Here is a 72089-nt window from a genome sequence, read left to right as displayed (position 1 = left end):
AAGACTAAACATTTATCTGCAGATCCCTATAAAGTATATTCATTACTCGTTATTCTCTACTAATAGTTAATTAAGGACTGTATATAATGGCTATTTTGCATACCCCTTTCAAGATTTCAAGATTTTCTAAGGTTCATTGACATATCATATACACAACTAATTCAATAACGTGCTTTAACCACTAGGCGGTGCACACAAGGTACACACACAGCCATAATAACTTTGTATTATTAGTGTAGGACACTTGTGTATGTATAACATCTGAAGATGTGTAGTTTTATTCATGTTTTCACATAATTGTACAGGATATTGCTATATTATTTCACATGTTTTACTTCTAATATCTGATTTGTAAAACATCACAGACAGAAAGGTATATCAGTCATTTAACAGTAAGCTATTGAAATTCTGAATCCATATATGTGTCTCCCATCACCCAAATCCCCTGACTATTCTCTCAACTCAGTATTTACATTCTTATATTCAAAGAAAATCAGTAATATCTTTAAAAACGACAAGTCCTTTTATATCAGCTGTGCACCGTTATGGTGTAAATATAACCTATCTACCAATTGGATCAAATATAAAAGTCAGCCGAATTAGTATTGATACTGCAAGGAGACGTATTGTGTGAAAAGAAATGTAAGATGTTGTTTAATTGCTGATATATTTATGATCCATGTCACGTTTTCAGTTTTGGCGGCAGTGCTTCTCATCAGGGCTCTATAAATACAGAACTACGGCATATATGTCATATTTAATGCAGCCGAACAGTGTATTATAATGCCATAACATCGATTTAATACATTAATGTAGCCTTTGTTTCTGCTAAAAGAGGTGTCGACCAGCTAGGGCAACAAGAAAATCGGCAAAATCGAGTGTGACGATTAAAAAATAAATTAAAAACATCTAATTTTGACAATAAAAACCGACCAATAGGCGCGGTAGACCATTTGCTAGGCACTTCCGGGTATTTCTCCACTGGTTGGGCCATGTTAACAATACCGTGTAACTGTCACGTTTGAAGGGACGAAACCGTGACATATTCACGTCTCCCAGCATGGTAGATCGTCACATGTTCACGTCTTGCCGTGATACCGGGTTGTCCTGGTAGCTCTTACCCCCTCACCTTCTGTTCCCAGTGTCCCCATCAGGCTCCACTCCCTTCCTGCCTCTATGAGCTGTATCTCAGTTTTTCCCTCTCTGTTTTGTACATGTTGCAGTGTAATATGATGTGTTCCACATTTTCTTTCACTCCACACCACCTGCATTCTTCAACTTCGCTTTTTACCATTATACACATTGTGCCGTTTAATCCTGTATGATCCAGTCTGAGTCTAGTGATGGTGATCTCCTCCCGTCTGTTCCTTTCTGTATAGATCTTTGTTATGACTGATTTCTGTAACTTGTGGTATCTCCTCCCTTTCTGATCTTCCTCCCACCTTTTCTGTCATATTTCCATACCCTTCTTCTTAATTATTGCTTTTCCTTCTCCTTTTCCAAGTGAAACTGGTATTGCTATTTCCTTCTGTAACGCATCTTTTGCTAACTTATCAGCATGCTCATTCCCTTGAACCCCCTCATGTGCAGGCACCCAGCATAACTGCACATCTATTCCCCTCCTCTGAAGTCTCAGTAAGCAATGGTTAAGTTCAATAATTAAATCTTCTCTAACAGTTATTGTCGACTGTATGTGTTACGAACTCAGACACTTAGGATGTAGGACCCAATTGCACGACCCGGGAGACAGAGGTAAAGTATTAGTAAGATACTTTATTTTCCAAAATACAGCAATGAACAACAAAAAAGGTAACTATCAAATCTCTAACCGAGATGACAAAAATAGAGGAACAAAATGAAAGCGCTCACGTAGTGAGGAATCAAACTTTACAAGAGTACAAAGAGCATAGACCTGACCATAGCAAGAGACAATACGAACTGACAAAGAACACTTGGGAGACAGGGGAATATAAGCACAGGGTAACTAGACACAGGTGGGACCAATCAGGGGCGGGGCTGACATTGATGAGCACAGGAGACACAGGTGAAAATAATCAGGAAGCCTGGAATGAGAGAAAGCAAACGTAAATAACATGCATCTCTCTAGCATTTCTGTCGGTGCACAACAGTACCCCCCCCCTCTAGGGCCAACTCCTGATGGCCCAGGCTGATTGTAAAAATCGTGGATAAGCGTCTTGTCTACGATAAATGACGCAGCTACCCAGCTTCTAGCCTCAGGACCGTAACCCTTCCAGTCTACCAGAAATTGCTTCCCCCTCCCCCTATTACGGACCTCCAGTAGCTTACGGACCTTGTAAACCTCACCCCCTTCAAAGAACTCGGGCGGTGGAGGGGGCTTGGAGGCGGGAACAAGTGTGCTCTCGTACACCGGCTTGATTTTACTGACGTGAAACGTCGGATGTACTCTCATAGTTCTGGGGAGTTGCAAGCGTACAGACACCGGGTTGATGACTCTGGACACCGGGAAAGGACCCACAAATCTCGGAGCCAGTTTCTTTGAGGCGACATGGAGTGGTAAGTCCTTAGTGGAAAGCCAAACATTTTGGCCTGGTCTGTAGGAGGGAGCGACCCTGCGATGGACGTCTGCAACAGCCTTCATCCGAGCTGAACTTCGGAGAAGAGCCTGGCGAGCACCAGCCCAAACTCGTCGACAACGTCTGATCATGGCATGAGCCGATGGAACCCTCACCTCTTCCTCGTTGTTAGGGAAAAATGGAGGCTGGAAACCATTGACACAATGGAATGGAGAGAGACCTGTGGCTGCCGTAGGAAGAGTATTGTGGGCAAACTCGACCCATGTGAGGTGGTCACTCCAGGTAGTCTGGTTCCGGGAGACGAGACAACGTAGCGTAGTCTCTAGTTCCTGGTTCAGACGCTCCGACTGTCCATTTGACTGAGGATGATATCCTGATGACAAGCTGACGGTGGCACCTATGAGTCGACAAAACTCCTTCCAGAAAACGGAAATGAATTGTGGACCCCTGTCGGAAACAATGTCATCAGGGAATCCATGGATCCTGAATATGTGATTCATCATGACCTCTGCGGTGACTTTGGCAGAGGGAAGCTTGGTCAATGGGATGAAGTGAGCCATCTTTGAAAATCGATCCACCACTGTTAGGACCGTAGTCTTGCCTCTGGATGAAGGAAATCCTGTCACAAAATCCATTGAAATGTGTGACCAAGGACGTTGGGGAATCGGCAGGGGCTGGAGCAAGCCCATCTTGACTTGTGATGAGGTCTTATTACACGCACACACCGGACAAGCCGCTACGTACTCTGCCACATCTTTCTTCATGGCTGGCCACCAGAAACGTTGTTGTATCCTGAACATTGTCCTTGTTACCCCCGGATGGCACGAAAGCACAGATGAGTGAGCCCAGTGGATGACCTTGGAGTGAAGAGCCTCAGGAACAAACAGCAGATTGTTGGGACACTCGCTAGGTGCTGGATTCTTGACATTCGCCTTTTTTACGTCCGACTCCACTTGCCAGGAAAAGGCTCCGATCACACGGTTAAGTGGAAGGATGGTCTTGGGCTCTACCGCAAGTGGTTCCGGATCATAAAGACGAGACAAAGCATCGGGTTTTTGATTCTGAGACCCGGGACGAAAAGAGAGGGTGAAATTGAACCTACTAAAGAATAGTGTCCACCTGGCCTGACGGGAGTTGAGACGCTTAGCCTTTCTTATATATTCCAGATTCTTGTGATCTGTCCAGACTAAAAACGGCTGCTCTGCACCCTCTAACCAGTGTCTCCATTCCTCGAGGGCAGCTTTTACAGCTAACAGTTCCTTGTTCCCCACGTCGTAATTCCGCTCTGCCGTTGTCAGTTTCCGCGACAGGTAAGCACATGGATGCATCTTGTTGTCTTCTGCAGAACGTTGAGACAGTACTCCTCCAATTCCCTCATTGGAAGCATCAACCTCGACCATAAACTGGCGCTGGGGATCTGGAATGGTGAGTATGGGGGCTGATGTGAATCTCTCTCTGAGACGTTGGAAAGCGAAGTCCGCCTGGGGAGTCCACTTGAAAGGAACCTTAGGAGAAGTCAGAACATGTAGAGGGGCAGCAACAGAACTGAAATTCCTAATAAACTTCCTATAGAAGTTAGCAAACCCTAGAAACTGTTGGACCTTCTTCCTGGAGTCTGGTGTAGGCCACTGGGATACTGCACTGATTTTAGCCGGATCCATTTGCATATGATTAGGTGAGATTATGTATCCTAAGAAGGATACCTCTTTTGTGTGGAACTCACACTTCTCTGCCTTGACATATAACTGATTCTCTAGCAGTTTCTGCAAAACCTGACGGACATGGTTAACATGAGACTTAATGTCTGGGGAGAAAATCAGAATATCATCCAGATACACAAACACTGAAATATTCAAAAATTCCCGTAAAACCTCATTCACAAGAGCTTGAAACACAGCCGGTGCATTGCATAGTCCAAAGGGCATTACTAGATACTCATAGTGACCACTCTGAGTGTTGAATCCTGTCTTCCACTCATCCCCTTTTCTTATTCTAACCAAGTGATATGCATTTCTTAAATCTAACTTGGTGAATATTTTGGCAGTTTGAAGTAGTTCAAAGGCAGATGTCATGAGTGGCAGAGGATAGCGGTTCTTCACCGTAATGTCATTTAGTGGACTGTAGTCTATGCAAGGTCTCAGAGACCCGTCTTTCTTTCCCACAAAGAAAAATCCCGCTCCGGCTGGAGAAGATGAAGGACGGATAATTCCTGATTTGAGTGAAGAGGAAATGTATTCGTCCATTGCTGCTCTCTCAGGTCTCGAAATCGAATAAAGTTTCCCCTTGGGAATGGGAGCTCCCGGTAAGAGATCAATGGGACAGTCAAAATCTCGGTGAGGAGGTAGCGACATGGCTTTGGATTTGTTAAAGGCTTCCTTTAAATCATGGTAACAGGAAGGTACCTTCTGTAGATCAGGATAGTCGGGGTGATCTATAATGATTTTACGAGAGTCTGTTGGTGCATTAACAGGTTGTGAAAGTTTACACCTGCCCATACAATCCTCTCCCCATTCCTTAATTTTCCCTGAACGCCAGTCAATGTGAGGATTGTGGATCTTTAGCCATGGAAACCCCAAAATAATCGGGTGCTGAGCCGACTCAAAAATATGGAATTGCATGCTCTCGGTATGGTCCTTATTCACAGTAATCTGAATGGGCTCAGTGCAATGGGTGACTGTGAACAACAAGCGGCCGTCTAAGGCACTGGCATTAATAGGATGAGATAGCGGAACAGTCTTTATTTCTAGCTGATTTACTACGCCCCAGTCCATAAGACTTTCGTCAGCCCCTGAGTCTATTAACACACCCTGGTCAATGGTTTGATTGTTAATACAAATGTTTACCTGCGTAACAGGTCGAGGAGGAAAGTCTGCGGGAAACTTGCTCACCAGCGCCCTCCTTTTGACTGGTGAGCACGATCTTTTCCCGGGCATGAAGCGAGTTGATGATCCGACTGGCCGCAGTAGAAACAACAACCCTCCCGTAGACGGCGCTGCCTCTCCTCCAGAGAAAGCCTGGTTCTTCCCAGCTGCATGGATTCCCCGGAGTCATTCGGAAGTGTAATCCTCTGACGGTTGTGGTAACATGGGCTGGACATCCTCGGCTGGCGGCGCGACCCACCAAGATGCATTCTGGGAGCTGGGAATAACGTCTCGGTTGCGTCGACGCTCCCTCTCTCTTTCCCGAAGACGGTTATCGATCCGGATGGCCACGGCGATGAGAGATTCCAGATCCCGGGGTGTCTCCAGTGGAGCCAGCTGGTCTTTTATCGGTTCCGAAAGTCCCGTCATGAAGGCGTCACGAAGAGCTGGAACATTCCATCCGCTGTCCGCTGTCCGCTGCTGCTGTGCGAAACTCGATGGCGTAATCAACCACCTGGCGGTTGAGCTGGCGTATATGAAAAAGTTTTCTGCTGGCCTCTGTAGCAGGCGATGAGTGGTCAAAAATACGACTCATAGTCTCTATGAAATCGGTCAATGAGTAACATAGTTCAGTTTCTCTTGACCATTCTGCAGTAGCCCAGGCTGCAGCTCTTCCCGTTAAATGAGACACAATAAACGCCACTTTACCATGGTCCGATGAAAAGGCTCCTGGGTTGTGTTGAAAATGCAGATCGCACTGTACCAAAAAGGCTCTGCAATTAGAAGAATCTCCGGAAAATCTCTCCGGAAGAGCCAGCCGTAAAGGGGAAGAAACAGCCTGACTTGGGAAATCAGCTGGAGCATTGACAGGCAACCTCTCAGTTGTGGATGACGTCACCGGAGGAGCAGTCTGTTGGCGAGTGAAAAAATGATTCATTTGGACAGCCAGTTGTTGCATCTGTGTGGATAATGCTTCCTGAATCCCGGCCTGGCGTCCTCTTAGTTCTTGCATTTCCTGGTTGACTAGGCCCAGCTGTTCCTCGTGATGAAAGATCTTCACGCCCTGTGCTGACAGCGCTGCGTGAAGCGTTCTTGGGTCGGCTGGGTCCATAATGGTCAGTTCGTTCTGTTACGAACTCAGACACTTAGGATGTAGGACCCAATTGCACGACCCGGGAGACAGAGGTAAAGTATTAGTAAGATACTTTATTTTCCAAAATACAGCAATGAACAACAAAAAAGGTAACTATCAAATCTCTAACCGAGATGACAAAAATAGAGGAACAAAATGAAAGCGCTCACGTAGTGAGGAATCAAACTTTACAAGAGTACAAAGAGCATAGACCTGACCATAGCAAGAGACAATACGAACTGACAAAGAACACTTGGGAGACAGGGGAATATAAGCACAGGGTAACTAGACACAGGTGGGACCAATCAGGGGCGGGGCTGACATTGATGAGCACAGGAGACACAGGTGAAAATAATCAGGAAGCCTGGAATGAGAGAAAGCAAACGTAAATAACATGCATCTCTCTAGCATTTCTGTCGGTGCACAACAGTATGCTTTTCAAAGCAGAGAGTGAGTCTGTGCATATCACCACCCTATCTGACTTCTTCAACCTATTGTAGCCCAATAATTGCTGCGAGTATTTCTGCTGTATAAACTGATAAGTTATGTGACACTCGTTTTGAGATTGATATTTTGAATTCTGGTATATACACGCCTATCCCTACGCATTCTTGCTTCTTAGATCCATCTGTATACATTTTGAGGTAATTGTAATACTTTTCGTTCAGGTACATACTCGTTTTAATTCCCACTTCATTTATTTGCCACCCTTTTTTCCTTTCTATGATACTCACATCTATGTTAGCTTCTGGGGAAAGCCATGGGGGAACACTGCTAAATGGGCTTGCTTTGGCAAACTTTATGGTCTCCCACTCCATATGTCCTCGTTCTCTCCTTACTTGTCCAGCCAAACCCACGCCCCTGGAACTTTGTATATTCCCAGCAATCCTGAAGTATTCTGATTGTGATATTGTCCTCTCCACTTCCTTGTAGCCTGACTTAGTAGGCCTATGACAGAGCAAGTTTCTCTCTTCTAAAGAATGCACAAATGTGTTAATCGTTAATGTCAGATATGTACTAAGTAAATACATTTGTTCCTGCTCAAGATTAGATTCAACTTTATTGTTATTGCACAGATTACAGGTACTGAGACAACGAAATGCAGTTTAGCTTCTAACCAGGAGTGCAAAAAGCAGTAAAGTGAAAAGTAATGTACACAATCTACAGAATAAAATATAGAATGAATTGAATGATGAATACACAGTGAGGGGTATGAATACACTAGATATACACAGTAGCCTATGAGCAGTATGAACAGTATTAACAGTGTGTATGAATGCTAAGATATATAAAGTATGAAAACGGTAAGCAGTGCAAATATAGTATAACATATATAGATATTAATTTCATGATGATAAACATTGTGGAACAATGATGAAAAATGTGAATGGAAGTGGTGACGTAAAACTGACACAAAACAACAACAAACTTTTGCCGAGCCAATGGAGAGTTTCATCACCAGCACGGGGTAAAAATCACCAATGAGTGCCTCGCTCTCAAGTCTGCGGGCGTCTTTGTCCCGCGAGATTTCAACGTCTCATGTAGGCAAGCCCATAGATATATATAAACACTAGATGGCTCATGGGAGATTTTCCAGCGTAGCTCACCGGCCGCCATCTTGCTACAGTCAACAGCTACTCTGGTACGCGCTATGGTCAACCCTGTCTCCTAGAAATTACGTTCCCACAAAACTAAACTGCATTCTCAAATACGTTTCGCAAGAAACGTATTTCCTTCCACGTTACGTTTGTTATGAACATATCTTAAATACGTTTATTTTCTACATATCTTCTAGAAACCTATTTTCTCTCACATGACGTTTGTTATGAACGTATCTTAAATACGTTTGCTTTCTACCTATATTTGACATTTCTTTTCTAGCTTATAATAATGATAATAGTCATTTATTAATATCATTTTAGAGCAAACTTATTTTCGCGCTGGCTGGCGGCTGACTTTTCAGTTGACCAAATCCGTTATTATGCTGGTTAATGGTTAATAATCACAATATTGTTTGTAGTCGTTTCATACAGCATTCTCAATTATGTTTAACAAGAAACGTCTTTTGTCCCACGTTACGTTTGTTCTGAACATATCTTAAATACGTTTATTTTCTACATATCTTCTATAAACCTATTTTCTCTCACATGACGTTTGTTATGAACGTATCTTAAATACGTTTGCTTTCTACCTATATTTGACATTTCTTTTCTAGCTTATAATAATGATAATAGTCATTTATAAATATCATTTTAGAGCACACATTTGAAATCGACGATCGGGCTTGATATCCTATGGTTAAATTCAAATCAGTAGGCGAGGCTGTAATTTCGCCAGCTGCGAGGCAGAAAATAATAGTTTTAACATGCCAAAAAGCTGCTGTGTCGTTTATTGCACCTCAAACATTAAAACAAATCCAGAGTTACGTGTTTCTGTACTTCCTCTAAGAAGAAAGGACAGTATACAACAGAAGAGCTCTGTGGCTTCAGGCTGATCGCCGTTCAAATGACAGCTGATTTCCCCAAAAGTGGGCAGTGGCTGTAAAGCGCATCATCTGATGCGCCGGTGAAGATGGCCGCATCGTCTTCGTGCTCCTCTCCAACTTTGCCCATTTTCGTATTTTGTACATATTTCTTTTACTTTTGCCGTTTTACTTTTAACATGGTTCGCAACATGCTAGCCGACCGCACCTACTCTGCCATACAATATAGCAGAGAGGAACTTTTCCAATTGCGAAACTTCGTGGACAATATTAACCCTCCGACAGACAATGGAGATTCACCATGGCTACCTGTTGCTGTTCTACCTGAGAGACGCAAGAAGAAGACAAAGCGGGGATGCCGGGCCGGGTTGCTGGTCAAACTGAGAAAACGTGAGAATCGGCCCCCTCTTCCGAGTATTCTTCTGGCTAATGTTCAATCCATTGAAAATAAGCTAGATGAACTCAGAAGCCGGATTGCTTTTCAACGGGACATTAAGAACTGTAACGTGTTAATTCTCACTGAGACTTGGCTCAACCCCGCTATCCCGGACTCCGCTATTGTCCCTGACGGATTCTCTATTTTTCGTCAGGACCGGACTGCAAACTCGGGGAAAAAGTAAGGGAGGCGGTGTGTGTGTAATGACTAACAACAACTGGTGCTCAGATGTGAAGATTATTTCATCGGACTGTTCCGCACAGCTAGAGCACCTCATGATCTCATGTCGGGCCTTCCATCTGCCGAGGGAATTCACATCTGTTGTGATAACAGCAGTGTATATCCCGCCGCAGCCACTCGCCGACAACAACACGGCACTCGATCAGCTGTTTGGGTTTATTGATAAAACCGAGACTTCACGGCCAGATGCGGCGTTCGTTGTGGCCGGCGATTTCAACACCGCCAACATGAAGAAGGTTTTGCCAAAATATTACCAACACATCAACTTCCCGACGCGCGGGGGAAACATACTGGACCATGTTTATTCCCCTTTCCGGAATGGATATAAGGCTCTCCCTCGCCCTCCCTTCGGCAAATCAGACCATATCTCACTACTGTTGTTGCCTGCTTACAAGCAGAAACTTAAAAGGGACAGACCGATAACAAGGACAGTACAACGATGGAGCGAGGAGTCAGATTCAGCACTGCAGGATTGCTTTGCATCCACGGATTGGAGTGTGTTTGAGGACAATAACATCAACACACACACGGACACTGTCATCTGCTACATTGGGAAATGCATCGATGACGTGGTACCGAAGGTTTCTGTACGGACATTCCCAAATCAAAAGCCCTGGGTAAACGGTGAGGTGCGCGGCAAACTGAAAGCGCGCACTCTCGCGCACACAGCGGGAGATTTGGAGGAGTACAGGAAGTCTAGGTATGATCTCCGGAGAGCAATAAAAAATGCAAAGAGACAGTACAAAGAGAAGGTGGAATCTGACTTCAAAGGCTGTAACACTAGGAATATGTGGGCGGGACTAAGGACAATGACTGACTACAAAGGAGCAGCGGGGGGTGCTGCGGGAGTGTCTGCGTGCGCATCTCTCCCAGATGAGCTAAACAGTTTTTTTTGCACGCTTTGAGAGCAGCCAGGCTGTGGAGGTACAGAGGGACCAGGAGCTACACTGCCCTTTTGTTTTAAATAGGGCAGATGTGTGTAAATCCTTTAAAAGGGTTAACCCACACAAGGCTCCTGGACCTGATGGCATCCCTGGCCGTGTTCTCAGGGTGTGTGCAGTTCAGCTGGCAGAGGTGTTCACAGACATCTTCAACAGGTCCCTGCTGCAGTCTGTAGTCCCCACATGTCTTAAACACTCCACCATCATTCCTGTCCCCAAAAAGACAATCATCACCTGCCCCCAACGACTACCGCCCAGTAGCACTCACCTCCATCATAATGAAGTGCTTTGAGCGGTTAGTCAAATTATTCATCACCTCCTCCCTCCCTGAATCTCTGGACCCCCTGCAGTTTGCCTACAGAGCAAACAGGTCCACAGACGACGCCATAGCCCTCACCCTCCACACTGCCCTCTCACACCTGGACCCGAAGAAGAGGAACACATATGTGAGAATGCTGTTCATTGACTACAGTTCAGCATTCAACACCATTGTGCCCTCCAAGCTGGCCATCAAGCTCAGAGACCTCGGACTCAACAGCGCCCTCTGCGACTGGATCCTGAACTTCCTGACGGGCAGACCCCAGGCAGTGCGGGTGGGAAATATCACATCCTCCACCCTGATTCTCAACACCGGTGCCCCTCAAGGCTGCGTGCTCAGCCCTCTCCTCTACTCCCTGTTCACCCACGACTGCGTGGCCACACACAGCTCCAACACCATCGTGAAGTTTGCTGATGACACGACCGTCATCGGCCAGATCACAGACGATGACGAGACGGCATACAGAGAGGAGGTCGAAAACCTGACATCTTGGTGCCAGGAGAACAACCTCCATCTCAACATCAGCAAAACAAAGGAGCTGATTGTGGACTACAGGAAGCAGCAGGGAGAGGGACACGCCCCCATCGCCATCAATGGGACTACGGTGGAGAGAGTCAAAAGCTTCAGGTTCCTTGGGGTCCACATCACTGAGGACCTGACATGGTCTCTTCACACCACCACCATCACTAAGAAAGCTCGACAGCGGCTCTTCTTCCTCCGCAGGTTGAGGAGGTTCAAAATGGATTCCAGGATACTCTGCAACTTCTACAGGTGCACGATAGAGAGTATCCTCACTGGCAGCATGATGGCCTGGTACGGCAGCTGCACCGACCTCGATCGTAAGGCTTTACAGAGGGTGGTGAAAACTGCACAGCACATCACCAGGACGGAGCTGCCATCCATGGAGGACCTTTACTCCCAGCGGCTCAGGAAGAAATCACTACGGATTATCAAAGACCCCCATCACCCCAGCCACAAACTGTTCTTTCTGTTGCCGTCTGGCAGACGTTACCGCAGCATCCTGGCAAGGACAAGAAGATTCGGAGACAGTTTCTTCCCGCGGGCAGTGAGACTGTTAAAAAATTGAACTGTTGAAACAACTTCAAACATTCAACTGCTACTCAGTAGTATGTATCTAATACCTAATATATATATATCATTCCAATAACTTGTATATAGACTCATACTGCACTATTCCACATCATAACTTTATTTCATTTTTATAACTATTATTATTTTTGTATTGCTCTTGCTCTTATTGTTATTATGTTATGTTATTATGTTGCATTGTTGGAGAAGCCTGTGACATAAGATTTTCAACTGCATAATTACTCTGTAGCTATGTCAGATTGACAATAAAGAACCTTGAACCTTGAACCTTGAAAGATCCTCAGCTCGCTGATTGGATGTTTTAGCCGCAATGCACGTCGGGATATGGTGTTAATGCGATATGAAATCCGAAAAAACAATCAGAGTTTAGGATGGCCGAAGACACTACACTACCCATAATCCCCAGCTATCGTTTGGGACTACAGTCCCGTTGACAAACCCCGTGATTAATCTTCAAGCTCTGGGATTGGATGTTGGAGTGGCAGTGCGCCAAGGTTACGCCGAGCGCCAAACAGCTCTTTGAAATGGAACGAAACCACGGCAGACTTTCCAAAACTGGACTCGAACGCCCCCCCAGAACTATACATGCTGGCTATTGTGTTTCGCAACATGTTCTATGGCACGTCTCTACTGGGAATTGTAGTTTTAAAAGACGTTTTCGTTTTTCCCAAAATTAGAAGTTGACAGTATTAAACTGTGTACAGCCCTGGAGGTTTAGGGGATAGGAAACAAATTGGTGTGTACAAATGTAAAACATGTAATTAATAAATGGGTGAAAATCGCTTGTGTCCATAATGGGAAGCATTAATATATACCCACATGCCAGCTCATTGTTACTTTGTAATTCTACTTCACTACAATTCAGAGGTTAACCTGGTATTTTTAATCCACTACATTTATTTTAGTTACTTTGCAGATTCTGATTAATGATGTGAAATATAAACAACCCTTAAAGCAGACTTTAGTTACACCTGAGTAAAATTCAGGGAAAGGTGATTGTCAAGTGCCAACAATCAGGAGAGATATTAGTTGGTGCTTGAGAAGACTAAACATTTATCTGCAGATCTCTATAAAGTATATTCATTACTAGTTATTCTCTACTAATAGTTAATTAAAGACTGTATATAATAGCTATTTTGCACATCCCTTTCAAGATTTTCTAAGGTTTATTGACATATCATATACACAACTATGTTGAAGTTATGCAATTAATGAAAAACTTGGGTCACAAGACATCTATCAATATGTGTGTATTCCTCCACCATTAAACTCAAATTCTGCACATGTCTTATACTATCTACATACATAAGAGTATAATTAATATATATATAATATCAGTTAAAATAAGTGCTTCAACACAGTTAACATTGCAGGAAAGCAATATATTAGACGTTAAGTACTTTGTCAGGCTTAATATTTATCTGTAGATAGATACCCCCAAAGCTTTTTTCTTATTTGAAAGAAAACCTAAAGTATTCTTTAATGTGTTAATAAAGGTTATTTAGTTTGTCTGTTTTGCACATCCTCATATTAATATCTTTGTACATCAGGCACTAAACTGTTTTATTGTAGAGATCACTTACAGTATCTTCTTGATTTTTTATATTCTATATTTCTATAATTGACCTTCTACTTTCCCCCTATGAAAGTATGTACTCTTAATATTTTATTCATCAAATAACATTATTCAACAAAAATAACATTATTCAACAAAAATAATTAAATAACGTGCTTTAACCACTAGGCGGTGCACACAAGGTACACACAGTATACTAATAATAACTTTGTATTATTAGTGTAGGACACTTATGTATGTATAACATCTGAAGATGTGTAGTTGTATTCATGTTTTTACATAATTGTACAGGATATTGCTATATTATTTCTCATGTTTACTTCTACACATTAATATCTGATTTGTAAAACATCAAAGACAGAAAGGTATATCCGTCATTTAATGGTAAGCCATTGAAATTGTGATTCCAGAGATGTGTCTCCCATCACCCAAATCCCCTGACTATTCTCTCAACTCAGTATTTACATTCTTATATTCAAAGAAAATCAGTAATATCTTTAAAAACTACAAGTCCTTTTCTATCAGCTGTGCACCGTTATGGTGTAAATATAACCTATCTACCAATTGGATCAAATATAAAAGTCAGCCGTATTAGTATTGATACTGCAAGGAGACGTATTTTGTGAAAAGAAATGTAAGATGTTGTTTAATTGTTGATATATTTATGATCCACGTCACGTATTCAGTTTTGGCGGCAGTTCTTCTTGTTTGTCCAGAAGTCTTCTCATCAGGGCTCTATAAATAAAGAACTATGGCAGATGTGTAATATTTAATGCAGCCGAACCGTGTATTACAATGCCGTTATGTGATGACTTTCAAAGAGAAAAGCAAGAACACTCGGAATAAAGTATTATTATTATTTTTTTTAATGTTTTCGGATTTCACATCGCATAAACACCATATCCCAACGTGCATTGCGGCTAAAACATCCAATCAGCGAGCTGAGGATCTTTCCTACGTCTGTTTCCGGTATTGTTCCTGTAATGAGAGTTCACATTTATGCTACATTGAAGGGTGGAATTAACTACACATCTTCAGAAACATAATTTGCTTCAGATATACTGTAACTCATAGCAATATTGTAACCATTAAGAAAAGCCAACTGCATTAAAAACCCAGTTAACAAACACAAGGTAAAGTATTTTTCCTTCAGTAATGAAGATGTAATTCCAATGTAGACACACCTGGGGTCGCTGTTCAGTCTGTTACGCTGAGCCATGCATTGTCTGGAACGTAAAAGGGACGAAGAAGACAAAGTGAAGTGACGTACTTCCGGTTCAATGTGAAAACATTCCCAGTTAAACCATAGATATATATAAAAACATATGTTTATATATATCTATGAGTTAAACAACATAAACAAATCGCTTAATAAAAAGATAAAACACTGGCATGTAATTTACGTTTGGATTAAATAGAATGGTTTTGAATAATAGATGAGAGTAAAATCTACGTCACAGCCCCACCCACTTTTGGGGAAACCAACGCTGTCATTTGAACGGCGATCAAGCCTGAAGCCACAGAGCTCTTCTGCTGTCCTTAGAGGAAGTTTGAGGTGTTTGAGGTGCAATAAACGACACAGCAGCTTTTTGGCATGTTAAAACTCTGCCTCGCAGCTGGCGAAATTACTGCCTCGCCTACTGATTTTAATTTAACCATAGGATATCAAGCCCGATCGTCGATTTCAAATGTGTGCTCTAAAATGATATTAATAAATGACTATTATCATTATTATAAGCTAGAAAAGAAATGTCAAAGATAGGTAGAAAGCAAACGTATTTAAGATATGTTCAGAACAAACGTAACGTGGGACAAAAGACGTTTCTTGTTAAACGTAATTGAGAATGCTGTATGAAATGACTACAAACAATATTGTGATTATTAACCATTAACCAGCATAATAACGGATTTGGTCAACTGAAAAGTCAGCCGCCAGCCAGCGCGAAAATAAGTTTGCTCTAAAATGATATTAATAAATGACTATTATCATTATTATAAGCTAGAAAAGAAATGTCAAATATAGGTAGAAAGCAAACGTATTTAAGATACGTTCATAACAAACGTCATGTGAGAGAAAATAGGTTTCTAGAAGATATGTAGAAAATAAACGTATTTAAGATATGTTCATAACAAACGTAACGTGGAAGGAAATACGTTTCTTGCGAAACGTATTTGAGAATGCAGTTTAGTTTTGTGGGAACGTAATTTCTAGGAGACAGGGTTGCTATGGTAGCTGTTGTAAGGTGAGTGATCTGCACACAAATACTCTTAACTCGCTGAAATCTTGACTGATTTACAAACGGTTTGGTTTATTATAAACATTATTAGCATGGCTATGATACAGGATGCTTGGACTTGCTTGAAATTGCAGCATTTCTTTATGTATGTGTGGTTGTATTTATTAGCTGGCTAATAACAAGAGGCTGTGAGTGAGACCTAGTATTACAAAGTTGACCCAGCAACTTTACACCAGTGGGAGAGGCAGAACTGCTCTTTCTTTTCAACATAACTTAAGTTACACATGATTTCTTCCAAGCGGTTTGGCTTGTTAAAAACATCTTACATTTAGATACATTATGATACAGGAAATTGCTGGCTTTGTGTTTACAGAAGTACCTGACTATGCCAGACTTTTGTGCAGCCTACGGATGCTCTAATCGCCACAGTCTGGAAACAAGAACCCGTGGAATTACCTTTCACGTGTAAGATATGACAATATTATGACTATAATTAGGATAATCGTTAATTACTTAGTGGATGTATGTACATTACAAGTTCTGCTACACAGGATCAGTGGGGCTATGTGAGATAATAGTATTGCAAGATTGTTGTTGACCCAGCCTCTTTAGAATATGTTGCTACCATTTCTTTACACAATTATTTAATGTTTCTTTTGGACACCTTTTTTATAACTCTTAGTGTGGTTGTCTTATTCTTAAAGTATACATACATTACATACATACATACAATTACCCCAAAAATATGATTATTTCGGTGTGTATTTTTGTCCTTACCCTTAATGGTAAAGGAAAGAAGGGAGGAAAATGTTGACAATAATTTATATTATTGGACGGTTTTGTTTCCTGTGGCAGGACACTGCTCTGCAGTGATCACTTCAGTTGTGAGGACTTTGACAGGACGGGGCAGACTGTCCGGCTTAAAGATGGTGTATTCAACTTCGCAGCTCATATTCAAAGGGTATGTGTATCATTGGCCAACAAGAATTCAAGGTGTATAAGATTGATATATAAATATGTGATTAAATGTCACACTTTAGTTTTTCTTTCTGCAAGTTTAGGAATAAATAATGTGTTGTGTATTACAGCACATTTTAAACACTCAAAATGTCTTTAATTATGTTTATTTTAGCCGGAAGCAACAAGAAGCACAACCACTTCAAGAAGAGCGGAAGATGAACCTCAGCCTAATGTTGTGAGTATTCTGAATGTGGCCAAGACCAGAGAGATGGTCATTGATTTCAGGAGGGTGAGGACGTCTCCTCTACCCCTGTGCATTCTGGGAGAGGATGTGGCTGTTGTGGAGGACTACAAATACCTGGGAGTGCACTTAGACAATGGGCTGAACTGGAGGATCAACACTGACGCTGTGCACAAGAAGGGGATGAGCCGACTCTATTTTCTGAGGAAGCTGAGATCCTTCCACGTGTGCAGCAAGATGCTGGAGATCTTCTACCGGTCTGTTGTGGCTAGTGCACTCTTCTTTGCTGCGGTCTGCTGGGGGGGCAGCATAAGAGCCGGTGACACCAGCAGGATCAATAAACTGATCAGGAAAGCTGGGTCTGTCCTCGGCATCAAGCTGGACCCCTTTGAAGCTGTGGTGGAGAGGAGGACACTGAACAGGCTGTTGTCCATCATGGATAACCCCACCCATCCTCTCCACCTGCAGCTGGACAGTCAACGGAGCTCCTTCTCCAACAGACTGCTGCAGCTCCACTGCCATAACTCTGTACAACAAATCACCTCTGGCTGGAAGATAACTCTCTGCTCCATAGTTTATCTTGAATATAACCACGTTGTACATTTTACACATATATCATCTGTTCAATATTTAATATTTAACATTAATATTCCATATGCCTTATATTTATGTATATGTATATTAGATATATATAATATCCTGCCAAACTCAACCTGTATATTTTCCTCTTTCTTTATTTCCTTTATTTTTCTTGCTTATTTCTAATTTATTGTAAAATGCCTTGTCCCTTATGCTGCTGTAACTAAAAATGTTTTCCCAAATTGGGATCAATAAAGTACCATCTTATCTTATCTTATCTTATCTTATTTGCATGTGGAATGTCACTAACAAATGAGAGCATCATATGGCTTGTCATATTAAATCCTTTATCTCGGTGGTACCCAGGAAGGTCTATGATGGTGTTACTAGGAGAGCCCAATATAATTTGAGGTGGTACTCTGTGTAAAAAGTTTGAGAACCACTGGCCATCTCACTTGCTCTATGTCACTCACACACTTGAATAAACATGTGCAAACATTTAAACTACACCCAGGGGTTGGCAACCTTTACAATCAAAATACATATTTCTGCCTTATAAGGGGACAAGCCTATTAAGATACATTTCTTAAAAGTACGCTGAGTTGTGTTTTCTGTTGGAGAACGTAAAACATTTTTAGGAGAATAGAAACCACACCAAGTTCTTCTTAATAATAATAATACATTTATTTTGGGGGGCCGCCTTTCATAACACCCAAGGACACTTTACAGGGCATAGGGGCAATATAGGGAACAATTAAAACTGGATTTAGTGAGATATCAGCCGGGGTAAGACAAGACAAACAACAGTAAATGGACTACAAAAGGACACAGGGTACAGTTTATATTATTCTTGGGCTTTTTTCGACTACAAGAACTCAGCGCACCGTGCTGTGAAGTGGTAACGTATTTCAAAGGTTCTGGATTTGTTTACAAATCTAGAAACTAAATACAAAACTAGGACGATATGAAGATCTCATGTCAAAAATAATTGTGATAAATGAGACAGAACTGGCCTGTCTGTAAGCTCATTTTATGTTGGTTTGGTTCTTCTGATAAAGGTGTGAATATCTAAATAATCATTAGTTGTGTCCCTGTTCTTCAAGCTAAGGCATTGCTAAATTAATTAACAACTCTTGGCTTACAGAGTGGTAACATGAGACCGATTTTTATATATAAAATATAAATATATTTTAATTTTATAATTTATTTGAAATATTAACAATATAATAAAATAAATGGAAATATGTACACCGGCAAATATTTAATATAAATACCTTGTGTGTGTGTGTATAGCTATTGCTTTATCTGCTTAATGTTATTTTCATATGAAAGTCCATGATTATAAGTATGCAGTATCATAACTACATCTTTGATGTTTATAAAAAAACAAACCCTTTGAAAATTGGTTGAAAATTGAGCAAGCTATGATTATTTAAATAGTAAACCATAATGTTATGAATGAGAGCACTGCCTGTAGCAAGATGGCGGCCATGTGGCAACGTCGGTCTCCATTGGCCAGCAGCGCGGGTGAGTCATCTAGTGTTTATATATATCTATGGGCGAGCCTCCAGAGCAAGTCGGATAAAATGACTAACCATCATGCAACGCACTAGCAAGATGTTGATCGCAATTGCGCAGGTCTGCGCAGGTCTCGCTTGTCTCAAACAAGCCTACTGGGTGTTTCTCAATCGCGAGTAAAGCTGCTTCAGAGCCACTATTTCAAGCATACTACGTCATCGTGGGCCGCCGAAGTACTGTTCCAATCTCCAGCATACTTGGAAATCTACCGAGCCCGGCGTACTCCGTTTGGAGAAATATCGAGGCTGCACATGAGTAGACTCCGCGGTCTTAAAATCCCCACAATGCTTTGCGCACGGACCAATTTCCCCAAATCTGTGGCGGAAGATGTAAGGCGGGGCCTCTCATATGACGCACACCTGCACACTTGCTAGCGTGTTCCACTCTTCGTTTTCCGAATGCTAGGAAGTATTCTTGACTCGCTTCTGAAGCAAGATGCTCGGCAGACATGTGCTACCAAGCAAGCGTACTCGCGATTGAGAAACACCCTGTCTGTGTGTCTGTCTTCCTGGCTGGGCGTGGCTGACCCACTTCTGTTTCCCGCCAACTCACCTCCTCAGCTGTTGCTCATCATCCGGATTACAACTACTCACCTTCACCTGCATATATACCCGGTTCCTCCATCCAGTTGTTGAAGTTTCCTGTCGGCTCCTAGACCGTGGTCGAGGAAACAGAGGGGATGACTCTCTGTCGTCTCCCAGGGCAGAAGCAACACGCTTCGGGTTCAATAACCCACTTTATCAAATCACTGGAGAGAGGCGAGCTGGTCTTGGGAGGTCGTTGTATTTATTTAGTTTTTCCGTTTCACAAGATACAACATCACATACCTATGCTTTTTCCCTGCTGCCTCGTTTCATTTCCAGAAAACATAACACCGCTCGCTCACTCTCGCTCTACCATACCCACCCACACATGCACGTGCCACACCCCTCTCTTAAAGGGGTAGCGATCTCACTCTGCATGACCCTAATGTCATAACACCCCACTCTGGATGGCAATTGCACACAATTCTAATCCAGCACAGTAAATTACATGGTACATTAAAGGGTACAACATTTCAGTGCAGATATATAGCAATCTTTGTGTGCACATATCACTGTGGAGCATAAGGAAACCCTGAAAAAGGCATTAATAGCTGAGCTCTAAAATAGCAGTCAGAAGACATTCAACACTTAAATTCTCCATTAAAATGACAACTTTAAATGGAAATCAAAGACGGAAATATAACTTTAGTCCCATATGGTTATCAACCTGCTCTCCTCAAGTCTTTTTTTCTTTTTATGTATGAACATATGAAACAATAACACTTAGCTTGGACATTAGTAAACAACATAACGGTGTCCATGAACAGTCCTTTAACTGTGGGGCTTATGTCCTCACCCACTCACCATACCAGACAGGTGGTCCTCTGTTGCGGCCCGTCCGTGGCCCTGGAACATGATGGCTCCGACGGTGCTGCTCTGCCACACTACCCCCACTAACCTGAATGTCCTCAGGGGCAGAAGAGTCCGGAGGAGTGGAGTGGACTGAAAGGGCAGCAGCGACAGTCTCCACCTCTGGATCTGATGGGGTGCAGCTGGAGCCTTCCTCAGCTGCGGCGTCAGTGTCGGTGAACAGTTGAGATAGACCCAGGGTAGGATCTGCAGGATCCATGTCCAAGGCAGGGGCCGACACCTCCGTAGGTGTCCATCTCCGGGCGTGCTCCACAGCCCAGGCGTTGTCCAGTGGATCACGGCAGCGGTAGGGTTTCAGCTGATCATGGTGAACCACTTTCACTTTAGTCTTCATGCCTTTCTGGATGCGATACACCAGATCATCCAAGTGTCCCAGAATGAAGTATGGTCCTTCGTACGACGGGAGAAACTTCCTGACTTTGTTTTGGACTCTCCGTGTTCCTTTAATCAGGTACCACACAGCATCACCAATATGGTACTGTGTGCAACAGCAGTTTTTGTCGTATTGTCTCTTAGTACGTTTTACAGACTCACCAAGGGCCTCTCTGGTGATTTGATGAGCCAGCTCCAGGCATTGTCGGGTCTGCTGGACATATTCAGGGGCTGAAGGGAGTGTGTCAGAGTCTGGGGGTAGACCAGCTACTAGGTCCACCGGCTCGCTCACTTCCCGGCCAAACATCATGAAGTTGGGGGTGAAACCAGTTGCACTGTGCTTGGTTGCTCTGTAAGCCATAACAGCATAGGGGATCATGAGGTCCCAGTCCCAGTGGCAGCGCTCAGCTGTTGTGGCCAGTATCTTTTGTAGTGTGGCATTAAATCTTTCGACTTGGCCATCAGATTGAGGTCTGAAAGGTGTTGTGCGTGTTTTCTCAATGCCAAACAGCTTACACATTTCCTGAAACACTTCGGATTCAAAGTTTCGGCCTTGATCACTGTGCAGCATCTGTGGTGCTCCATAACGACACACCCACTCTGAAGCCAGCACTTCAGCCACAGTTACAGCCTGCTGGTTGGGAAGGGGGTAAGCTTCCACCCACTTTGTAAAATAGTCCTGTATCACAAGCACATAACAGTTTTTGCGATCTGTCTTGTTCAGGGGCCCCATGATGTCCAAGGCGATGCGCTCCATGGGGGCTCCTACCCTGACAGTGCCCATTGGAGCTTGTGGTGTCTTACGGGGCCTGGCTTTGGATGCGCAGCTGGTACAGGTGCTACACCAGAGGGCAACGTCTTCTCTCATTATGTACCAGAAGTATCGGGTCTGCAACCGGGCCCTTGTGCGCATTACACCAAAATGTCCACCTATTTGGCCGTCATGCATTTGTTTTATGACATCAGGGTGGAAGACTCGAGGCAGCACCACTTGTGGATAAAACTGTGTGTCATCTAGGCAGTAGAACCGCCTAACCAGAATTCCGTCTTTGAAGTAGAGCCGCTTCCACTGGCTCCAATATGTTTTTGTAGCTGGGCTGCCCGGGGAGACTGTTACCCATTGTGGCCGTTCGTCGCTGGCCTCCATCCATGCTTTGATGGGGCCTATGTCTGGATCAGCCTCCTGAGCCTGCCGCAGCTCCTCTGGGCTCCAGCCGCAGAACAGCCCAGTAGTATTGTTGGTCGTTGTCCGGTAGATTATTCCAGAATTGACATTGTCAATCTCAGCAGGTGAAGCTTCTCCTACCCCCACTGGACTCACTGCTGTGGAAGCTGAGGGTCTCTGTACCCCCACTGGACTCACCATCGCCTGGTTGATGTCAGAGTCCAACTGGCACTGCACCGCCTGATCACTAAAGCACTTTGAATTGCCTTGTGTTGAAAGGTGCTATATAAATAAACTTGCCTTGCCTTGCCTAAAGCTCACCGGCTGAGGGGAGGGGCATGGCAGCTTACATGGACAAGACTCGCGGCAGGGTCTCCTTGAGAGGCTGTCTGCATTGCTGTGCAGCCGGCGAGGCCGATGAACAATCTCAAAGTTGTATTCACCCAGTCTCTCCAACCACCTGGCAAGCTGTCCCTCAGGCTCTTTCATCCGTGTTAGCCAGCGAAGGCTGCTGTGGTCAGTGCGCACTGTGAAGGGCCGGCCCAGGAGGTACTGCCTGAAGTGTGATGTAAACTCCACCACAGCCAGCAGTTCACGTCGTGTAGTGCAGTAATTCTGCTCAGTTTTGGATAGTTTGCGACTCCCATAGGCCAGCACGCGCTCTCTGCCCTGCTGAACCTGAGAGAGGACAGAGCCAATGCCCACATTGCTGGCATCTGTGTCCAGTATCATGGTGCTTTGGTCGAGTGGATAACCCAAAACTGGTGCTGTGGTTAGCAGACGCTTGAGCTCGTTGAATGATTCCTGGCATTCTTCACTCCAGTGAAAACGGGCATACTTCTTTGTCAGGGCGTGGAGAGGCTCAGCCACGGAGGCAAAGTCTTTAACGAACCGCCTGTAGTATGATGCAAGGCCGATGAACTGGCAGACTTCTTGGACTGATGTAGGTGCCGGCCACTCCTGCATCTTCTGAACTTTGCTGGGGTCAGTAGCCACACCATCCTCAGAGACAATGTGGCCCAGGTAGGCCACCTGGCGGCGAAAGAGACAGCATTTTGCAGGCTTGAGTTTCAGGTTAGCCTGTTGGAGGCGGTCGAAAACCTGGCTCAGTCGTTGCAGCATCTCTGGCATATCTCTGCCCAGCACGATGATGTCGTCCAGGTAGACGAGGCAGGTCTCCCACTGCATGCCGGTCAACATGCGGTCCATCAAGCGCTGAAAGGTCGCGGGGGCGTTGCACAATCCGAAGGGAATGACATTCCACTCAAACAGTCCATTTCTTGTGCAGAAGGCAGATGCTTTGCGTGCTCTAGGGGTCAGCTCGACCTGCCAATAGCTGGAGGCGAGGTCCAGCGTGCTGAACCATTTGGCATTGGAGAGGGTGTCTAGTGTGTCTAGGATGTGGGGCAGTGGATACGCATCTTTAATAGTGCTGTCATTTAGGGCTCTATAGTCTATGCAAAGGCGGTAGGTGCCGTCCTTTTTGCGCACCATAACTATAGGTGACGCCCAGCTGCTGTTACTGCGGCGGGCCAGTCCTACCTCCAGGTTCTGTTGTATCTGCTGATTGGCACTTTCTTGCTTCTCTGAGGCCATACGGCGTGGCGTTTGCTTGACTGGGGCACCTGGCCTGGTTAGGATGTCATGCTGCACCAGGCTAGTGCGGCCGAGGTCATCAGGGCCAGTACACACTGCCATATGTGTGCAGTAACTTTGTAAGCTGGGGCTGCTCTTCAGCTTTCAGCTCAGTAGAGCTCTGGGCGTAGAGCTTCAATGATTTATTGATAACATCTAGATACATTTGCTGTCTAAAAGAATGCCTCTAGAAAGTGTTAGAATAATGTATGACTCTGTGTTGCTACCTTTCTAGTACTGCAGTTATTTCAGCTTTATGTATTTCTTCCTTTTCCTTTCTTTTAGGGTTGGTGTGATTTCTCATATCCCTGCAGGCAGGTCTTTAAAAATGACTTTGACCAAACTTGTAGAGGGACGATACGTGACGGTGGTTGTACCTGGTTCAGGGAAATACGTTATACTCTGTGAGGTGGAAGTGTACGGGTACCGTGCTCCAACTGGTGAGAATTTAAAACAAAGCCACTTAATACTTTATTATCGGAGTGATAAATCCTCATCTATCCATCTATCTATCCTCATCTGTCTATACAGCTGCAATCACACCAGAGTTAAAACTCCATTAACTTGAATTAACAACAAAGGCTAAATGTAAAGCATCATGAAAACTAATTGTCAATGCTGATGTTTGCAAATGTGTTCTGTTTGCAGGAGAGAACCTGGCACTCCAAGGAAAAGCCTCACAGTGATCACAACATTCAACGGGCAGTGCTTATAATGCCATTGATGGAAATCGTGCCAGCGACTGGGCAAAGGGTTCTTGTGCACACACAGAAAAGGAATTGGACCCATGGTGGAGACTGGACCTGGGCAAAACCCATAAAATATTTTCTGTTAAGATAACCAACTACAAAAATGCTCCTTTGCATATGAATGGAGCAGAGATAAGAATTGGAGATTCTCTTGATAACAATGGCAACAACAATCCAAGGTACAGTCCATTAACTTTATTATTACTGTAGCTCTTGTTATAATGAATATCATTATATTTGTAACCACTGTGCAGGAACTTGAAATGATGTGTGTCTTTAGAGAATCCATGTATTTAAATTGTCATTAACTATTTTCTTCTTCTGCTAGGTGTGCTGTGATCTCAAGCATCCCTGGAGGTTTCACGGAGACCTTCCAGTGTAACGGGATGGACGGTCGCTACGTCACCATCGTTAATCCTGCAAAAACCGGGTACATTGCACTCTGTGAGGTGGAGGTGTACGGCTCCAGAATGGATTAGGTCTGAATAGGTTCAAAACGTGTATCAATGACCTTTGATACAGCTGATGCTCTTGTACAGACTTGTGTTGCAATGAAAGCTTAAGCTTCACTTGCTAGCTGCAGATGGATGGGAGTTCGAGCTTTGTATACCTGAGCCACTCCAACACAAAAAGTAATGTGACCTGCCAATCAACATGAACTATAACAGGATCAGGTTTTAACCATTCTGCTTTTTTATCGTGCATTTCAACTGTCTCATTCATCAATCAAGCAATCAAGTCACACCCTAAAGGGGACATTCAACACAATCATGTAACAATTCATTAAGATCATTCAGTTTCACTGAGTCATGTCAGTAATCAGTGTGAAAAATTAACAACTTTTTAAATGCTTTTATATTTGATTTGTATGTGTGTTTAATATGTATCTTGCTAAATATGAGGAACAATAAAGGGTTAATGTTTTTCACTCTACTTTTTAATGTGTATTTCAACTGTCTAATTTATACAACATGTGGCATTGCGTGGAAAATAAATCAAGGGACATTATAATCAACATTGCATTAAGGTCAATCGTTTCCAATTATTAATGGCCATCATTATCAGTGAACAGAAATCTAAATATTTCTTTATGCTCTTATATTTGTATTGTTCGTGTGTATAATGCGTAATGCGTTTTTCTTATTAGAATTAATGAACTATAACTACATTATGTTGGAAATGTTGTGTAACAGAATGAAAATAACTGATCATTGAATAACATTTGACTAAATTAGTAAAAAGCGTCAGTTATGTTAGCAAAATCTGGAGGGTGTGGCTCAGTGGAGTAGTGCATTGATCCTCGGATCAGGGGAGCACTGGTTCAATCCCACTGCAGCCAGCATGTCGTTGTGTCCCTAAGACGCTTCACCCCAAATTACTCCTGTGGGGACTGCCCATAGTACTGAATGCATGTAAGTCGCTTTGGATAAAACGTCTAACAAGTGACATGTAATGTAATCGGATAATTTGCACTTAAAATAAACTGTGTGCACACCCTGAAACACATATTTCTCCATGAATGTATACCAAAGCCAAGCTGTATCCTTCAAGTTGCAAAGTGCATCTTCAATGCAGTTTCAACTGTTTCATTTATAGAAAATGTGGCATTGCATGTAAGAGTGACCAAGTCAGTTAGTTGGCATAGATCTCATGTTAAATCAGCCAATACATTAAGGTCAATACGTTTTCTTATTATATTCATCCATGCCAATCAATGTGCACATAAGTCCATCACATTTTGATCGCTTCTCTAGTTGTTGTTTCTTACACCTTTTCAGCCGCAATATTATATTCCTGAGAATGCAAAGTACACACATCATCTAATCAAACCAGGAAGTTGTGACTTAAATGATCCACTTGGCAGTGTGTGGCATCTTTGTTTATCTGACCAGGAAGTACAACCAGTTTTATCTGGGAATTTACAGTAAACCGCGAGCTCACAACAAAAACAAGAGACATTATATGAGTCTGTTAAGCAATGTCTGGATTGAACTTTTGCACGGCTCTCTTGCTTTTGCTGATACTAGACTCTTCCTCCAGATGTTTCCCTGTCACCTGTCTGTTTAAGGCCAGCAGGTGGAGCTGTTTCACACAATATCCTCTTTTTTAAAGTGTACAGCACCATCTTCATCTTCAAACAAAGATCACTAGAGATTGTTTTTAGTGAGGCATGCAAAGAGGTGTAGGCTTATTGAGAAAGAGGATTATTCAGGTCTATAAACAGGTGATTGTATTCATGCTTACCTTTTGTATTCTGACACAATACTGCCTGGGCAGGGAGAAAAAGAAGCTGGACACAATAGTACACAAAGCATACAAAATTATTCATACTTAGCTCTCATTTCTCTCAGAAATGTTGGGCAGATAATTGTATTTAAGCATCAGGTTAATCACTTAAGGATTTAGCTCTATAGTTGACTTAGTACACTTTCTCAATTAGCTGCCATATTATATTATTTATGTTGATTATTTGACTAGTGTTGACCTGTGCCCTGTTTTATAACTGGATGCTTTTATATTTGAATGAGAAGTATATGTTGACTTAGCAATAAAGGATTTCATTTCTTAATCCAAATGAGCTTTATCTGCCCACAAGGACAAGATAATCTGTGGGTAAATCATCAATGAATAACAACATGTACCATGATATGATGTGCACATAAATATCACTGTGTGCTCCACATTAAATCATATCCATCGGCTCTGCCTCGTCTTCCTCAGAGTTTATTTTGCAAGTCAAGGTAAGTTGTTTTAGTTGAATAATGATGCTTTTAAAAATCGGGCGGTCAACTTTAACGCGTTTGCATTACTGAGTTTGAACACGTTTTTTAACTTGAATTACCTTGCATTGAAGAGGCAACAAAGCTGTCCAGTTTCCCTGCAGTTGCACAGGAGGAGGATATTGCTCGCAACATGATAGCAGCAGCAAGAATACGACCATACGAGCAAATGTGTAGCGCACATACAGAGGGCAATCCCAGCGGCTTTGTTTAGGCTTTAGCTATGTGTGGGAACATTTCCAGACATCATGACCTGAAAACACTGAAACGTTGACTTGAATTAAATGTATTGTGTCAACTAATTTCACATTGCTGTATTAGGTTAGTTGAAAGCAATAATATTAAGTTGAACCTGATGTTTTTTTATCTAAACTTGATATTATTGCTTTAACCCTAATACAGCTATGTGAGATCTGTTTACATAATACATTTAATTAAAGTCAACGTTTCAGTTTTATCAGTGTGCGAATAATTCAATAATCTTTCAAACTAAGCTAAAATGTTATAATAAAGTTAAAAAAACCTCTGATTTCTCTTACTCGTTTGTTATGCATTTCTTTACTACAACACCACCTGGCATTTTTCGCATATATGTATATTATCTCTCCCCAGAAGACAAGGAAATACTAGCATTTATTTAGTTGTGATTAATCAGATTAATCAGATTATTATTGTGATATTGTGAATTAATTGACAGCACTATTTTAGATATACAGTTCTGAGGGTTGTTTATATGCTACATATAATAATCCCATTCATCACCAGTTATTCCTATACTTATAGTTAACTTCTGGAACATGACTGTTGTAGGTCTGAGATGAATTGCATAAAGTAATAATGATGACAATGTTCATTTCTTCAGGAGTTGACTCTATCGTGTGTCTCATCAAGAGCAATGACGCACAGTTCAGTTCTGCCTCTGCTGCTCCTGCTGGGCACGTGTTCGGCTTACACCTACCGTAAGTAGCATCTGGCTTTATCTATGGTGTCTTTGTTATAAAACACTGAAGTGGTTAACATGTGTTTTGCAATTTGTGACACCACTTGGATGTTAAGGCAGAATGATGTGTGTGCAGAGTTTGACACTAGAAGGCTGTTTTTACAATCAGAAAAGAACCTCAGATTGTAAATCCTGCTAGTCTGAGATGATTTTGCGACATCACAACTACTTTGGAGACAAACATGGTGCAGTATGCCTACTAATGTGATAAGGAAACCTGAAGTCTCCAGAGGAAATATACAGCAGATAACTGACCCCTTTGTATATAAGGTCATTGTTTGAAAAAGAAAATGCAAGTTTGTAGATTACAGATTTTTCATGGAAGCTTAAAGAAATATTATTGTTGAAAAGCTCTATCAGACAACAATTGACCAATCAAAACGTGTGTGTGTTGTGGATTTTTTCACAACATAGTGTCAATAAAATATCCAGTGCTGTTGAATGGGATGCTATTTATGTGTAAATGAGTGACTGATTACAAACAACTTTACCCAATGAACTCAAAATGAGTTGATATGTCAATGTTGTGTTCACAATGTGTGTTGGCTGCCCTCAAGTGGCCAACATTTTTTTTTCAGGTTCATTGATAACATTTTTTTTTCCATCCATCAAATATTTATTTATTTCAAATGTCTCATTCCCAGAAAATGTGGCCTTGCGTGGAAAAGCTAGCCAGTCAGGGCGTTATCCAGACCATTATGGAGATGCAGACAAAGCTATTGATGGAAGCCGTGAATCTAACTATCTTGCTGGTTCATGCACCGGTTGGCAGACCAACCCCTGGTGGAGGGTGGACCTGCTGGAGTCCTACATCATCACCTCCATCATCATCACCAACAGAGGAGACTGCTGTGCTGAAAGGCTCAACGGGGCAGAGGTTCACATCGGCAACTCTTTGCAAGACAATGGTGCCGCAAACCCAGTGTGAGTGATCTTAAAGACTTCATAGCCTATATAGTAGAGGACTATATAATCACCAAAGATGTATAAATTAACATGTGACGTTTGATGTTTGAAATACTGCTTTCTTCTGGTAGGTTATGTGTAATTTATTCTTTTATACGTTTATACTTTTAAAGTACTGGAGTTTTAAAATAATGTTCTCCGATGATTCCTCTTTCTCTTCTTCAGGGCTGCTGTAATTCCTCACATCCCAGTTGGCAGGTCTTTAAAAGTCACTTTTACCGGACTTGTGGAGGGACATTTTGTGACTGTGGTTCTACTGGGTTTAAAAAGGATCCTTACACTCTGCGAAGTGGAAGTCTACGGGTTCCGTGCCCCAACTGGTGAGAGTTGAATATATTTGGATGAAGTCACACATGGTTTGATTTTCGAGTTGATGCCTCTGCCTCTTTTTATATAAAGCTCACCAGAGTTTGAACTGCTTTCATTTGAAAAACCTCAGGCACTTCCTGTCACTACAGTAATGAAGATAATCTCTCTTTTATTAGATTAGTTAATTGTGAGAAGAACAGTTCTCAACAGTCTCCTAGACTCTGGATAGTTGAAGAAAACAATTTATACATTTACACTAGTAGCTGATGGTGCATCCCTCCAGTTTTGCAATGCTGATCTAAATAAAAAACATGCATCCTCACAACTTTCACTGCAGTTAGGAGAATTAACAAATACTTGTGGAATCCACTTTCAAGACATAACATAACCAACTTCATAGATGTTAACTTACAAACATAACTCTTTCATTTTTTGTAAAGCACTTTGAATTGCCTTGTGTTGAAAGGTGCTATATAAATAAACTTGCCTTGCCTTGCCTTGCCTTACAACTTGTTGGAGCTGAGATTCGAATTGGAGATACTCTTGAGAACAATGGCAACAGCAATCCCAGGTACTTTAATGTCCATTAACTAAACATTTGTACAGTTATAGAGAATTATCATTGGGCATGTTTGAAACAACTAATTATGCGAAATACAAAATAATAATCAAAGAACATAGGTTAGGCATAACATAGCAGTATCTTACATTTCTCACAATAGAAATAAGAGATCTTTCTTAGAGTGTATTTATTTAACTGATTTTTGATGTGTTAAAGTATGTTCTTCTTCTCCAAGGTGTGCTGTGATCTCAAGAATTCCTCCAGGTTTCACTGAAAGCTTTCAGTGTAACGGGATGGACGGTCGCTACCTTAACATCGTCATTCCTAGAAAAACCGATTACCTGGCCCTGAGTGAAGTGGAGGTGTACGGCTCCAGGCTGGATTAGGTGAATACAGTTACATCTCAGTTTCAGCCAAACACTCAACATTATAACTTTGATGAAGGTAAGATTTACTGCAGGGCTGTTGTACTAGGCTGCATTTTGAATACAGTGTACCAAACAAAGTGTATCTGGCTCTTTGGAGGCACCAGACTTTGATGTTATGTAAGAAGGTACAAAATAATATCAGAATGATTCTAATAACAACATCCAATTACCAAAGATAAAACTATTTTTCTTGCCAATTACAGGGCTTACACCGACATTAGCTCAATCTGTAGGCACTTCCAGTTCAAGTCTGTCAAAGGACGAAGTACGGAGTGTTCTGGTTCTCAAACAGGCGGGCGGTGCCCATGAGAAAGCCATCGGACCCCCATGCTGATCCCCAATGCGCTATAAAGCTTCCCAATGCTTCTAGTACTGGTATGGGTAATATGCAAATGAATTATGTTGTGAATGTTTATGTATACACTTTATACTTTTGTATTTGTACTGATCATACTGTGTTTTGTAAAGCTATTGCTGAATTGTTTTTGAATAAGTTCAAGATCTATAAAACTGAGCTTTTGTACTGTCAATGCCTGCATGTTAATATTAAGAACAGTTCTCAACAGTCACCTGGACTCTGGATAGTTGAAGAAAATACAATTTACATATGTACAACTTGTATTATATGATGTCATTTTTGCTGAAATAAATTGAAAGGATAAAAAAAACGTTTTTCTTTAACCTGTTAAGCCCTGAGCCTGTTTTTCAGGTCTCAGGCTCGAAAATGACATTCAAGGTTCAAGGTTCTTTATTGTCAAACTGACATAGCTACAGAGTAATTATGTTGTTGAAAATCTTATGTCACAGGCTTCTCCAACAATGCAACATAATAACAATACAGATAGCAAGAGCAATACAAAAAGAAAAATAGTTATAAAATAAAGTGAGCATGTGGAATTGTGCAGTACGAGTCTATATACAAGTTATTGGAATGATATATATTAGATATTAGATACATATTACTGAGTAGCAGATGAATGTTTTGAAATTGTTTCAGCAGTTCAATTGTTTAACAGTCTCACTGCCCGCGGGAAGCAACTGTCTCCGAATCTTCTTGTCTTTGCCAGGATGCTGCGGTAACGTCTGCCAGACGGCAACAGAAAGAACAGTTTGTGGCTGGGGTGATGGGGGTCTTTGATAATCCGTAGTGATTTCTTCCTGAGCCGCTGGGAGTAAAGGTCCTCCATGGATGGCAGCTCCGTCCTGGTGATGTGCTGTGCAGTTTTCACCACCCTCTGTAAAGCCTTATGATTGAGGTCGGTGCAGCTGCCGTACCAGGCCGTGATTCCCAGAACAAATGACCATATCTTCCCTTCTAAAAGTGTTAAATTAATAATCTTTTTTCTCAAAGTAATGATAAACCTGTGAGTTGGATGTAGAAAAGTCAGAATCAATATAGATGTTTTTTATTTTAAAGAAAATTCAGATTGAACATAGTAAAAAACTGTAAATTATAGTGTCCGTCCAAAGATTCTTTTTTACTTATAGTGAAAACTACCCTTGGATGATGGTAAGGTAGACTAAAAGCTTTAGGAATCCAAAGTACAACATATAATAAGTACCCTGTATCAAGATTGATGCAAAACAAGTGACATTTGACATTTTTAGAGAGGTTTAGCCAAAACCACCCCACCTCTGAGGTGATTTGGGTGAAAATGTTTTTTTTTTCATATCTCTGGCCCCCCTTGCTCAATTTTCATGGTTGACACCTCTTTCTGACCGTTAGAGCCAATAGAATCGAAGGGGGAGGCTCCCACACACAGATGTTGTGAAGAGAAAAGGTGGGGGCTGTGCGCATGTAAATGTAGGGCAGAGTGGAGCTGCATTCTAGCTCTGGCATTTGGAAACAAAAAAGCAGTTTTATTGCTTATGGATTATCAGAAATAATTTCAAAGAGGGCACAGATACATTGGATGAACCTATGGATTAACTGCAGCATCGTTTTTTTATCGTTTTAATGCCATTGAAGACCAGTTTTGACCAAAGTAAGCCATGTTAGCGTTTCTAGCTACTTAGCTCCACATTTTATGATGTACGCTTTCGTTTATAGCGTCGCAAATGTTTATCACTGAGTGTTGAGGTTTTTTACACAGATTCAGTGTCTCCAGGACACCAAAAAGGAGTGGTTGGCTGTGCATCTAGGATAAGCAATAAGGGAGTTATTGTGAGTTTAAGTGCCGTTTTAGGTTAAATCTTTTCGCTCGTGGCTAATTCAGAGGCTGAGTGCTAGCATTGTGGTTTTTTTTTTAATTTCTTTTTTGAAAAAGATCAGTTAGCTGAGTTTCATCCCATTACATGGATATAAAACATTCATAGTTTTATTAAATATTAAGATTCCTTAGACGTTGTTTCCTGCAAATGACGCGTTTATCCGCCCGGTTCCGGGGGGGCCGTGCGTAACAGGTTAAATGTTAAGATGCCCTCAGACACTGTTTCCTGCAAGATGTTTTACGGGAGGGCCCCGGTACCGAGGTCTCTCGGGCTTAACATGTTAACCTGTATGCATTAATTTCTCATAGGACAGTTATATTAATGTGTTAAATGTTAACATTATTATCACCTGGTTTAAAGGTGCTTGAAACTCACACAGACGCATAGTCCAGTAAATGGAAAGTTTTATTCTTGCAACATGTAAGTAATCAAATCAAATCAAATCAGGTTTTATTTATATAACACATTTAAAAGCGATTTTTGGTCGAGCCAAAGTGCTGTACATGTAATAAAAACACATTACTACAATCACAATAAACGACAATAAATTACAACAGATATATATAAAAAACAAAATAAAAATAAAAACACAAGGAAAAGTCAGGAGTCGTGCTCCGCTCTAACTAGAAAGCCAGAGAGAAGAAGTGTGTTTTTAGTGTAGATTTAAAAACCCCTAGGGTCTGGGCCGACCTCACATGGAGGGGCAGAGTGTTCCAGAGCCTAGGGCCAGCTGCTGCGAAGGCTCGGTGCCCTCGGGTTTTAAGCCTGGTCTTGGGCACTACCAGCAGCAGCTGGTCAGCAGACCTTAAAGCTCTGGCTGGGGTGTAGCGCTGGAGGAGTTCAGCTATATAGGCCGGAGCCAGCCCATTTAGTGCTTTAAAAACAAATAAAAGGATTTTAAAATCAATTCTGAACCGAACTGGAAGCCAGTGTAGTGAGGCCAGAATAGGGGTGATGTGGTCACGCTTTTTGTGGCCAGTCAGCAAACGTGCAGCTGCGTTTTGGACTAGCTGCAGGCGTTTAATTGAGGCCTGGTCCATACCCACATACAAAGCGTTGCAATAGTCCAGTCTCGAGGTTACAAAGGCGTTAATAACCCTTTCTAAGTCATTAAAAGATAAATACGACTTGGTTTTGGCCAATAGTCTTATTTTAAAAAAGCAGGATTTGACTACGGTGCTGACCTGCTTGTCGAATTTAAAAGTGCTAGTGAAGGTCACTCCAAGGTTCATGACCGAGGGGAGGATGTTTTTTTTGAGAGAGCCCAGAATATCAACCGGAGAGGCTGGAGGTTGCGGTCCAAAAAAGATGACCTCAGTCTTGCTCTCGTTGAGGTTGAGAAAGTTTTTGCTCAGCCAGGATTTTATCTCTGTTAAGCAGTCCATCAACTGCTGTAGCGAGTGTTTGACATTTGCTTTGAGAGGCAGATAGATCTGTACATCGTCGGCGTAGCAGTGGAAGGGAATATTATGTTTTTTGAGAATTGAACCTAGGGGCAGTATGTACAGTAGAAAAAGGATGGGGCCCAGAATCGAGCCTTGGGGAACCCCACAGGTAAGAGGGGCTTTGGCAGAGGAGAAGGCACCTAGCTGTACCGAGAAGCTACGGTCTGTCAGGTAGGACCTGAACCATGCAAGGGCAGAGCCTGTGATGCCAGCGGACTGTTCAAGCCGTGACAGCAGGATGCTATGGTCCACAGTGTCAAAGGCAGCTGTCAGGTCTAACAGCACCAAGACAGCTGGGCTACCAGAGTCGGCGGCTAGGAGCAGATCATTAAAAACGCTTAAAAGGGCTGTTTCAGTGCTGTGCATGGGTTTAAAGCCAGACTGAAACTTTTCATGGATTCCATGGATGGTTAAAAAAGACTGCAGCTGGGCGTAGACTACTCGCTCCAGGGCTTTTGATAAAAAAGGTAGCTGGGAGATGGGCCTAAAATTTGCGAGAATGGAGGGGTCGAGATTTTTCTTTTTAAGTAGTGGCTTAACCACGGCATGTTTGAAGGCAGCTGGGACACATCCTGAGCTAAGAGAGATGTTTAAAAGTAATAAAATACTTGCTCCAACTGAATCAAAAACATCTCTGAGAAGGCAAGAGGGAATTCTGTCTGAGGTGCAGTTTGTCGGCCGCAGGTACTTGACTACATCCAAGAGAGAAGAGAGGGATACAGGCTCAAAGTGGTCGAGGACAGCAGGGCACAGAAAAGGAGCAGGATCTGGGGTGGCACTAGTGTGGGCTAGCCTAAGAGCAGATACTTTTTCAATCAAAAATGTAAGAAACTTATCACAGAGAGTAGTCGATGGGACAATAGAAGAAACATCACAGGGATTAATGATAGAGTTGAGGACCTTAAAAAGAACCTGAGGTTTATGGCTGTTTTTGGAGATTAACAGAGAAATGTGCTCTGTTTTGGCTGCTTTGACTGCCGTCTGGTAGTCAGAAAGGCAAGCACGAATGATTTCTAGGGAGACATGGAGTTTATCCTTTTTCCATTTTCTCTCTGCACGCCTGCAAGCGCGTCTGAGAGCACGATTACAGTCATTGAGCCACAGCTCTGATAGAACTTTGGTGCGTCTAAGCGTAAAAGGAGCAACAGAATCAAGTATTAGTGTGCATGTCGAGTCAAACATGGAGATAAGCTCATCAGCATTAAAAGCACAGTTCACATCTAATTTACAGATCGGAGAAGCATTAAAAACATCAGAGAACTGTGAGGCAGTCAAGGGGTTAATTGAACGCAGACGACGCGCCGGGGCACGTGATTCGACTCCTGCGGAAGGGATGGAGGTTGTAAACAGAACCGGTAAATGGTCTGAGATAAGCGTTGCTGCCAGTGGCGGCCGGTGGTCTTTTTTTTTGGTGGGGCTCTTGACGTACCGTAAGTGACCTACCCGGGGGTCCGGGGGGTTTCCCCCCGGAATTTTTTTTCGAGAAATGACCCCTTAAATGATGACTTCTGGTGATGTTAGAGGGGGGGGGGAAGGAGAAATCGAGGCTTAAAAATATGAGAAGACTGATCAATACCTCCATAATCTTCAGTGTGGAAAATATTATTTATCAACCTGAACATCTACTACTTTACCAGGAATTTGTGTTCTCAGAACTGGTCTGTTTTTTTCTTTCTTAAAACTGTTCATGTTTTATGAACCAACACCTTCACCAAGTAGCTTTACAGTGAACTGCATGTGAGATATAAAATTAATAGCATCTTTTCAGTAGCATTAATTATAAATATTTAAGTGGTTCAATACAAGTCACTACAGCATTTCAAACTGAACTGTGAATAAATGCAATTTAAAAAAAATAACCACAGCACAAAACGTCATAAATTGTGTTTTTTCTTTGTTTCTCTGAGGATTATTTACAAACAGGCTTATTTACATATAGCAATAACTCAGAAATGAAAAAGCTACATCGTCTAACACGAACAACCAGTTAGCATAATGATAATATATGTGTTATGTACAATGTAACTGGCAAGGCTAGAGCAAGAAAGAACATAAAGTTTGCAAAAGGTTTAAATAACTTCAAGTATCTGTCTTCAGATTACGTGGAGGTTTTAGTCCGATGGGAAGCAGATTTTAAGCGACACCGAAGATAAACCAAAAATGTGGTGGAGCTGCAAACCGTGTAGTGTTGCTGGGACAGAACAGGAGCTATAACCGTTGGAAAATACACCACAGACAATGCAACAAACGTGGAGACAGAACAATCACTTCTGTGATAAATGCCCACTTATTAATAAACTTCTAACAACCATGGGAAACCTCCTCTCTACATATAAACTGATATCCAAGCATGGGAAACAAAAGACAGCATTTACCTGTTTGCATCCAGCTAGCCAAGCCTTTCTTGTGTACCAGCTACTTGTGAAGCCTCGTGTATAAATGTTGTCTTTTTCACGAGATTGCTGCGATATATTCAAATCGGGTTGGTCCGGTCCAAGGTCTTTAAGCAACAATTTATCTGCCAAACTTCTCCTTTCGAAAGGATTGGAGATTAGCTCTTGAACAGAATTTGGCGGGGACCGAGGTCCGGAGACTCCACCTGCACACGAAGCCATCCTCATCAACTACTGCGTCAACCGGATACGAGTCACTGTCCAAACTACTCACAGACTGCACTGGGCGCTGACATTGGCGCCCGGTGACCGTCATCTTTGACGACGCTGATTGGCTGAAATTATATTTTCGCGGCATAGTTTACACGTTACAGATAGCAACAGTCAGCTGCTAGTGGCTGCTGCTGCACTGGTTGAAGGCTCCTCTCTTAGCGCCCAGACGAGAGAAGGTGCATGGGCAAGGCCAGGCAGGAAACATGTGACTTATCAGTAACTTTAGACATCGTAACACAATTTTAAACGAGATTTTATTGTAGATTATACATTTTACTGATACCAATTATATAATATTTACCTTGTTCATTAAAAATAAAAATAAAAATATATATATTTTTTTAAACATTTTTTTTTTTTTATTTTAATTTTAATTTTTTTTTTTTTTTTTTTTTTTCAATATGGGAAGAGGTGGGGCGGCGCCCCTAGCGCCCCTATGGACCGGCCGCCACTGGTTGCTGCACATATTTCATCCACAGATACAGACAGTCCAAACGATAATACTAAGTCCAAAGTTTGTCCTTTTTCGTGTGTTGGGCCAGCTACGGACTGAACGAGACCAAAAGAATCAAGGAGATTTAAAAAGTCCCTAACCAGAGGTTTGGACTCGCAACACACATGGACATTGAAGTCTCCGGAGATCAAAACACGATCATATTTCACCATGATCCCGGACAGAAAGTCAGAAAAGTCATTTATGAAATCCTTATTGCACTTTGGCGGACGATACACGACTGCGCAGAGTATAGGCTAGGCCGGGTTCAGTTCAAAAAGCTGCAACTCAAAGCTAGCATAGCTAGTTACAGGGTGAAGCAATCGGCATTGGAGGCTAGCTCTAAACACTGATGCTATGCCCCCACCATGGCCGGTGGCACGTGGGGAGCTGAAGAATGTACAGTCAGGAGGAAGAAGTTCAGAGAACGGTGTATACTCGCCAGCGTGGACCCAGGTCTCCGTCAGGAACATAAAATCCAGTTCACGAGAGGTGAAGAAGTCGTTTAGCAGGAATGTTTTGTTTGCTATCGACCTAGCATTTAGCAAAGCCATGCAAAGTTTTCGCTCCGGGCTTGCCGAAGGTGTAGTGCGTCTCAGCTGACGAAGATGTGCGTGTTGAACGCCGCGCGGGCCGGGAGCAGTCAGTCGGGCATGAGGAGCTGCCAGCGGGCACAGCAGAGTCCGCAGCTCCGGAAAAACAGGGCGAATCCACCGATCCCTCACAAGGCGTGCAGCGGGAGGGCCATGACATCCGAGGCGTGGATAAGTCCCAGAAGAAGCCGTCAGGTATGCCTTAAGATGGACCAGTGCACCACCACGCTTTCCCCGTCGTCTAAAGCGCTTTCGGCGAGGCAGGATGCAGGGCAACCGGCGCAGGTAGGTGGGAATATTCGACAGTAGAGGGGGGGGGGACGATTTATGGTTGCCAGATGTAGGTTTGGGCAGCAATATCAACTCCAGTGAGGGTCTGAGGTGGAGGAGAGCTTGGCGATCATAAACGAGCAGAGCAGAGACATTCTGACAAACATAAAACAAAAACAGGATAGCTAAAGGTAGAGAGCTGAGCGACACAGGCGCCATCTTGAATCACGTCACGTCACCATAAAGTAAAGTAAGTAAATAAGGAGTGTACATATAGGTTGAGGTTACATTATGACATTAGTTGAACGTACATTGCAACAATGTTAACATGCAGTTCCCAAATACATACATTTGTACTTCCTGGTCAGATTATAAGAGATAAAATAGTAAAGTTAAGGTATATTTTTGCTACTATGCTGATCATACAAGGTATAAAATCACAGTTTGACTTGATAATTTGCATCTGGATTATAATATTGAGGATGAAAAAGGCATTACAACCAAAATTAGGTGTGACATCATCAAAAGCAGAAGATAAAAGCAGAGAAGGTCTGATCAGTTATTGATTTCTGTAAAAACTTTTTTTACATGATTCATTTAATCGACTATATACTATATTAATTGACTATAATGGATTTAATTTATTATATTAATATATGTCCTGTTACAGGCCAAATTGGTCGCTTTCCACATTTTCTTAATTATAAATGCGACAGTTTAACACAATAAAAGTAGAGTGAAAACATTAATCCGTTAATATTCATTGTATTTGGCAAGTCAGATTACTTTTTTGTTGGAGAGTCTCTGGTTAAACAAGGTACAAGTCCCATCAATATGCAGCTAGCAAAAGAAGATTAAGCTATGATTGTAATTAAAGTATCAATAAGATTATCAGATGTTAAAAATCTTTCTCCTCAGACCTAATCCAGTCTGGAGCCGTACACCTCCACCTCACAGAGAACCAGGTACTCGTATCTCCCAGGAATGAAGATGTTGACGTAGTGACCGTCCATCCCGTTACACTCAAAGGTTTCGGTGAAACCTGCAAGGATGCTTGAGATCACAGCACACCTAGCAGAAGAAGACATGTGTTTGTCTTTGAATGATCATTTGAACACATTTTGGTAAAAAATATTTTAAAGAGATATTACTGTGAGTATTGCCAAACCTATATATTATTATATTATAAGTGTGGTTCCAAACAAAACTAATGACAAATATTCAATCACAAACTTTAAGCTACAGTAGTAACACAATTAAAGGTCTGCAAAGTACCTGGGGTTGCTGTTGCCATTGTTTTCCAGAGAATCTCCAATTCTGATCTCAGCTCCATTAAGCACATAACATCTAGACTTTTGGTAACTTTAACAGAAAATATTTTGTGGGTTTCATCCAGGTCCAGACGCCACCAGGGGTTAAGATCATTATTTGTGTGGATACAAGAACCATGGCCATAGACACCGTCACAATTTCCATCAATGGCATTGTAAGCTAAGCCTTGGAAAGCATACAGTGATGACTGTGAAGATTTTCCCTGGAGTGCCAAGTTTGCTCCTGTAAACAGAACACAAGTATCAGCATTGATAAGTAGTGGTTCTTGATGCTCTCTGTAGAAAAAAACCCTGAAAAACGTGTGCATTATCATAACACTATAATGCACAAACAGGAAAGTACACTCTCCAGTGGTAACATATGCAGTAGAAAATGGAGGTCAAGGAAAGTTGTACAGATGCATTGATTTATTTTTGTTGGAGAAAGTGCAACAGCAGCTAGCAGAAGTGAATTGTGTATATCGGTGTCAACAGTGGGATGACAAATCATAACATTCGAGAAACTGTTTCTTTAGAGAATTTACCAAGCCAATAAATAATTTAAGATGAAATAGCTTGGTGTGACTGCAGCTGTATTAAAAGCTGCCGATTGCTTCAAACTTTCATTATTAATTCAGTTATAAAATGACAGAAAGAGTTGTGTTTTTTATGGCAAAACAAGTAGACTGCCTCTAACTGTGCCCTGTCAGAGCTTTTTTGTAAATATCTGAATTTGTTGTGAAATACAACTGTATGGCCTTTAAAAGGTTATCTTTCTTTCTCATTGTATTTTTTGCCAAAGGAAGTTGTTATTAATGCTTTCTACAGAAAAACACATAAACGGCTCAGGCATACAGAGGAAACTGGTCTTTGTTTGGGCCTCCAGACATACATTAGGGGCGTTCACACCAAGTACTTTTCCCACAGTAGTTCATGAGAACTTTAGTTCATGAGAGCTCTTTAGTTCTGATGAACTAAAGCAGATCGCGTTCACACCAAAATGAGTTCCTGGGGGTGGATTAGGCAAATGAGCCGCTGACGTCACTTCTTCTTCTTCTGCTTTGGGTTTTACTGGCAGGCCGCAAACAACTTCACGGCGAGTACAGTAGGTGGCGGTATGCACCTTAAAGTTGCAATTCGCCAAAAAACCGAGAGAAGAAGAAGAAAAAAAACTTCCGCTTCCGCTGTATGCTTCTGTTTACCTTCCGACCTCAGGCACGGTATGGAGTTGACGTTTTGGTGGTCGTGTTATACAGCTTCGTAACTGATTTATTTAAGCCAATAACCACAAATACAAATAGACCATTCAAATGCAATAGAAATGCTGAGTCGGAGGCGAAGGCGGTTAAGAAGCCTTAATAAAAGGATTGGACCAGGCCCAAAGAACAGCAATGGTACGTTCATTAAATTACATTAATACTATCTAATGTTGGATTTATGGAGTTATGTAGGGCTAATTTGTGTCTTTGTATGTGTTTCCAGATATGCGAATACTACGGAACGTGTTGTGTCCCGCGCTCTCTCTGGGTGAACAATAGAACATCGCCTTGGTGGGAGGTGGTGCCAACGTGCAGTGGGTCAAAGATTTCCGAATGTCCAAGGGCTCTTTTCAACTCTTCTGTATTCGCCTGGAAGCAACGTTGGGGAGAGGCATCTGAACAGCATGGAAATTGTAAATTGACAATAAAGCTGATCTTTTGTAGTGCATTTGGTTCTCTCTTTTATTTACCAGTCAACAGACACAATTACAATAGTGCAGACACACCTTAGTGCAAAGATTAAATGTCAGTATCAAAACAGTACTCATACTGTATATTTGTATATTAATGAGTATATTATTATGTTAAATGTGTGTTAAAGACAATGGGATGAGGTTAAAAACTGTTGTATACCATCTTTACTGTGATAAATACATAGATGTTAAGCATACACACCTGAAGAACTACGTTACACACACAGGTTAGTCTGTGCACTGCTGCTGGTTTAAACAAAGACAGTCATGATGCTAGTGCCGTGCATGTAGGTTCTCTTTTATTTATCAGCAGCAGATCAATAAGTGTCAGTAGTATCAACACAATATAATAACAGTGGCAATATATATATATATATATAATAACAATAGGTAGGCTCAGCAGCAGACACACATTAGTGCAAAGTTAGGTGTCAGTATTAATAACAGTGGCATATATATATATATATAATCACAATAATACAAAATTAACTGTCCCAGGTGTAGGCAATTTGGGGTGAAGTGTCTTGCCCAGGGACACAACGACATCCTGACTGCAGTGGGGTTTGAACCTGTGCACCAGACCACTGCACCACACGCCTCCCAACAAGTCATTGTACAGTTTATCAATGACAAGTTTTTCTTAATTTTTGTATTGAAGGCCTGTTGGATTTAATCAGCTCGCTTAGCACTGCCAGAAGCCCAGCCTGAAAGGTATTTTGTTGCTCCACCTCGATTCCTGGGCCTTGTGTGAATGCAGCAGCCGTTCGTCGTGCATCTCCTTGGCACGCAGGTCCTCATTCTCCTTGCTGACCATGGCACGGCGGTCCATCGCCATGATGGTGTCAAGGAAGCTGTCATCGCGTGCCCACTTTCCTAAGGTGAAATATGCAAGATACAAGATCAGTTTAATCGCAACAACGAGACAACATTGTCCAAATCTGTCTCTGCAGGCACACAACAGGAGGAACACAGGGAACACCTTTGATTTGACTATTAACATTTTAAATGGTGAAGGCACTAGCAATTGGGGGATGGAGGGCTCTCCGGACATGATAGGGAGGCGTGTTGCGCAGTGGATAAGTGCATTGGTGTTCAGATCAGGGGAGCACAGGTTCAAACCCCACTGCAGTCAGCATGTCGTTGTGTCCCTGAGACACTTCACCCCAAAGTGCTCCTGTGGGGATTGCCCACAGTATTGAGTATGTAAGCTTTGGATAAAAGCGTCTAACAAGTGACATGTAATGATTCAAAAAGCTTTTGAATATTGAATAACAAACCAATGTGGTTTACTTGTTATCCACAGTTTAGCTGCTAAATGTTTTTTAGCAATGCTTTTCTTTGTGCTCCACATATCTAAATGTATAAAGTGTGTTTTCACCTCCGTTCCCTCCTGTTTGCTGCAGTATGGCAGCAGCGGTCAGGATGGTAGTCCTGATGGTGTCCGCTGACCGGGCACAGGGTGTGGAGCTGCCTACTCTCAGCGGGGGGGAACTGAACGTGGAAACTGTGTTTCTCTGAGGGATCCTCCATGTAGTCTGAGAAGCCTTCTGAGGAAACAAGGTCAAACTATTTAGGATAATACAAGGAACAATGTTTAGGCAGTAAATAGAATTTCAATTACATTTCTACTTAAATGTGCAAAAATATTAGAACATCAGTCTTTGTGGCATGCAGGTAATCAACTGTTTAAGCTTTTACCATTAACATGTAGAATGAATGTTGCAAATTACTTGAAATTATAGCAACTACAATCTATTGTTTACCTCTATGCATTCAGTGTAGCCACAGAGGTCCAGCTAGCATGCTAATTGCTAACGTTATATTATCGTTTTATCCCGGAGGGGAAAACTAGTTTCTAATCCTGAGAGAAACACCTCGCCTGAAACACGATTAGTGCCATGAGTTAGTGAAGCAAATTACAGAACATTGCACACTTATTCACAAGTCAATACGTGTTCATAGCGGGCACGGCTGAGAATAGCTAGCTAGCTAGATGTTGTTAGCCAGCTTGGACCTAACGTTAGCAAGTTCTAGCATGGCTAGCTCGATCTACTGAGCAAATAAAAGTACATCTAAGACCAGTATTGTGCAGATTAAAACAGTGCAGTGCATGTATTTTATTTTACCTTCGTAGTCGTCACGACATGACTTTGCCAGGTCTGCTAACTTTGCTGATCTACTGAAACTTCAGTAGAAGCTTCTGAATGCCGCACTTCGCGTCCTCCGAGTAAATCGCCAGAAGCGCCGAGACATCCTCATCAATTCCACCGCTCCGATGATTTATTTAGTGTTGCTATAATAACTGCTTTCACAAAAGTAATCTCTTCGGGTAAACGAGCAAATACAATGGCCGCTTCCAAAAAAAAATTCAGAGTCAAACGGGCGTGGTTTGCATTCCGCACAGCCAATCAGACGTACGAACTATTTTCTCCCACAACAGACCCTGCTCTGTAGCAGGGACTGAAAAGCGGGTCGGACAAACTCATTTGCGCTAATTTAGTTCCTGGGGCTTTTTGGTGTGAACGCAAATATATCGTAGTTCTGATGAACTATTGTGGGAAAAGTACACCAAAGTAATCCGGTGTGAACGCACCTATTAGTTGTGTGAACTTTAATATTGTCTGTGGCCCTTCAGTTATCAAGATACCACTCTTACAGACATGATGGGGATTGATCTGTTGATCTAACTTTGGGTAAGAAAGCTTTCAGATGTCTTTTATAATATTTGTCTATTTTATCTGTATTTAAAAAAAAAAAAAAAAACTTCCCTTCAGAACCATTGCTTTCACTGTTCTTAACCTGTTACGCACCTTCCGCCCGGTACCGGGCGGATAAACGCGTCATTTGCAGGAAACAACGTCTAAGGAATCTTAATATTGAATAAAACTATGAATGTGTTATATCCATGTAACGGGAAGAAACTCAGCTAACTGATCTTTTTAATTTTTTTTTTCTAAAAAAACCCACAATGCTAGCACTCAGCCTCTGAATTAGCCACGACGAAAACATGGCACGTAAAGCGGCACTTAAACTCACTCAGAACTCCCTTATTACTTATCCTAGATGCACAACCAACCACTCTTTTTTGGTGTCCTGGAGACACTGAATCTAACGGTGCCCTCCTCAACACTCAGTGATAAACATTCGCGACGCTATAAACGAAAGCGTACATCAGAACATGTGGAGCTAAGTAGCTAAAAACGCTAACATGGCTTACCTTGGTCAAAAGTGGTCTTCAATGGCATTAAAACGATAAAAAAACGATGCTGCAGTTAATCCATAGGTTCATCCTATGTGTCTGTGCCTTCTTTGAAATTATTTCTGATAATCCATAAGCAATACAACTGCTTTTTAGTTTATAAATTCCAGAAGGAGACATTAATCCAATATGCTTTCGATTTCTACACGCGAAGCCCCCACCTTTTCTCTTTACAACGTGTGTGTATGTGGGCCTCCCCCTTCGATTCTATTGGCTCTAACGGTCACAAGGGTATGTCAACCAACCAAATCGAGCAAGGGAAGCCAGAGATATGGAAAAAAAAACATTTTCACCCAAATCACCTCAGAGGTGGGGTGGTTTTGGCTAAACCTCTCTAAAAAGGTCAAATGTCACTTGTTTTGCATCAATCTTGATACAGGGTACTTATTATATGTTGTACTTTGGATTCCTAAAGCTTTTAGTCTACTAACCCATCATCCAAGGGTAGTTTTCACTATCTGTAAAAAATAATTTTTGGACGGACACTATAATTTACAGTTTTTTACTATGTAAAATCTGAATTTTCTTTAAAATAAAAAACATTTATATTGATTCTGACACTTCTACATCCAACTCACAGGTTTATCATTACTTTGAGAACAAAGATTATTAATTTAACCCTTTTAGAAGGGAAGATATGGTCATTTGTTCTGGGAATGTCATTTTCGAGCCTGAGACCTGAAAAACAGGCTCAGAGTGGAACAGGTTAATTATATTTTGAAGCTAATACTTTTTCTACTTTTACTTGATAAATATTTTGCATGCAGGACTTTTACTGTAACAGAGTTTCTACACTCTGGTACTTCAACTTTTACTCAAATACAAGATCTGAGTACTTTTCCCACCTCTGCACACGGCATCATATACTGTAAACATATATTTATTTTGCATTTGTAGCTATGAGACAATATATATATAATATATAATATATACATGTCAATGTGATAAACTAAATCCTAGTTAACCCTTGTGTTATGTTCACATTTCGCACCCTTTGGTAATGTTCGGGTCAAATTGACCCGGGACATGTTTCAGGGTTTAAAAAAAATACAGAACAAAATTCAACATGCACAATTCCTTATATATCTTTAACTCATTCCCCAACAATATACATGAAATATATGATTCGTTTTTGAAAATACTCTTTGCTAGATCAAATTTAACAATGGAAGTGTCCATCGTTTTTTGTGATAAAAATGTAATTTATGTTAAAAAAATATACACTGTAATAAAAACTAGGTTTACATTTTGCTCGTGCTTTTCTAGGACAAATGTAAATGAAAAATGTTTTCATTAATGTTTATTATTTTTAATCTGTCATATAATAATCAAAGCCCTGAAGGAAATAAAGCAATTTAACAGCAATTGAAAAACAAGAACCACACATCCAAAAGTATTTGGCTGTGAATTATATAGAGATGATGAAACATCCATATAAATGACATACAGATATAGATATAAACACAAAGAAAATTAAAGCTGCAAGCAGCGTTGAGCGGGTCTTCGACGCTCCGCAGGCTGTTGTCCGCACGTCGAGGTGTGTGTCTAGGTGTCTCGAGGACTCGAACGTTGGCAAACGTGGAAAGTTTCAGGCCGATCGGACAACGTACATGGGATTTACAGCAGTATCATAAACATTGTGTTTGATGGCGAGTGATCTGTCGCCATGGCAACGGCATTTGATGACACCCCATAATATGCCTAGATGTGTTGAGGGCTGCATTGTTATCAAACCTGTGAAGTTCTGGGCCGTTTGGACCATGTTAACTGGAGTTATGAGAAAACCGTGTTTCACGGCGACCATTTTGTTACCATGGCAACGGCATTTGACGAAATCTCAAAACTGACACATATATGTCTTTAGGGCTGTACCGTTAGCACACATGTAAAGTTTGAACACTTTTTTACCATTTACACAGGAGTTATAGCAATATCATGCTTAACGGCGAGGGATGCGTTGCCATGGCAACAGCTTTAGAGGAAAACTCACTATTGTCATATTGAGGTGTTGAGGGCCGGACTAGTAGCCATCATCTGAAGTCTGGTGCAGTTTGGATCATTTTCCATTGACTTAAGACCAGTGGCGTCGCCTGGCCTGGGCATCCGGGGCTTTAGCCCCGAATGTTTTTTCTCTAGCCCCGGACAATTCTCCCTCAATAATATAATACATTAACCGTGCTTTACGTGAACCTCATCATGACACAAGAGAGGACGGCAGCACTGTAATTTCCCGTGTTCAGTGAATGCAACAGAGGCATGACACCAGACCAATCAGAGAGTTGCATGGAAATAAACGTGTGCTTGTGTCATTCAAGCTCGGCTCTGTGTGTGTGTGGCAATAGCGCATTTAGTGTGAGAGAGAGAGAGAGAGGGAGAGAGGGGGAGGGAGGGACCGGTGCCAGCATGGACGTGTTGTTAGCATCTGGTTTGCTAGCTGCACTAATGGACATAAGGAGCTGTTTCCACAAGAAGCTGGAGGAGAGTCCTCTCCTCTCAGACTGAGAGACTCAGGTGAGCTAAAGGACTCTCTGAGTGTTTAGATACATAACTTTAGTCTAAGTTATCTCAGTGGGTCTCAAACGGTTTGGTCACAAATTATTCAAAAGATTATTTCCGCGGCACACCTTCATATGATCATTATAGTTATAAAAAAAATAAGAGAATAAAGGAAAAACAGTTATGAAATACTATATGGCAGTAAAACAAGAATAGAGTTTAAAAGGGGAGTGATTAGTAAAATATCCATAAAGAAAAAGTAAATCTGTTTACAGTTCTGCTTCATATGGGTGTTGAGAGAGGTATCCATAGATCTCTTCATTTTGCTCTCAAAGTGCACCAGATTGATGCATTTAACTTCAATATTTAAAAAAAAATCTTCCCAGGGGAGCATCCCCCCCGGACCCCCCTAGAGGAGGTGAGCCCCCCACTCATAAAAAATACCACTTTACCCCTGCCTATATGCCGTGAGCTGATTATCGAGCCTTCATTGTAACAGTCGCGGGTGTACTGTGCGTGTGGGGAGTGTTGCAGTAGAATATTCCACTGTAGTGCCGCCGCCACTGTGGGCTAAGCCCCGAATGTTTTCAGGTCCAGGCGACGCCCCTGCTTAAGACAACATTGTGTTTTTTGGCGAGGGATGCGTTGCCATGGAAACGGCATATGATGACATCCCATAATTGGCGTAGAGCTGTTGAGGGCCGGACCATTAGCCATCATCTGATGTCTGGTGCCGTTTGGACGTTTTTCCAGTGAGTTAGGACAACACAGTGTTTCATGGCGAGGGATCTGTCGCCATGGCTACGGCATATGATGACATCCCATAATTGGCGTAGACCTGTTGAGGGCCGGATCATTAGCCATCATATGAAGTCTGGTGCAGTTTGGATCATTTTCCATTGACTTAAGATAACACTGTGTTTCATGGCGAGGGATACGTTGCCATGGAAACGGCATACGGTGAGATCTCAGATTTCTCGTAGAGCTGTTGAGGGCCAGACCATTAGCCATCATCTGAAGTCTGGTGCAGTTTGGAACCTTTTCCATTGAGTTAAGACAACATTGTGTTTTTTGGCGAGGGATGCGTTGCCATGGAAACGGCATATGATGACATCCCATAATTGACGTAGAGCTGTTGAGGGCCGGACCATCAGGCATCATCTGAAGTTTGGTGCCATTTGGATGATTTTCATAGGAGTAACGGAAACATCGTTTTTTTTTGGCGAGGGATGCGTTGCCATGGAAACGGCATATGGTGAGATCTCAGATTTCACGCAGAGCTGTTGAGGCATGGACTGGTGATATAAAAGTGAAGATTGGGGGACGATGGGACTGTGCCCATTGGATTTACAGCGACACCGTGTTTAATGGCGAGGGATGCGTTGCCATGGAAACGGCATATGATGACATCCCAGAATTGGCGTAGAGTTGTTGAGGGCCGGACCATTAACTGTCATCTGAAGTCTGGTGCAGTTTGGAACCTTTTCCATTGACTTAAGACAACATTGTGTTTTTTGGCGAGGGATGCGTTGCCATGGATACGGCATATGATGACATCCCATAATTGGCGTAGAGCTGTTGAGGGCCAGACCATTAGCCATCATCTGAAGTCTGGTACAGTTTGGATTATTTTCCATTGACTTAAGACAACATTGTATTTTAACGGCGAGGGATGCGTTGCCATGGAAACGGCATACGGTGAGATCTCAGATTTCACGCAGAGCTGTTGAGGCATGGACTGGTGATATAAAAGTGAAGATTGGGGGACGATGGGACTGTGCCCATTGGATTTACAGCGACACCGTGTTTAATGGCGAGGGATGCGTTGCCATGGAAACGGCATATGATGACATCCCAGAATTGGCGTAGAGTTGTTGAGGGCCGGACCATTAACTGTCATCTGAAGTCTGGTGCAGTTTGGAACCTTTTCCATTGATTTAAGACAACATTGTGTTTTATGGCGAAGGATGCGTTGCCATGGAAACGGCATATGATGACATCCCAGAATTGGCGTAGAGTTGTTGAGGGCCGGACCATTAACTGTCATCTGAAGTCTGGTGCAGTTTGGAACCTTTTCCATTGACTTAAGACAACATTGTGTTTTTTGGCGAGGGATGCGTTGCCATGGATACGGCATATGATGACATCCCATAATTGGCGTAGAGCTGTTGAGGGCCAGACCATTAGCCATCATCTGAAGTCTGGTACAGTTTGGATTATTTTCCATTGACTTAAGACAACATTGTATTTTAACGGCGAGGGATGCGTTGCCATGGAAACGGCATACGGTGAGATCTCAGATTTCACGTAGAGCTGTTGAGGCATGGACCGGTGATATAAAGTGAAGATTGGTGGACGATGGGACCGTGTCCATTGGAGTTACAGCGACACCGTGTTTTAATGGCGAGGGATTCGTTGCCATGGTAACGCCATATTAAGTAACATAAAATTTGACGTAGAGCTGTTCAGGGCCGCAGTGTTAACCATCATGTGAAGTTTGGTGGCGTTGTGAGCATGTCAGTTGGAGTTATGACATCATCGTGTTCCATGGCGTTTGATGGGCCTAGCATCGAGCGAACGCGAACTTTGGCGCCAAATCACGGCTGTGCCGTGCGAAAGAAACAAACTTCTGTGATAACTTTGAATTGCCCATGTCTGGAGATGCTACCCGACGAATTTCGAGTCGTACGGATAAAGTCCCTGGGAGAAGATAGATTTTGCGCGGAGGACGAGAAACGCGATAAATTGCGTTTTTTCGACGCCAAATTCAAAATGGCCGACTTCCTGTACGTTATTTTTTACCCCTCCAAGAGGCTTTTTTGTTCGTCTCCGCACCCTAGATATGTGTAGCGAGATTCGTTCGTTTACGTGAAAGTTAAAGTGGGGGGAGTTTACGTTAAAAACGGAAGTGGGCGTGGCCTACGCAATTTTTTACGCAAAGTTCCGGAACCAATTACATATCGCAAGTTGCACCACTTCTGACGCGCGTGCAACATTTGGTGAGTTTTCACATGTGTTGCGGGGGTCAAAGGTTTATCGGTCGCTGCGCGACCGATTTCAATAGGGTCTTCGCCGACCTAGGTCTCAGACCCTAATAAAAACAATTAACAGTCACTATTCATAAAATACAGTATATCCGAAAAATATATTGATGAAGTTCTTCTAATGCATTCCACTCACTCTCATCCATTATTAGCTCCAAGGCTCTCTGAGCAGAATATATTTTGGCCATTTTGCTGGTAGATAATTGTAGTTCTGCACTATACACTGTAATGTGAGGTTATGTCTCTGTTTAGTCCCTCCTCCGGCGTGCAGGTGCGAGGGGGACAGTGCGAGAAAATGTAAAATGTTTATACATTTCTGGAAGATCTAAAATGTTTATAATGTTCTAGGATAGTTTTGTGTACACACTACAAAGGGTAAAGATCAAGGGAAAACAGGATCAAACAGCTTCTGTCTGTGTGTGTGTGTGTGTGTGTGTGTGTGTGTGTGTGTGTGTGTGTGTGTGTGTGTGTGTGTGTGTGTTGTGTGTGTGTGTGTGTGTGTGTGTGTGTGTGTGTGTGTGTGTGTGTGTGTGTGTGTGTGTGTGTGTGTGTGTGTGTGTGTGTGTGTGTGTCTTTAGTTTGTGTATTTCTGTGTGTTTTTCTCTGTCTGTCTGTCCTGGTATTGTATCCGGGTCAGATTGACCCAAACCTCTTATGAAGGACTTAAATGCGGGTGGGCATTTTTTCATAAGTGGAAGAAATAAAAACAATTCCACATGTCCTTCACAATAAATAAGCCCCGGCCATTGAGTTTCAGGTTGAACGAAAATATCCTTATATTTTTTTTTATTCATTGAAAATGGAAATCGGGTCAATTTGACCCGAACACCAAACAAGGGTTAACCCTTGTGTTATGTTAACATTTCGCACCCTTTGGTAATGTTCGGGTCAAATTGACCCGGGACATGTTTCAAGGTTTAAAGAAAATACAGAACAAAATTCAACATGCACAATTCCTTATATATATTGTCTTTAACTCATTCCCCAACAATATAAATGAAATATATGATTCGTTTTTGAAAATACTCTTTGCTAGATCAAATTTAACAATGGAAGTGTCCATCGTTTTTTGTGCTAAAAATTTAATTTATGTTAAAAAAATATACACTGTAATAAAAACTAGGTTTACATTTTGCTCATGCTTTTCTAGGACAAATGTAAATGAAACATTTTTTCATTAATGTTTATTATTTTTAATCTGTCATATAATAATCAAAGCCCTGAAGGAAATAAAGCAATTTAACAGCAATTGAAACACAAGAACCACACATCCAAAAGTATTTGGCTGTGAATTATATAGAGATGATGAAACATCCATATAAATGACATACAGATATAGATATAAACACAAAGCAAATAAAAACAATTAACAGTCACTATTCATAAAATACAGTATATCCGAAAAATATATTGATGAAGTTCTTCTAATGCTTCCACTCACTCTCATCCATTATTAGCTCCAAGGCTCTCTGAGCAGAATATCTTTTGGCCATTTTGCTGGTAGATAATTGTAGTTCTGCACTATACACTGTAATGTGAGGTTATGTCTCTGTTTAGTCCCTCCTCCGGCGTGCAGTTGCGAGGGGGACAGTGCGAGAAAATGTAAAATGTTTATACATTTCTGGAAGATCTAAAATGTTTATAATGTTCTAGGATAGTTTTGTGTACACACTACAAAGGGTAAAGATCAAGGGAAAACAGGATCAAACAGCTTCTGTCTGTGTGTGTGTGTGTGTGTGTGTGTGTGTGTGTGTGTGTGTGTGTGTGTGTGTGTGCACGTGTGTGTGTGTGTGTGGTGTGTGTGTGTGTGTGTTGTGTGTGTGTGTGTGTGTGTCTGTGTGTGTGTGTGTGTGTGTGTGTGTGTGTGTGTGTGTGTGTGTGTGTGTGTGTGTGTGTGTGTGTGTGTGTGTTTTTAGTTTGTGTATTTCTGTGTGTTTTTCTCTGTCTGTCTGTCCTGGTATTGTATCCGGGTCAGATTGACCCGAACCTCTTATGAAGGACATAAATGCGGGTGGGCATTTTTTCATAAGTGGAAAAAAATAAAAACAATTCCACATGTCCTTCACAATAAATAAGCCCCGGCCATTGAGTTTCAGGTTGAACGAAAATATCCTTATATTTTTTTTTATTCATTGAAAATGGAAATCGGGTCAATTTGACCCGAACACCAAACATATTTAATCAGTGTGTCCTTAGATGACTACTGGAACCTTGATCTGCTGACTAGAACTGGGTTCATGTGCCTGGGAGTATACTACATGGTATTAAGTGATTGGATGCTGATCATGATTATTGATCGACTTTGGGGGAAGATATCATACAAATAGCTCAGCTTTAAGGGCTATTATCTACAGACACTTCTTCAAGTAACTTCGACTCAGAGTTATTTTGTTGGGACAAACCCTCTATTCTCACCGGGAATCAGGGTAAGCATTTCAATTCTCATTCCTACTATTTTATTTTAAAATATTGTATGTTTCAAACAGAAGAAGTATTCGGCTCCTTTACTTAGGTAAAAGTACTAATACTGCAATGTAAATTACTCCATTGCAAGGAAAATACTGCATTGAGAATGGTACTTAAAGGGGACCTATCATGCAAAATGCACTTTTGTACATATTTTATACATGAATATGTGTCCCCGGTGTTCCAGGGAACTCACCAAGTGTCAGAAAACACAACCCTCTCTATTTTCCTCCATACCCAAATCTCTAAAAAAGGGGCTGCAACGGATCTGATGAAAACTGATCCAGATTTGAACACTGTCCTGACGTCAGGACGGTGGCGCTACGGCTATTGGGCCAACTCCACCAATCAGGAGGAGACAGCCACGGCCATTGCCATTCGAAAGCGCTGGAGACGCTGTAGTACATATGCCAGGCCTGTAGATGGTACTGTTCTCACAGAATCTGCCCTTGCAAAAACAGAGCTAAAAAAGGTCAAATTGAGCAAAATGAGGCATGGCTAAAATGCATGATCTGTTTGGTATTTTGAAAAAAAAAAAGTATAAATATGCCTTATATAAGTATGGTCCTATACTATATTATTCAAATATAGCATGATAGGTCCACTTTAAGTAAACGTTTTTAAGTATGATATATATATAAAAAAAAACTCAAAATCCAAAAAGAATTCACATTTGAAAAGCTAGAACTGAAAAATACTTACACCCAAAAATGTATTAAACAATTAGTAAAAGTAAAAACAGAAATTCTGGTTAATAATCTGGGGAGATTTACTCCTGGGATCAAACCGGAGGTCACAAGTCTTGGTGTCGAGAGCTTCAGCTCTCACATTAGCAATGTAACAAAAATATTTTTTTTCTTAGAAACATTGCTAAAGAAAAAAACATTCATAAATCAAAAAGATGTTGAGAAACGTATACTTGCCTACGTCTCAAACTGGATAGACTTCTGAAATGCACTTTTCAGTGACCTCCCGTAAAAAACGACTGACAGACTTCAGCTCATCCAAAACTCTGCAGCTCTGCGGATAACCAGAACTAAGAAGAGAGAACACATTAGTCCAGTTTTAGCTGCTCTTTACTGGCTTCCTGTTTACTTTAGTATTGATTTGAAGGTCCTCCTCCTGACATATACTGTAAGGCCCTAATGGGCAAGGACCTAGCTATATTGCTAACTCCTTTGTCAGCCACAAGCCGTCAAGAACACTGCATTCCTCTGCTGCTGGTTTGTTAGAGGTTCCCAGAAACAGCCGCAAAAAGGACGTTTGGTGATGCAGCTTTCGTTAATTATGCCCCAAAGCTATGGAACAAAATACCTAGAGACATCAGGGATGCCTGCTCAGTGGAAGTCTTTGAAAATAAAAATACAATTTAGCCTTTTAGGAAGCAAACTCCTGCTCTCTGCTGCACTTTCTCAATTCACTCTGATGCATTTTGACCTGTCACCTGATTGTGTGTTGCACTATCCTCCTTTTAAAGGGGACCTATCATGCAAAATGCACTTTTTTATGTCTTTCATACATAAATATGTGTCCCCGGTGTGTCAGGGATGTTTTGTATCTTACAGACAGGTTACGAAAAATCATTTATTTCAATACACTTAGATCTGATTTTCATTTCTTAAATGATGCCTTTCAGAAATAACAAATGTGTTTTATGTTAAATATATTATTTTAATGACTATCCTAGGTCTCATCCAGAATGATGAAACTCAGTGTTTTCCTTCTCATGCTCCTCATGGAGACGTGCTCTGCCTCCACTTATCGTGAGTATGAATCGTTTATATAACACGTTTTCCCTATAAAACATAACAGGGAAGTGAACGTAAGGCTGTCCATTAGCAAGAAAAGCAGGTTTATACAAATTAAGTTTAATTGTCTAGATCAGTGGTTCCCAACCTTTTTGGTCTCGTTTACCCCTTGAGCTGGTCTCCATTCTAGAAGAGCCCCCACTCATCTGTGATGATGCACATACATTGTTTCTTGTTAAACCCTTTTCTAATCGTATTTAACCAAACTGCTCCCTAGTTGATAAGTCACCCTTAATACAAATGCATTTAATCTTGACCTTTACACTTATTCTAGCAGTTTCAACATCTTTTGTTAAGACTAGAGCTTTTAAAGAGAGACTCGACCTTGCTTATCTTTCGTAAACTTTGACAACCCCTGGTTGGGAACCACTGGTCTAGATTATAGCTTTAGCTCCAAAAAAAAGAGTTATGTAATGCATAAAATATTGTAATCTCACTGCTCACATTAGATACTGTATGTTTTGCTGCTCCAATAACTAGTTATTGTTATTGTGGTAATACTGTTTAAATGTAACTGTGAACACATCGCCATGTAAGAAATCCCAGCAAAGCGACACAAACAAATACAGAAAACACATTCAATCTCCAATTCATCAGCACGTGTTCAGCGTTTGGAAATAAAACACTGCATAGACATTAAAACACTTATAAACATCTTTATCAGGTTGGCAACACGTGCATGCTGAGGCAACATGCTGCAAATTCAGAAAGCGTAACCCAACTCACAATGGAATAGTTTTTAATGATCACTGTTCACAGGTCTAACATCAAGTCATCATTTACTTTCTGAGAAACGTGCAGCATGTCTCTGTTTGTAATTTGTGTTTTTTCTATTTTCTGTTTTCTTTAGTTGTTGTGCGTTGAATATTCAGGACCAGTTATCTGTTGGAATACTAATGTAGCCTAAACCATTTTCCAATGTATGTATTATAATTATATATCGAACTGTCTCTTTTCTAGAAAACGTGGCGTTGCGTGGAAAAGCGACCCAATCAAACCGTTTTGAGCACGCTTTTGGATCTGCCATCAGCGCTATTGATGGAAACCGTGACAATAAGTTCCATTCTGGATCGTGCAGCCACACTGATGCAGAAAGCAACCCCTGGTGGAGAGTGGACCTGCTGGAGCCCTACATCGTCACCTCCGTCATCATCTCCAACAGAGGAGACTGCTGTTCAGACAGGCTTCAGGGGGCACAGGTCCACATCGGCAACTCTTTAGTCAACAATGGTGCATCAAACGGAGTGTAAGACATTTCCTGCACACATTTTATTCATTTGTTTTGTGTAACTGTCTGAGCATTTTGTTTATCTGCTCCTCTCCCCTGTTAATTGCGCACCACCAGTAGACAGAGGTGTATTAAGATTTCTTTACTTGAGTAAAAGTACAGATACCCTAGTTTCAAAATATTTAATTACAAGGAAAAGTCCTGCATTCAAAATGTTTCTTAAGTAAAAGTACAAAAGTATTATCAGCAAAATGTACTTAATGATTAAATGTACATATGTATGTGACATTTCTAGATATATTCATGCATTAAGAAGCATTTTACAAGTTTAATTGTATTTATATGATTTGACTGTTTTGTGACTTAAAGAGTTCGTCCCCTAGTTTAATTGTTAGAGATACATTTAGGTAAAAGTAGCTAAAGCTGTTTAATGAATGTACTGGAATAAAATTACATTATTTCCGTATTTAAATGTAGAGGAATAGGAGTAGAAAGTAGAATGAAATGGAAATACTCAAGTTAAGTACAAGTACCTCAAAACTGTAAATGTACTACCCACCTCTGCCAGTAGATTCTCATAGAAACTGTTCCTAAATGTTTCAACCATGTCATTTTACTTATTTGCTTATCAGAAATATAGGCAATGCTGAAGTGCGTTAAACTTCCATCGTCTTTCATATCTCGCAGTGGGTGCCCCCCTGATTGCAAAAAGGAGTCAGATTGTATAGAAGTCTATGAGGAAATTACCAGTTACCTTTTATCTAACTGTTGAAGCCTTAGGGGTATAACATGTCATTCATGTTCTTCTTTCTTTCTCACTTTTGTTCTCTTTTTTTTAGGGTTGGTACAATTTCTAGAGTAGAGGCATTGACCACTATGACTTTCACTAATCGTGTGGAGGGACGCTATGTGTCTGTGCGTATACCGGGTAATGGAAAGATCCTTACCCTCTGTGAGGTGGAAGTCTACGGGTACCATGTCCGAACTGGTGAGGGTTTGGGATCTTACATAAATAATGTGTGATTTCCATCTAAACAAGGAACTGTCATAAAAGCCAAGCGGCTGAAAAGTTAACTCAATGCAGAAGTGCCTTAAACCTGCATTCTATCTAAAAGTCTGATTGTTTAGAAGTCTATGAAAAATGTTCCTGCAACTCACTTAATTTATTACTGCTGGAAAGAGTGTACCCATTAGTTTATGATCTCAATTGTTTGTTTCAAGTCTTCTTCAATCCAGCATGATGTTCAAGTTGTAAAATATGGTCCCATTAATAGGAAAAAGAGAAAGGATGTACCAGCCTTTCATGTCACTTATGATTACTAAAACAGGTCTTATTTTGTATAAAGTTTAATTTGCCAAAACTGAATGACACATTTAGTTAGTTAGTTACTTAGTGCAGTTGTAGTTATATATAACTTTAACTATAGACACAATATATTATAGACTACAGCATAATATTACTTTAATTCCTATTTTCCAATAACAAATAACTATATGGTAGTTATTTGTTTATATATGGTGCGGTTATCCCTTTTATGTCCTTCATCCTGATGGCAAATTAAATTAAATCTTTTGAGAGTCATTGTGAAACAGTATAATAAAAAACAATCTGCATCAGGAGTCATACATGTTATTGAATTAACCTAAATCTTTGTTTTGTTTTTTTGTTGCAGAAGAGAACCTGGCCATTGAAGGAAAAGCCACACAGTCATCAGTGTATGGGTCTCACGATGCATATAAGGCCATTGATGGGAATCGGGCCAGCAAGTGGGCTAAGGGTTCCTGCACTCACACAGACAATGAATTGAACCCCTGGTGGAGGCTGGCTCTGCCCAAAACACACAAAGTGTTTTCTGTTAAGATAACCAACCGATATCAATTCCCCCAACGACTCAATGGAGCCGAGATCCGCATTGGAGATTCTCTTGGAAACAATGGTGCTGACAATCCCAGGTAAGTTAGAGCCTGTCCTATAACAATACTAATATTAAAAAGTCACTAAATTGGTATTTTGTTGGAACACGTTTGAGGAACAATTATTCAGTTTTTCTCTCTCAAGTTTACCTGGTGCTACATTTTGGATTAACAATCCTTACATTGCCAAGAAAAAGGATTGGAGCGGGAATACCCTTCATTTATGAATGATTCCTGCAATGTGTTATGATCTGATCACAGAAATGGACAAATACCAAGGTCGACAAATGAAAGGCCTGATCGAGGGTCGTCAATTGTGATTATGTGACATGATTTGAAAACAATTATTTAAACATTACTGAAATATAAATATTGTTCATTATCAAGCCCTAATTAAAAGATCTGCAACCAACATTCTAACCAAGTAAAGCGTAGAAACCTAATGATGCTTTGAGTGCATGTTGAACTTAAAATGAAAAGCCTATTACTTCAATAAACCCTTCCTGAGGTTAATGTAGTGATTTCTGCTTCTTCTACCAGGTTTGCTGTAATCGCCAGCATCCCTTCAGGTCATACTGTTGAGTTCAAGGTTCCCAACGGGATGGACGGCCGCTATGTTTACATAGGTGTCCCTGGAAGACATGAGTGGCTGACCCTCTGTGAGGTGGAGGTGTTTGGCTCTGCACTGGATTAGCATTCACTGTAATGGATTTGCAAAGATGCTGTAATGTGTACACAAAGCATCCAAAATAAAATCTGCATCTTACATTTAATTGTTTGCATGACGTCAAGATTTACTGGTGGATATTGCAACAAAAGTCTGCCTTGACTTTTGCTTTTACACGGGACTTGTACACCTTCTGCGAATGTGCTTGTCTTATGTCATAAGAAAACAACTGATCTTTTTTGTTTCTATCAATCATTTAAGAACAGTGAAAGCAATGGTTCTGAAGGCAAGTTTTTTATTTATTTAAATACAGATAAAATAGACAAATATTATAAAACACATCTGAAAGCTTTCCAACCCAAAGTTAGATCAGAAGATCAATCCCCATCATGTATGTAAGAGTGGTATCTTGATAACTGAAGGGCCACAGACAATATTAAAGTTCAAACAACTAATGTATGTCTGGAGGCCCAAACAAAGACCAGTTTCCTCTGTATGCCTGAGCCGTTTATGTGTTTTTCTGTAGAAAGCATTAATAACAAGACTTCCTTTGGCAAAAAATACAATAAGAAAGAAAGATAACCTTTTTAAGGCCGTACAGTTGTATTTTTTTTGTTCTGACAGGGCACAGTTAGAGGCAGTCTACTTGTTTTGCCATAAAAAACACAACTCTTTCTGTCATTTTATAACTGGATTAGGAATGAAAGTTGCCTGCTGAAAGCTGAATGATATGCAGTCCATTTTTTATTTAAAAGCTTCCAAACATGGGAACATCATTTTCCAAAGACTCTTTAAACACTGCTGGCCTCTAAAGAAACATTTCAACAACTTTTGCATTAAAATACTTACAAGTTTGCAAAGGGTATTGCTTCACAGTATGTGGACATCAATGATTGGGCCTGCCAGACAAAATGTACTTCTTAAGCCAAAGTCAAAGAAAATAAATTCCTAACATTAAGAAATAATACTGATGTATGAACAGCATGTCTTTGAAAACACCGTTTCCGAAAGTAAAGATTCTATATGACAGAACCAAGGGAACAATAAAAAGCTAGGAAACCTTTTGGCGTAATAGAAACATTGCTGTATGAAAACAATGCAACAGTAAAGATGGTTGGCAACAGTCCACAGATACTGAGAAGTCAGGGCGAAATGTCCAACCGCTCAGTGAATCAAAGCACCGCAAAGAGGGGGGACCGTTGGGCTTCGAGTAAAAAGCAGCAATGTCAGTGACTGATCAAAACCTAGTGAAAGATCAACAGGTGCTGAACTAGTCCATCTCACGGTGTTATCTGAGATCTTTGGAGACTTTGAGAACTTTGTAGATGTCGTTGGAGAAGACTGTGGTGAAGTGGGGTCGTGAGCTTCTGGACATGTGGGTGCAAAGGGGACCTTTACCAACGTTTTGGGAATCCTCAATGTCCCAGATCTCTGGCATGCTGCACCTGGGCCTGAGCAAAGAGAAAGGAAGACAAGGTTAATGAGAATGATACACTATTTGTCCAGCAATTCAAGTCAAGTCAATATGATTATATATAATATATATACATAACCATGTCCTAAAATGCAGACATGAGTGGTTACCATCAAATACAGAACAGAGGGTGCCATGATTTAACCATACAGAAACACTCTTTTCGGCACCAGTTAAAGAGGCCCTATTATGCTTGTAGGGGTTCCCCTCTTCTGTAGTGTGATATATAGGTTTTTGTGCCACATTAGAGGAGATAGAACTATGAACCTGAACATTTGCATAATAGTTCCTCTTTAGTGCAAAATAAAGTTTAACCCCAGATCAAATGCAATGTAAATACTGTTATATTATATTTTACTATATATTTTGTATTATTCTAAATATTTTTCTAGTTCTCTTCCTCTGTTTTTAATTCTTGTTTTTATGCACCACGACACCAATTCAGATTCCTCATATGTGTAACCTACCTGGTAATAAACCTGTTTCTGAAATATTATCTTCTGTGATTGTAATGTTTGTTGAGTCTCTGAACACTTTCCTTAAATCTTATTCTTTGTTGATGTTGCAGGAAAGATTCCAGACTTTATCTTGCAATACAGTGTTATCATATTATAAAATAAAATATGACAGAAAACAGGTTGAAAAGTCCCCCTTCCTGTGAGAGGGCTCTGGTGGTGTGGAGGTACCTGGTTCTCCGGGGTGCACCAGGAATCCTCCAGGACGAAGAAGTCCACCCCCAGCGTCACCAGGTTCCCCTTCACTGTGTCTGCAGACATGCGGCTGTACATGGAGTACACCAGCTTGGTTCTCTCCCTGCGAGGAGCACAATAAAGCATTGATACGGTGCACAAGTTGGAGAACAACTAAATGCAAAGTAAAGCAGTACAGAGGTGCAAGTCAATTGTGAAGTCACTTTGTTACCAATTAAAGTGCTGCATTTTAAATCGTGCTTCAGTAAAGGTGCAAAAGTAAAATGACTATTTAAGCGTAATGGCCCATTTCTGAATAATATATATATTCAATTACTGTATTAATTTCTGAATGGTCAGTAGATCAATTTGCATCAAATTAAGTCATCATCTGTTTATTTAAAAAATAGCAAAAAATAATAATAGTGAATAACAAACTTTTCACAAAAGATTTGTAGCAATGTGGCGTATCTTTAGTATCCTTTGGTTGAAAGTGTTTTTTCCTTCATCGTTTAACCCTCCTTTGTCTTCGGGTCAAATCTGACCGATTTACTACTTTCATCAATCATAATATTTTTGTTTTACATTCGATTGCATTAAGGCTTCATGATATCCTTCACAGTAGACATTTGAACATATACAATTGCTGATCACCACTTTCATTGAATTTTAGATGATTTAGTCAACTTTGTAACACCCATGGTGTTCCCGGTCACACCTGGCACACACAATACATGTTCAGTGTCTATTCTTTGTATATTTACTAGGGCTGTCAGTCGATTAAAATATTTAATCGCGATTAATCGCACATTTTTTATCTGTTCTAAATGTACCTTAGAGGAATATTTTTCAAGTTTTTAATACTTGTATCAACATATGAGTGGACAAATATGCTTTATGCAAATGTTTGTTTATTATCATTAAACAAGCAATAGCAAGCAGCTATTGTCTGAGATTGCATGATGTAGTATTGTTAGATGTGCCAAGAGCAAGGACTGTCTTAGGTAAGACAGCTTTTATGTGCGCAGCTCCACTTGCTTGGAACAATCTTCAGCAAGAATTGAAACTGAGCAATCTCATTCCTCTGCATGTTTTTAAAGCTAGGCTAAATGAAATGCTCGTTGATACTATGGGTACTTGTAAATGTCTATAACTATGTAAATGTATCCTGTAAATATAATGTATGATGTCCTTTATTGTTTTATGTTTCATGTGGAATCTATATGCTGCAGGTCTCCCTTGAAAAAGAGATCTATGATCTCAATGACACCATAAATAAAGGTTTGAAATTAAATGAAAATCATTGGAACAATGACAAATATTCTCCTGAATCATCTCAACACAACAACCTGGAACCTCTCTCTCTATCTCTCTCTCTCTCTCTCTCTCTCTCTCTCTCTCTCTCTCTCTCTCTCTCTCTCTCTCTCTCTCTCTCTCTCTCTCTCTCTCTCTCTTATACTCTCTCCCAACCCTGTGTACTTCTTTGCACTGAGCCAGTTGCTCAAACAGACAAGCCTGTATACAGTTGTCGGCGAAATGCCGCTCCTCTGTCTTCATAACAGTCAAAGCATGAGACGTTCCCACTGTGGGTCAAAATAATGCACTGTGATGTGCAGTCGACACGTTGGATGCGATCCGAATGATCTAACACAGCCCCTCGTCCTCCACAATGTTAAGCTGTATCCACCCATTTAGCTATCGCTGTTAAAAGCTTGCTGCTCGTAGAAGTGTCCAGGCATCTCCCCGACAAACTTTCAAGCGTGGTCTGCCACAAGCGAGCGGCAGGAGCGGGGATGTCAGCATCAGCTGTGGGTTTGGCTTGCTGTTTAAAACACCTTTTTTTGTATCCATATGTCTCGCTAGAATCTCCCACCATCCAACTAACAACAAGAACAACGTCAAGCCTTTGGACTCTGAAACTACGGGGCGGGCCGAGGACAAATACACATGCGTTAATCGCATGTTAAAATAATTAGTGGCGTTAAAAAAATAAAATTAATAAATAAATTAATAACGCGTTAATAACGCGTTAATAACGCGTTAATAACGCGTTATTAATTTAATTTTTTTGACAGCCCTAATATTTACTGCAGTTTTTCATGTATACCAGTAGTCTGATACAATATGTACAGTTTGAAAGGGTGTTAAATGAAATTTGGTGATGATTAATGGTTTTTGTGTTAATGTAATAGCTGCTAAAACAGGACCGGTCAAATTTGACCGCGAACACCAAAGTAAGGGGGGGGAAATGAAGACAATAGGAGGGTTAAATCAGGGGTGTCCAAACTTTTTTCACCGAGGCCCAAATACAGAAAAATATACGAAGGGCTGGGTCACTCGCTAGACGAGAGGTATATTGCCTAATAAGCTAATTATAAGGCGTGTGGCACAGGTTCAAACCCCACTGCAGTCAGCATGTCGTTGTGTCCCTGGGCAAGACACTTCAGCCCAAATTGCTCCTGTGGAGAATGCCCACAGTAATGAGTATGTAAGTTGCTTTGGATAAAAGCGGATAACAAGTAACATGTAATAAGTCAGCAAAATTAATCAAATGTAGGTCAATTATGCTTGATATTTGAAAATGCCTTAAGAAAAAAACAGCCTACATCACAGCTCCCCTTAGGGTTTCATTTATTTTGTTGGCAGCTCATCCCTCAGTTTGCTTATAATAAGGAGAAATATGAAGGGTGTATTTCAAGCTTGTAAGGTAAATAAGTCATTGGGCCTTTTTTTAATCAACTAAGATATGTTAGAAAATGTTTCCAACTTTAATTGACTGAATTTATTAGAAAAATGGGCTTATTAACACATGAATACTGCTGTGTAATATATTTTACATTTATATTTAAAAAGTACAATATAAGACAAGCACAGGTTTCATTTGTGGGCCATATTGGATTATACTTTTAGAATTTACTGAGGCCGATTCAGCAGTTGGGCTGCTGTGAGTTTCACTGACCTCAGACCAGCGTCTTCGTAGTGGGGGTGGCCGCCCTGTGGAGAGCTTCACGCTAGCCATGGTGGGCATGGCTCCGGCAAACACAGAATCTGCATCAGTCACACACAAAAACAAGACAATGTTGTTGAGTTTCTACACCACCACTTCTTCCTTTTTTATATTTCTCTACTTTGTACGGTTTAATAACGTAAGCCATGGAAACTACTTATTTCTAATTGGCTGACGGGTGTACGTTCAATTGGTATCTCTAGTGAACAGACAATAAAATACGGTAACACTTTATATTAAGGTACACAAATTAACCATCAACTAGTTGTTAACCTGTTAAGCACCAAGCCTGTTTTTCATGTTTCAGGCTCGAAAATGACATGCCCAAAACAAATGACTACAACTTAACTTCTAAAAGGGTTATATGAATAATTTATTTTATCAAAGCAAGGTTACATCTGTGAGTTGGACGTAGAAGTGTCAGAATCAATTTTGATGTTTTTATTTTAAAGAAAATTCAGATTTTACATAGTAAAAAACTGTAAATTATAGTGTCCGTCCAAAAATAATTTTTTACTTATAGTGAAAACTACCCTTGGATGATGGGTTAGTGGACTAAAAGCTTTAAGAATCCAAAGTACAACATATAATAAGTACCCTGTATCAAGATTGATGCAAAACAAGTGACATTTGACCTTTTTAGAGAGGTTTAGCCAAAACCACACACACACACGTTGTGAAGAGAAGAAGTGGGGGCTTCGCGCATGTCATTTTGCATCAGAGTGGACCTATCTCTAGCTCTGACATTTGGAAACGAAAAAGCAGTTTTATTGCTTATGGATTATTAGAAATAATTTCAAAGAGGACACAGACACATTGGATTAACCTATGGATTAACTGCAGCATCGTTTTGTTATCGTTTTAATGCCATTGAAGACCAGTTTTGACCAAGGTAAGCCATGTTAGCGTTTCTAGCTACTTAACTCCACATGTTCTGATGTACGCTTTCGTTTATAGCGTCGCAAATGTTTATCACTGAGTGTTGAGGTTTTTTACACAGATTCTGTGTTTCCAGGAGATGCTAATCGAGGGGTTGGCTGTGCATCTAGGATAAGTCATAAGGAAGTTATGAGTGAGTTTAGGTGCAGTGTTAGGTTACATTTTTTCGCTCGTGACTAATTCAGAGGCTGAGTGTTAGCATTGTGGTTTTTTTTAGAATTTTTTTTTTTTTAAAAGATCAGTTAGCTGAGTTTCTTCCCGTTACATGGATATAAAACATTCATAGTTTATTAAATATTAAGATTCCTTAGACGTTGTTTCCTGCAAATGACGCGTTTATCCGCCCGGTACCGGGGGGGCGGTGCGTAACAGGTTAATTAACATGCATATTAGCAGTATATTGGCTCTTTATTAGTCATTATAAAACACTTATTAATAAGCCATTAGCTCAGAGTTTTTCCTCAATAACCCTCTAATTAGTGCTTATTTATTGCAAGTAAGGAAGTTGTTGTACATGAGTTGTGGTCTTAATATGCTCTGCTCAATATGTGTCAGGGTTGAGTGAAGCAGGCAGGACCCAAATGCAGATTTCCGAGAATAATCCTTTAATCCAAGGTACAAAGTAGACAATAGAACACTACCCTGTGACACACAGTCAAATACAAACAAGGAACCAACAATGACAGACAGAAAAACCAGAACTAAAATACACACAAGACCAATCACACAAACAAGACACAGGTGAGGAGGGAGGAGAAAACACAGGGGCACCAGGTGAACACAATCGGGCAATCAGGCAGGAGGGAACACAGAGACAGGAAGCAACAGGCAAGACGGGGATGAACACTTTTCCAAACAAAACAGGAAACCAAAGACAGAAAAAGACAAGACAAAACGCAACACAGACAGATCGTGACAGTACCCCCCCTCAAGGGACGGATCCCAGACGTCCCAGAAAGTCCCCAAAAGTCCAAAAAATTCCAGCAGGGTGGGTGGAGGGGGTCTGGAGGACGGGTTTGGGCTGACAGCCCAGGGGCACAGCGGAGGACCCGGAAGGGGTCTCGGGCGGACGGCCCGGGGGCAAGGCAGAGTTAAAAAAAGGGCGAAGACCACAGCGGGCGAACTCAGGGGGCCGGGCATGAGAGCAAAGGCAGCGGCTGAAAGAGTCAGGAGGCCGGGCTCGAGGGCGAAGGCCACGGCTGGGGAAATCAGGGGGCCGGGCTCGAGGGGCGAACAAGAAGGCGGCGACGGGACAGCTCCGGAGGCCGGGCAGGAAGGCGGCGACGGGACAGCTCCGGAGGCCCGGCAGGAAGGCGCCGAAGGGACAGCTCCGGAGGCCGGGCAGGAAGGCGCCGACGGGACAGCTCCGGAGGCCGGGCAGGACCCAGTATCGGCCGGACAGGAACCGGCGCCGACGGGACAGGCGTAGACGGGATCCTGAACATGACATGGGCTGGTGTCAATGGGACCCCGGATGGAGCAAGGGCTGGTGTCGACTGGACCCCCAACGGAACAGGACACAGAGTTGGCAGGACCCCCGGTGGAACAGGTGTCGGCGGGACCTCCAACAGGACAGGACACAGAGTTGGCAGGACCCCAGGGAGAACAGGTGTCGGCGGGACCTCCAACAGGACATGACACAGAGTTGGCAGGACCCCCAGCGGGACAGGTGTCGGCGGGACCCCCAACGGAACAGAACATGTAGCTGGCAGGACCCCCGGCGGGACAGGTGTCGGCAGGACCCCCAATGGAACAGAACATGGAGCTGGCAATACCCCCGGCGGGACAGGTGTCGGCAGGACCCCCAACGGAACAGAACATGGAGCTGGCAGGACCCCCAGCGTAGCACGAGTCGGCGGAACCCCCAACAGGACAGGACATGGTGTTGGCAGGAAACCCGGCGGAGCACGTGTCGGCGGGACCCCCAACAGGACAGGATATGGTGTAGGCAGGAAACCTGGTGGACCAGGTGTCGGCGGGACCCCCAACAGGACAGGATCTGGTGTTGGCAGGAAACCCGGCGGAGCAGGTGTCGGCGGAACCCCCAACAGGACAGAATCTGGTGTTGGCAGGGCCCACAGCGGAACAGGTGTTGGCAGGATCTCCAACGATACTGGACGTGGAGTTGGCAGGACCCTCAGCGGAACCCCCAACGGCACAGGACATAGGGTTGGCAGGACCCACAGCGGAACAGGTGTTGGCAGGAAACCCGGCGGAGCAGCAGTCGGCGGGACCCCCAACGGAACAGGACATAGGGTTGGCAGGACCCCCGGCAGAAGAGTAGTCGGTGGGACCCCCAACGGGACAGGACACGGAGTTGGCAAGACCCCTGGCAGGAGAGTAGTCGGCGGGACCCCCAACGGAACAGGACATAGGATTGGCAAGACCCCCGGCAGAAGAGTAGTCGGCGGGACCTCCAACGGCACAGGACATAGGGTTGGCAGGACCCCCGGCAGAAGAGTAGTCGGCGGGACCCCCAATGGGACAGGACATGGAGTTGGCAAGACCCCCGGCAGGAGAGTAGTCGGCGGGACCTCCAACGGCACAGGACATAGGGTTGGCAGGACCCCCGGCAGAAGAGTAGTCGGCAGGACCTCCAACGGGACAGGACATGGGGTAGGCGTCGGCCGTAGAGCCAACAGGATACGGGGGGCTGGCGTTGGCCGGAGAGCCAACAGGTGACGAGATGCTGGAGTCGGCCGGACCACCGACAGGACACGAGGGGCTGAAGTGGAATCCACAGGTGGATTGGAGGAGGCAGGAAATGCAGCAGAAGACGTCCAAGTTGAGACCTGAGCAGCAAGGTTTGACATGTGTAGAGCCAAGGACTGATTGCTTTCAGCTAAGGCTCGCATCATCTGCTCATGTTGGCCCAGAAGATTTCCCTGATGAGAAATGGCGTGCTGGACCGGAACAGAGGCCGGAACCATGGCTGCTGGGGCCAGAACTGGGGCTGGAACCATGGCTGTATGGGCCGGTTCTGGAGCCGGAACCATGGCTGTGTGGGCCGGTTTCTGGAGCCGGAACCATGGCTGCTGGGGCCAGAACTGAGGCTGGAACCATGGCTGCTGGGGCCAGAACTGGGGCTGGAACCATGGCTGTGTGGGCCGGTTCTGGAGCCGGAACCATGGCTGCTGGGGCCTGTACTGGAGCCCAAAGCATGGCTTCTGGGGCTCGGGCTGCTAGCCTGGACTTGCGACTCCTTCTCTTAGGAGCCTTTTGGAGGCTCCGTGGACCTCCAAAAGCCAGACGAGTGCCCGAGAACGGCTCCTGGACTGGAGCAGGAAATGGGGAAGAAGCAGGGGTTGACTCCAGACGGAACACACCGAGATGTATGGTGTCAGGTTGGGAGTTGGGAGGCAGGGGGCTAGCATGCCTGGGGCTAGCAGGCCGGGAATCACACGTCGAAAGGAAATCCAAAATCCAATCAGGTAAGAACTTAACTAAAGATTGATCCACTGTTGCCACCTGGTGAGCCTCTGCCAGAGCAGCCTCTTTCTGCTGAACACTGGATGCTCCCCTCCACCTACCATAGCAGCAAGCCAAAGAAAAGGTAAAATGTTGTAAATCCACCTCAAATGGATCTGCTGGGCCCATTTCTGGTTGGTTCCTTCTGTCAGGGTTGAGTGAAGCAGGCAGGACCCAAATGCAGATTTCCGAGAATAATCCTTTAATCCAAGGTACAAAGTAGACAATAGAACACTACCCTGTGACACACAGTCAAATACAAACAAGGAACCAACAATGACAGACAGAAAAACCAGAACTAAAATACACACAAGACCAATCACACAAACAAGACACAGGTGAGGAGGGAGGAGAAAACACAGGGGCACCAGGTGAACACAATCGGGCAATCAGGCAGGAGGGAACACAGAGACAGGAAGCAACAGGCAAGACGGGGGGGAACACTTTTCAAAACAAAACAGGAAACCAAAGACAGAAAAAGACAAGACAAAACACAACACAGACAGATCGTGACAATATGGGCCTAATAAGGCAGTAGTACCACAAGAATAGTAATTCTCCCATAATAACACTTAACAAATATGATCTATTCTTATGTAACAATACATGAAACTATAAGTGTTAATTGTGTCTAAATAACTCAAAATTAGGTATTTATATCTAAGAATATGTTTTGGGGTAGCCTATTGACAGTTCAGCTACCAATAGCAAGGTGATATTGACCTGTATGTTTCATATTTGCACATTTATATTTTTGTGAAATGTGTACTGAAGGTTAGACAGGAAACCGGGTACAGGAAGTAGGAGAAAGTGAACTGAATAGCATGGCAGTAGACATCCATGAGTAGACTGCCCTCCTTCTTCTCCCCTTTGTTTTGTGTTTGTTACTAGGCTTGTTTGAGACGAGCTGCGGCTCGCCTCGAAGGTAGACGAGAATAGCCGATCGCAGCCGGGGGAGGTCTCAAAAAGCTCGCCTGAAGTCGGACAGCTCGGAGTCGGCTTCTTCTTCTTCTCTCGGTTTTTGGCGGATTGCAAACAACTTTAAGGTGCATACCGCCACCTACTGTACAAGAGTGTGTATCACCATATCATCCTATCACCACTTGTGGAATTATACCATGTATTTACGTTGTTTTAAATTCTTCCAATCAATCCTGTTTCACTCAAATACTTAAGAATGGCCTTCCTGGTCAACCCGGTATCACGGCAAGACGTGAACATGTGACGATCTACCATGCTGGGAGACGTGAATATGTCACGGTTTCGTCCCTTCAAACGTGACAGTTACACGGTATTGTTAACATGGCCCAACCAGTGGAGAAATACCCGGAAGTGCCTAGCAAATGGTCTACCGCGCCTATTGGTCGGTTTTTATTGTCAAAATTAGATGTTTTTAATTTATTTTTTAATCGTCACACTCGATTTTGCCGATTTTCTTGTTGCCCTAGCTGGTCGACACCTCTTTTAGCAGAAACAAAGGCTACATTAATGTATTAAATCGATGTTAATCCATGTGTGTGGAGGTGAGGATGTGGAATTAACGGACGTGATGTTGTGCGATTGCGTTGCCAGGCCTCACGAAATACTTTAATGTAAATTCAAATGTAAATGTCAAGGAATGTGTGTAATGTGGTGATTGACATTATTCACCCACGGATCTATGGGTTGGGGGTATTGTTCCGCACAGACATTTTAGTTAACCGGACTCCTGTTGATGTGAAATCCGAAAACATTTAAAAAAAAAATAATAATACTTTATTCCGAGTTTGCTTGCTTTTCTCTTTGGAGGTCATCACATAGCGGCATTGTAATACATGGCTCGGTTGCATTAAATATGACATATCTGCCGTAGTTCTGTATTTATAAAGCCCTGATGAGAAGCACTGCCGCCAAAACTGAAAACGTGAAGTGGATCATAAATATATCAGCAATTAAACAACATCTTACATTTCATTGTGTGCCGTGTTTTATAACTGAATGCTTTTATATTTGAATGAGAAGTATCTGTTGATTTAGCAATAAAGTGTTTCATTTCTTAATCTACTTATCATTCAGAAGAATCATCAGAATTTGTCATGTCTCGAAAGATTATTTTAAAGTTATATTCTTTAAATTAGCTTTGTCATGTCCCTTTGTCTTGTGCCTCCCTGTTTATATTTAGAAAAGTCATACTCCCTCTCGTTTCAGGTCACCGTGCTCCCCGCACCTATGTGTCTCCAGCGTTTGTGATTGTCTACCCCGCCCTGATTGTTTCCACCTGTGCCCCTTACCTTGTGTGTATATTGTCTTAGTTTCCCCCTGTCCTGTGCCAGTTCGTCTTCTCCCATGACTTGACAAGCCAGCGTACCTTCAAGCCTGATCCACGTCCGTTGTGTTGCTTCAAGCTCCTTTTCATAGTTATTAGTGTTTTTCCAGTTTAGTTACATTTCCCTCTTGAGAGTGTTTTTTTGTTTTCTACTTTGTTACTGTGTTTATATCCAGTAAAATACTTTATTTTTGAATCGCCTGAGTCTGAGTTGTGCATTTGGGTTCATGCCTCTGAGTTCGCCCCCTTGACACAATTAGCCTTATCTGCACACAAGATAGACCTGTTGGTAAATCATCAATGAATAACAACATGTGCCATGATAAGACCTATTATACTTTCTCAATTAACTGTCATATTATATATGTTGATTATTTGTAGTTGTGTTGACCTGTGCCCTGTTTTATAACTGGATGCTTTTATATTTTAATGAGAAGTATCTGTTGACTTAGCAATAAAGTATTTAATTTCTTAACCCAAATTAGCTTTATCTGCCCACAAGGACAAGGTAATCCGTGGGTAAATCATCAATGAATAACAACATGTACCATGATAAGATGTGCACATAAATATCACTGTGTGGTCCACATGAAATCATATCCATCGGCACGTCATAAACAGCGGCTCCTCGTCTTCCTCAGAGTTGATTTTGCAAGTCAAGGTAAGTTGTTTTAGTTGAATAATGATGCTTTTAAAAATCGGGCGGTCAACTTTAACGTGTTAGCATTACCACATTTGAACACGTTTTTTAACTTGAATTACCTTGCATTGAAGAGGCAACAAAGCTGTCCAGTTTCCCTGCAGTTGCACAGGAGGAGGATATTGCTCACAACATGATAGCAGCAGCAAGAATACGACCATACGAGCAAATGTGTAGCGCACATCATACAGAGGGCAATCACAGCGACTTTGTTTATGCTTTAGCTATGGGTGGGAACATTTCCAGACATCATGACCTGAAAAAACTTAAACGTTGACTTGTGTTATGTCAACTAATTTCACATTGCTGTATTAGGTTAGTTGAACGCAATAATATTAAGTTGAACCTAATGTTTTTTATTTAAACTTGATATTATTGCTTTAAACCTAATACAGCTAAGTGAGATTTGTTTACATAATACATTTAATTAAAGTCAACGTTTCAGTTTTTCAGTGCAAATAATTCAATAATCTTCGATGTTATAATAAAGTAAAAAAAACTCTGATGTTTCTTAATCGTTTGTTATGCATCTCTTTACTACAACACCTCTATGTATATTATCTCTCCCCAGAATACAAGGAAATACTAGCATTTATTTAGTTGTGATTAATCATAATGAATCAGATTATTATTGTGATATTGTGAATTAATTGACAGCACTATTTTAGATATACAGTTCTGAGGGTTGTTTACTCTGTGCTAAAATGCATATAATGATCCCATTTATCACCAGTTATTAATTCCTATACTTATAGTTAACTTCTGGAACATGACTGTTGTAGGTCTGAGATGAATTGCATAAAGTAATAATGATGACAATGTTCATTTCTTCAGGAGTTGACTCTATCGTGTGTCTCATCAAGAGCAATGACGCACTGTTCAGTTCTGCCTCTGCTGCTCCTGCTGGGCACGTGTTCGGCTTACACCTACCGTAAGTAGGATCTGGCTTTACCTAGAGTCTTTGTTATAAAACACTGAAGTGGTTCACATGTGGTTTGCAATTTGTTAAACCTCTTGGATGTTTGGGCTTCAGTGTGCAGAATGATGTGTGTGTGAAGAAGGCTGTTTTTACAATCAGAAAATAACCTCAGATTGTAAATCCTGCAAGTATGAGGTGATTTTGCGACATCACAACTACTTTGGAGACAAACATGGTGCAGTATGCCTACTAATGTGATAAGGAAACCTGAAGTCTCCAGAGGAAACATACAGCAGAGAACTGACCCCTTGGTAAATTA

General features: G+C 41.8%; 4 protein-coding genes and 1 pseudogene across 4 annotated transcripts; all 5 read left to right on the top strand.

Moving 5' to 3' along the window:
• Positions 1-24201: 24201 nt before the first annotated feature.
• LOC117494743 (fucolectin-1-like) lies at positions 24202-25518 on the top strand. Its single transcript, XM_034145690.1, has 3 exons — positions 24202-24313; positions 24564-24801; positions 24951-25518. Exons 1-3 carry the CDS (start codon positions 24202-24204, stop codon positions 25099-25101), a joined length of 501 nt encoding a protein of 166 aa, XP_034001581.1. The 3' UTR covers positions 25102-25518.
• Positions 25519-27350: 1832 nt separating this feature from the next.
• Positions 27351-29699, top strand: LOC117494775 (fucolectin-like). Its single transcript, XM_034145735.1, has 4 exons — positions 27351-27363; positions 28265-28366; positions 29043-29326; positions 29534-29699. The coding sequence occupies exons 2-4, from the start codon at positions 28298-28300 to the stop codon at positions 29697-29699; spliced, it is 519 nt and encodes a 172-aa protein (XP_034001626.1). The 5' UTR covers positions 27351-27363; positions 28265-28297.
• Positions 29700-52674: 22975 nt separating this feature from the next.
• On the top strand, positions 52675-56726 carry LOC117494774 (fucolectin-like). The gene is made up of 4 exons (XM_034145734.1): positions 52675-52698; positions 54340-54415; positions 55421-55706; positions 56528-56726. The coding sequence occupies exons 2-4, from the start codon at positions 54352-54354 to the stop codon at positions 56709-56711; spliced, it is 534 nt and encodes a 177-aa protein (XP_034001625.1). The 5' UTR covers positions 52675-52698; positions 54340-54351; the 3' UTR covers positions 56712-56726.
• Positions 56727-56976: 250 nt separating this feature from the next.
• On the top strand, positions 56977-58296 carry LOC117494741 (fucolectin-like). Its single transcript, XM_034145689.1, has 3 exons — positions 56977-57016; positions 57362-57641; positions 58143-58296. Exons 1-3 carry the CDS (start codon positions 56977-56979, stop codon positions 58294-58296), a joined length of 474 nt encoding a protein of 157 aa, XP_034001580.1.
• Positions 58297-71718: 13422 nt separating this feature from the next.
• The window catches only part of LOC117494740, a 2358-nt pseudogene continuing 1987 nt past the window's right edge, over positions 71719-72089 (top strand).

This window comes from Trematomus bernacchii, unplaced genomic scaffold (genome assembly GCF_902827165.1).
Source record: "Trematomus bernacchii unplaced genomic scaffold, fTreBer1.1, whole genome shotgun sequence".
NCBI classification, from domain to species: domain Eukaryota; kingdom Metazoa; phylum Chordata; class Actinopteri; order Perciformes; family Nototheniidae; genus Trematomus; species Trematomus bernacchii.
This window is presented reverse-complemented; position numbering and strand designations above follow the sequence as displayed.

Bases quoted from the DNA above. Each gene is read 5' to 3' on its own strand.
- LOC117494743 (XM_034145690.1), top strand. From the start codon at position 24,202: ATGACTTTGACCAAACTTGTAGAGGGACGATACGTGACGGTGGTTGTA. The intron at 24,314-24,563 runs GTGAGAATTTAA...CACAGTGATCAC, and splicing joins CGGGTACCGTGCTCCAACTG to AACATTCAACGGGCAGTGCT. The intron at 24,802-24,950 runs GTACAGTCCATT...TTCTTCTGCTAG, and splicing joins AATGGCAACAACAATCCAAG to GTGTGCTGTGATCTCAAGCA.
- LOC117494774 (XM_034145734.1), top strand. From the start codon at position 54,352: ATGATGAAACTCAGTGTTTTCCTTCTCATGCTCCTCATGGAGACGTGC. The intron at 54,416-55,420 runs GTGAGTATGAAT...TCTCTTTTCTAG, and splicing joins GTGCTCTGCCTCCACTTATC to AAAACGTGGCGTTGCGTGGA. The intron at 55,707-56,527 runs GTAAGACATTTC...TCTTTTTTTTAG, and splicing joins AATGGTGCATCAAACGGAGT to GGTTGGTACAATTTCTAGAG.
- LOC117494775 (XM_034145735.1), top strand. From the start codon at position 28,298: ATGACGCACAGTTCAGTTCTGCCTCTGCTGCTCCTGCTGGGCACGTGT. The intron at 28,367-29,042 runs TAGCATCTGGCT...AATGTCTCATTC, and splicing joins CGGCTTACACCTACCGTAAG to CCAGAAAATGTGGCCTTGCG. The intron at 29,327-29,533 runs GTGAGTGATCTT...TCTCTTCTTCAG, and splicing joins AATGGTGCCGCAAACCCAGT to GGCTGCTGTAATTCCTCACA.
- LOC117494741 (XM_034145689.1), top strand. From the start codon at position 56,977: ATGTACCAGCCTTTCATGTCACTTATGATTACTAAAACAG. The intron at 57,017-57,361 runs GTCTTATTTTGT...TTTTTGTTGCAG, and splicing joins ACTTATGATTACTAAAACAG to AAGAGAACCTGGCCATTGAA. The intron at 57,642-58,142 runs GTAAGTTAGAGC...TTCTTCTACCAG, and splicing joins AATGGTGCTGACAATCCCAG to GTTTGCTGTAATCGCCAGCA.